The sequence below is a fragment of the Lonchura striata genome, chromosome 12 (genome assembly GCF_050655825.1).
Source record: "Lonchura striata isolate lonStrDom1 chromosome 12, ASM5065582v1, whole genome shotgun sequence".
Taxonomy (NCBI): domain Eukaryota; kingdom Metazoa; phylum Chordata; class Aves; order Passeriformes; family Estrildidae; genus Lonchura; species Lonchura striata.
In genome coordinates, this window is record NC_140714.1 from 23,416,323 (window position 1) to 23,479,584 (window position 63,262).

The 63,262-nt window shown below is 48.1% G+C and overlaps 1 protein-coding gene and 2 long non-coding RNA genes across 10 annotated transcripts; 2 read left to right on the plus strand and 1 right to left on the minus strand.

The window, feature by feature from the left end:
* Nucleotides 1-30,244: 30,244 nt before the first annotated feature.
* PTPDC1 (protein tyrosine phosphatase domain containing 1) lies at nt 30,245-55,088 on the minus strand. 6 transcript variants are annotated; one of them, XM_077786037.2, is made up of 10 exons: nt 54,877-55,088; nt 41,128-41,220; nt 38,324-38,495; nt 37,547-37,627; nt 37,207-37,325; nt 36,341-36,478; nt 34,469-35,670; nt 33,619-33,804; nt 32,793-32,903; nt 30,245-31,982 (listed from the first exon to the last, which is right to left on the minus strand). In XM_077786037.2, exons 1-10 carry the CDS (start codon nt 54,926-54,928, stop codon nt 31,869-31,871), a joined length of 2,268 nt encoding a protein of 755 aa, XP_077642163.1. In that variant the 5' UTR covers nt 54,929-55,088; the 3' UTR covers nt 30,245-31,868. The 6 variants fall into 6 exon arrangements, with proteins under 6 accessions (XP_077642163.1, XP_077642164.1, XP_021395240.1 ...); XM_077786038.2 differs by having other exon boundaries at nt 54,872-54,984; XM_021539565.3 differs by lacking the exon at nt 54,877-55,088 and adding an exon at nt 50,735-50,863.
* LOC146766328 (uncharacterized) lies at nt 39,872-50,461 on the plus strand. 3 transcript variants are annotated; one of them, XR_014958221.1, is made up of 5 exons: nt 39,872-40,004; nt 40,372-40,535; nt 40,698-40,810; nt 42,750-42,866; nt 50,345-50,461. It is a non-coding gene; the product is annotated as an uncharacterized LOC146766328 (long non-coding RNA). The 3 variants fall into 3 exon arrangements; XR_014958220.1 differs by lacking the exon at nt 50,345-50,461 and adding an exon at nt 43,374-49,951; XR_014958219.1 differs by lacking the exon at nt 50,345-50,461 and having other exon boundaries at nt 42,750-49,951.
* LOC146766329 (uncharacterized) lies at nt 54,805-56,114 on the plus strand. The gene is made up of 2 exons (XR_014958222.1): nt 54,805-54,961; nt 55,373-56,114. It is a non-coding gene; the product is annotated as an uncharacterized LOC146766329 (long non-coding RNA).
* The last annotated feature ends 7,148 nt before the right edge of the window (nt 56,115-63,262 follow it).

Sequence of the window (63,262 nt, forward strand, 5' to 3'; positions counted from 1 at the left end):
AGTGAACAAAATAAAGATGAACAAGAAGAAGGGGGGAATTGAGATAAGTGGAAGATCATTTGTTCACTGTGATATGCTCGATTACCTTGGTTTGCATAAGAATGTACTGGTGTGTCTTTGAAATGCTTATTTGCTTACAAGGTGATAAGGAGGTTGAGATTAGAGTCCTGGGTGTGTGTATCTGGTCTGCTTGCTGTATCTCAAAAGAAGAGACTTAGAAGCTATCACAACGACCAGACTCAGACTACATCTGGAGAGTCACGCCTGCAAGGAGAAGGGGGGGGATAAAAGGAAGGTTGGGACAGAACATTTTTGCGTGCCGTTGGTGGAGCAGGAGACTCCCTGGCCGCCCAGCGCTGTGCTTTGCCTGCCTTACTCACTTGCTATTTTCAATAAAATTGCTTTATTGGATTAAGACACTTCAAATTGCCGTGTCACAATTTATAACAAGGCACGCAGGGGACGGAGCCCTCCCGGGTTCCTGCCGGGCCCGTCCGGCTCGGGGCTGCCGCGGCCCAGGGCCAGCCGCCGTGCCGGGACGGCTGTGGCGAGGGGCCGAGGCGGAGCTGCCCCGCCAGGTCGCGCTGCACGGGCACGGCACGGGCGGTGCTGAGCGCCGGGCAGGCGGCACCCCGAGCCCAGGGGCCACAGCCGCGGCCCTGCCTCCATCGGGGGGCATTTTTACATCCTCATGTGCTCTTGTGGTCCTGGTGGTGGATCAGGGAGAAAAGCCAAATGTGACAGACTAAACTTGGCTGAAGGAGAGGGACGGCTCAGCAGAGGACCTGGGGACCTGTGCTGCCAGCTGGTGACCGGCCACTTGGACACAGCAGGAAGGCCCCAGACTATCACACTTCAGCTGGGAGGGTAGAATTGTCCAGAGGTTCTTTGTTCAGGGTCCCCCAGAGGCACCAGCTCAAACTGCCACTGTTCCAGCACAATAAAATTGTTTTAAGGATCCAGAGGTCCAATGATCTGCTGTGGAGGACATTTCACATTTCCAATCTTTTGGGCGTTTAGGGACTTTTGATTTTGCTTTGCACCCGAGAAAAATAAACCCCCAAATCACTCCTTTAGCCTTTCCTCCTTTTATTTTCAGCTGAGTTTTACTTTGTTCTCTGCTATCTTGTCTTCATCTTCCCAAAATTCCTGTGCCTATTTAAGTCCAGCCTGGGATGGTGCACACATTTTGTTTAGTTCCGTCGCGATTGATCCCCAGCAATCCTGCTGACCACACCCATTTCAATGTTGCAAAAACCTAATTCTGGGCTGCAGTATGTGAATCACACTCTGGTGTGTGAGATGGCAGAGCACTACAGCAGGCACTGAAGAAGGGGCGTTCCGTAGATCAGTGAACTCAGTAAATAAACTGGCCAGGAGACCTTGTGCTTCTTTCTCGATAAGGCCTTTATTGAAAGGACAGCCAAAGGGGGCGGGGGCTCGGGCTTTGCGAGGCTGCTGCTGCTGCTCCCAGGTGAGTCAACGTCCCAGAGGAGGGGTAGACGAGCCTGTCAGTTAAGGCAGGATCGAAGTCTTCACCCTCGGAGGATACATCAAAAGACTCTCCTGTGGCTCGCTGCTCTGAGGGGGTGACTTCGCTCCGGCTCCTCTCTAGCCACAATGACCAGCTTCAGGAGTGCTGAGGGCTTCTCTGGTTCTTTGAAACTTTCCCCGCACATAGATGTGGGTTGTTGTGCAGTCTCCACTTTTGGCTCATTGTCTGTGTCTATTTTGGGTCTCTTGCTGAGGTCCAGTAATTAATATACAGTAGGCACTAGGCCTCCGGGAAACAGGAAGTCTTCTCTGGGAGCAGCTGCTGATCTACCCGAGGCTGTGCAAGGGACAAAAAGGGTTTTAAACTACTGGGGACAGAGGAGCAAACAGGTAAGATGTCTTTTACAAAGGAATCTAACAAGGGTGTCAACAGCAGGAAGGAATACAGAAACCTGGGGAGTCAAACTGGGAGGCAAACTGGGTATGGGGACAAATATTGTGTAGGTTGAATACAAACAAGGGTGGAACTAGTGAATACATGAACGAGCAAACCTCTGAACTGTGGGGGTAAACAGACAAATGGTTAAACATTGAATATATTCATAACAGTCCCCCTCTCTCTATTTTTGACCAGGCATAAGCCTGCATCAATTAACAGTGTCTGGCTCCTGAAAAAAAACTTCCTTAACTTTTGCTATAGGTCATACACCTCTTTGGCGGTCTTTCGTTCTGCATTCTCTAACATCATGATTTTAGTTTTACCTTTCTTTGGAGGGTTTTCTAGGGAAGTGGGAATCATTCTGCTTTATTGGACTGTGGATATACTTATTCTAATTAAACACGGTATAAGACAAGGGAGGAATACCAGTCCAGCTAACCCCACTACAGTGATGAATGCTGCTTTTTTGCACCAATTACCCTTCTACGACCAAAAGCTCTTCCACCAGTCTGTATTAATGAGTGGAGTCCACTCTTGAGTTCCAACATGAGAAATCTTTCTAATTTCTTTGGATATGTTACGGATGATTTTCACTCCTATCATCTATTTCAAGGCAGCATTCTGTGGTGTTAAATTTCCCACATATTCCTCCTTCATCGGCTAGCAGGTAATCAACAGCTAACCTTATCAGGTATACTGCTGTGCAGGTATGGGAAAGTTGATCACTAACGTGGTCTAGGGCTAAGGCTGTCTTATTAGAAATGGTTTCTCTTACTGCTTGGAGTCTAATTATATGGTTTAACATGTGTATATGGGTCCGATACTCCCACAAGCCACCTTGCGCCCAAGTGGCAGGTCCATATGTCTGAATGATCTCTTCCAGAGACCACGTTTACCCTTTCCATTCTTGGGTTCCCCCTAGTTCTATGAGAGTCCTTCCCCCTCTTTTTGTGGGAGCTTCTAGATTGCCGTATAAAGGAACTCCCAACCCTGGACCTGCCTCTTTGGGAAGTAAGAAAAAGGATGGCTTTATGACTGCTATTGTGCAGCTGCCTGCCCAATCTCTCGGTAGATGGGTATATGCTGCTTTTCCACAAATCCAAAAAAAGATTCCCCGGAGCCCTTCAGAACCCTTTCTTGGATATATGTGGGAATTCCCAAAACTTTGATATAGATCTTGTTACCCAGAATGGGTTAACCCCTTTCTCTGCGCATTCAAACAAGTTGTAACCCTCATGGTAATATACACCCTCTCTCCCTTCTTCTCATGCTCCAATACCGGTTGGGTTCTTGGGGCACCCAACGCATAATAAAAGGCGTTCCTTTTGTTATCACGTATCTCTTACAAGCTAGCTTTCCCACCGGGGTACGGAACTTGTTTCCTGTTCATAAGATACACTCTTCTCCAATCACCCCATCTTTCAGTTTCTACCTCTCCTTTCTCCTATACTCTGGTGTCATCTGTTCCTCTCCTATCTGTTTGATTCCCCAAATTTCTCTTGCTTTGAGACTTATGCCTTCCCAAGGCCACACATCTGACATTTGTGTACTCCCGCAAACCCAGCATCAGATGATGTTTAACTCTTTACTGATCTTTTCTACTAAATCAATTAATAGATTCTTCCCACCCAAATCTTCCCACTCATTGTTACTAGTTTTCATCTTTACTTTCCTTTTTTTAGTTATATCTATTTCTCCTCTCATTATATCCTTTCTTTCAAAACATAGCCAATTATCTTTCATGGGACAATCCCCTAGGAGTCTTTGCCTAAAAGAGGCTGTATTCCTTGTGATCCAGTAGACCTTCCCTCCCTCTTTACAGGTTGCTAATTGGGACTGATTATAACAGGAAGGACTCAAATTGGTATGTCCTCTGACCAAGGACCCTAAATTTTCCCCATCATACAAAGATGGTGACACTTAATGCAGGAGTCTGTTCCTACTCTGTCATAGAGACACATAATCAGTATTATCATCACTTTTATGGAGGGTCAACTCATTTCCCTTAGGAGTCCAGTAGGAGTCATTCTCCCTTGACCTCCCCCGGTCTTGCCTCCTGGGATTATTTCCTGGGTCTCTGCAGCACAGGGGAAACGAATCTTAAGGTCTTGAAATCTTTGTCTTTCCTGCCTCTCTCCCTTCCTCCTTCTTTTGGAATTTGTTTTCCCTGAGGGGTGCCTGTCCCAGGAAAGATATATCTGGAAGGAAGTGGAGCTGCCTCTTATGGTTCAAGGTACAACAGGGTACAAATAACTGTTTCAATATACTAAGAAAACTCGCAAACCTATTCTCTTAAAACTATTTCTGTTTACAAAAATTATACTGGCAACGACGTTTGCTGGCGCAGTGTAAGAACTGTCAGTTCCTGGGAGTTTTTCTTAATTTCACCTTTAAAGCCCCAGTGGGAACACCAGTCCAGGCTAGGGTAGTTTCTGCTGGTTCAGTATCTTCCCTCGGGGGTTCCACGGGCCCTTTTACTCTTGAAATGTGCATCCACCCTTTCTCCTGGGTTCTGATGGCTGTGTGTGTGGTAATTAGGACTTGATATGGTCCTTCAAATTGTGGGGTAAGAGGAGCATTAGTCCATGATTTAGTTAAAACCCAATCCCCAGGACTGATGTTATGGGTGCTTACTTCCAAAGGAGTGGTATGGGGGAGATACCTTTTTTTTTCTGAGTTTTTCTAGTGTTTTTACAATGGTCTCTAGGTATTTCCAAGAGGCTTCTACTCCCTCCATATATTGCACAGTACTATAAGGGGAGGTTAGAAATGGGAGACCAAATAGCATCTCATAGGGAGACACTCCCAGGTCTGGTCTAGGTCAAGTTCTTATCTGTAGCAAGGCAAGGGGGAGACATTGTACCCAATCTAAGCCCGTTTCTAGAATCAATTTTGTGAGTACTGTCTTGATGGTCTTGCTCATCCTCTCTAGCCTGCCGGAGCTCTGGGGATGCCACGGAGTATGTAATCTCCATTTGATACCCAGAACTTTGGTGATGCCATGCAGAATGTGAGCTGTGAAATGCAGGCCTTGATCAGAATCTATATTATTAATCGGCCCATACCGGGGGATAGTGTTTTCTAATAAAATCTTTATTAGTGTCCCCGAGGTCTCGTTCTGGGTGGAGAAAGCCTCAGGCCAGTGGGTTAGGTCATCTACGATCACTAGGAGGTGTCTGTATCCCCTTGCCGGAGGCATTTCTGTGAAGTCAATTTGCACATTTTGGAATGGTCTCTCAGCCAGTTCTCTCCCCCTGGTATGGGTCTGTTCATTGCCTTTTGAATTACCTTTTGACACGTTATGCAACCTTGGGTGTTTACCCTTGCTCTGTCGCATATCCCTATACACACATAGTCCCTCAAGTACTGATTGCAGAGGGATCAAAGTAAGCTGGTGTATTTCGGTTAGGATTCTCCGAGCTAGAGCTTTACATACAAACTTTCTCCCATCTGGGAGATTCCACTCTCCTTGAGGCCCTTGTTGCAGTTTTAAATCTTTTATAACTTCTTGTTCTCACTCTGAGAATATTATGGGGTTTTTTTTTTTGCAGTATTCCCCTCCCCATTTGTACTGGTAGCATCTGTTAACTTCATGTCTTTGGCAAGTTCCTTTGGGTCTTGGGCTGCTCTTTTTGTGGCTAAATGTGCTGCCTGGTTTCCTCTTACTTCTAGGGTATTACCCTTTTGATGTCCTCTCACATGCACTACTGCAATTTCTTCAGGTCTCAGCAATGCCTCCAAGATGGACTTGATAATTTCCCTATGGGCTAGGTCTTTACCCTTAGAATTCAAATAGCCCCTTTCTTCCCAAATCTTACCAAAGGTGTGGACAATACCAAAGGCATACCAAGAATCAGTATAAATTGTCCCACACTTCTGGTCTATGGGTTCCAATCCTTGCTTTAGGGCATAAACTTCACATAATTGTGCAGACCGATGTGCTGGTAACCTCCCCTTCTCTAGGATTTCCAGATCGTTCCCATTGGATAGTCTTATCACTGCATATCCCAACATTCGCTTTCCATCTACCACCCTTGATGACCCATCACTAATACATACTTCTCCCTGTCCCAGGGGCATGTCACTCAAATCTGCTCTAACCTTTGTCTGCAAACTAAAAGTTCCCACACAACGATGTTCTAAACCTGGGGCTGTTTGTCCAGATGAAAATTGGGCGGGGTTTACTAACTTGGTGGTAAGTAATTCTAGGTGGCCTGAACTCATCCACATCATTTCATATTTTAGTATTCAGGCATCTGAGAGTCATTTGTGTGCCCCCTGCCTAAGGACTCGCCTGATGTCATGTGGGGTATACACCTTAATCTTCCCTTGAAATGTCAGTTTGTAAGCCTCCTCAACTATGAGGGCTGTTGCTGCAATGGCCTGAAGGCAAGTTGGCCATCCTCTGCCCATGGGATCCAGGAGCTTTGATAAACAAGCAATGCACTTCTTGAAACTGGCCCACTCCTGGGTTAACACCCCGTGTGCTACCCTTTCTTCTGCATTAACAAATAAGTGGAATTCCTTCTTTAAGTCTGGCAATATCCCAGGACTGGTGCTGAGTTCCTTCTTGAGATTCTCTAACCTTTTGTCATCTTCCCTAGTCCACTCTATTGGGTCTGGGAGAACTAGTTTTTCATATAAAAATGTAATTTTCTGGGTGTGACTTTTTTACCATAATTTGCAATAGCCAAATAAACCTAATAATTTCCTGATATCTCCTTTTGTTTTTGGGGTTGGAATGGATATAATCCCTGAGATCCTTTCAGGATTCAACTTTTTGTAACCGTGTCTAAACATGTGTCCCAGGTCTATTACCGGGGGCTCTACAAACTGTAATTTTTTCTTTTGTCCAATTGTCCCTAAATAATTTAGTAACTTTATGCTGGTTCTCTGGACTGGCTCTTGGTCTTTTCCTGAAACCAAGAGGTCATCTACATATTGGAGTATCTGTACTCCTTCCTCTGGGGTAAATGCCTCTAATACTTTTTTTAAGGTCTGACCAAAGAGATTAGGAGACTCACAAAAGCCCTGTGGCAACCGGGTCCACCTTAGTTGCATTCTCCTACTCCTTCAAGGTTTTCCCACTGGAAGGCAAACCAGTCCCGGCAATTTGGGGCTAGTGGACAGGCCCAGAACTCATCCTTTAAATCTATGGTTGTAAACCATGCATGATGGTAAGGGATTTTGCTTAGAAGGGTGTAGGGATCTGGTACAGTAGGATGTCTTGCTATTGTTCTTTTGTTGACTTCTTGGAGGTCTTGTACTAAGCGATATTTTCCTTCAGCCTTACAGATTGCCAAAATCGGGGTATTGTGCGGTGACATGCACTGTTCTAGAATACCCTCGCTTAACAGAGATTGAATAATGGGCTCCCAACCCCTTCTACTTTCTAAAGACAATGGATATTGTTTAACCTGTATAGGAGGTCCTTCTGTCATTTTTACTTTTAGAGGGGGAATATCTAGCTGCCCATATTTCCCCGTTCCAGCCCAAACCTCCTAATTTATTTCCCCCAAATCTGTTTCTGCCAACCTAAACATCTTAACTACCATCTTACCTCCTTGGGGAATGTCCTGGCTTGTAAGATAAGCATGTATCCTATTTCCCATCTGTTGGAGGTTGGGCAGTTTTCTTATCTCTTCCAAGAACAGTGTCTCCCTCCAGGGAGATATCTTCTGTTAATAAGCCATGGAATGACTCACTGCATGACTGGTAAAGTTACATCATCCCATTGTGAGATGCTCCACCCAGAGGGAGGAGCCAAGCACCCCTACCTGCATAAAATCAGCACTTTTTGGGACACCAGAGCAGCCCTTTGCTGGATTCCCAGAGGAGCAGCTTCTTCTCTGCTGGATCCCCAGAGGAAGACCAGGCCCATCTACTCCATCACCAGACCTTCAGAGAAAACTACACCCTTCTAAAGGTTTCAGCCTTCAGCAGCATTTCATCTGCCACTCCAGGAGGAGCAGCCACCATTTAACTGGACTACTACCAACACCCTGACTCCTCAGGGTGTCAGGTTTTTCACTCTATCAGTAGTTTTGTATGTGCTAATTACATTTTTTTTATTACTTATTTTTTCCCCTAGTAAAGAGCTGTTACTCCCATTCCCATATCTTTGCCTGAGAGCCTTTTAATTTTAAAATTGTGTTAATTCAGAGGGAGGGGGTTTACCTTTTCCATTTCACAAGAGGCTCTTGCCTTCTTTCAGACACCTGTCTTTTCAAACCAAGACAGGGAATTATCTATATTCCTAACTGGACTTGGAGGTCTCTTCCTAACACGTTAGCGTCTAAATCAGAGAGGTAGACTAGGTCTACCTGACCTGCCCGGGAATTTCCTTTTACTAGTACTCCTTCTAAAACTGGCGCCAAAAAGGGTCTCGCCTCTGCTCCCACAAATTCACATGTCCTACGTCCTATCGTCATTCCCAATGGAACCTTATTAATACTAGAACGATCCACCCCAGTATCAACTAAAATGTCAAACTCTTGAAAGACCCACCTCTAAAGTTATCAAGGGCTCAATAGAATGGTGCATGAGGTCCCCTAAAACATAGAGCCCCTGAGTCCCTAGTCCTCTCCTCTTAATAATTTCTCGAGGGCTTCCTCTTTCCTCATGATGACTTCATCATGAAAGGCCTTCTTACAGTCCCTCTTAAAATGCCCAACTTCCCCACAAATAGTAACATTTTTGGTCCTCGGGCCTCCTAGATCTTACTTGCCCAGGTGCTACTGGAGCTTTTCCCCCACCAGTTGGGTTGGGGCTCTCCTTTCCTTCGGCCATTTCCTTTCCTACCCTACACTTTCTCTTGCCCCTGCAATCATCATACATGCTTTGTTCTTGGCTTTCTCTTCTTCCCTGCGCAGATACACTCATAAAGCCTCTTTTGACAAATCATTGATTCCTTTTTCCTGCCAGTCTTCTAGCCTCTCCAGCTTTTTCCTAATGTCTGGCCATGCCTTAGACACAAACTGAACTTTTAGCAACACCTGGCCCTCTCGACTTTCAGGATCTATATTCGAATACTGCTGGAAACTCCTTTTTAACCTGCTCAGCCAAGCAGCAGAGGCCTCATCCTTTTCCTGACAATAATCAAACGCCAGCTTGGAGTTGGTTTCCTTGGGGACTGCCTCTCTAATCCCTCTGATTATTAAAGTTTGGTACTCCTCCATGTTTCACCTACCTTGTGCCTGGTTGGGGTTCCAGCCTGGACCTTCTACCAGCAATTTACGGTCTGCAGGGACCCCAGTTTGATTTTCCCTGTCCCAGATTTTCATTGCAGCCACTCAGACTAACTTCACTTCCTCAGGACTAAATAATATCCTTAAAATGGAGGTGAGCTCCCCCCATGTATAAATGTTGGGGCCAAGTAATTGGTCAATTTGTTGCGACACCCCAACTGGGTCCTCTACCAGGTTGCTCATCTCTTTCTAAAAACCTCTTACCTCTGAGGAAGTACAAGGGGCCCTTACATATGCAACCCCACCAAGGACTCCCCCCATTGGTACTTCTCTTAAGGGGAATAACCTGTCTGCCCGCAAAGCCCGAGATCGCGTGTTACAGTATGGGCCTTCATCTAAGCTCTCCCTTTGGATCTCATTGTGGGGTTGGGAAGATTGCAAATCCCTGGCCCCAAAGTTGTTATCTACTAAGAGCTGGGGTTCTCCCCACTGGAGAGGGGGCTTAGGGACAACCTTTGGTGAGGGGGACTGAAACATAGGAGTAGCAATTTTTGCTAATGGGTGTTTGGGGTAAACTAAAGAACCCGGTTGTTGCAGATGATAGATAAATATGATTGTTCCTAAATAATACAGCTAGGATGAGAACAGTTCTCCCAGCTAGCCGGATGACCCCCCTGCTATTGGATGAGTAATGGGGTGAAATGGACTGTTCCATCCCACCCCCCAAAAGATGTAAGGCTCATCCCACACCTCTGTACCCTCCCCCTAAAACATTAGTGTCTGTGACCCCATTGGATATGCCTCATCCCAACCCACTTAGGAGCCCCTGATAAGGGGGCTTCGAGGGGCCACGCGCCCTCTTGGAACTTCTTCTCCCCTCCTGGAACTTCCTCCCCTCTTGGGGCTTCCCCTCTCCTAAACCCTCCTTTTGTCTCTCCCCTCCCCCACGCTCTCAGGCCCGGCCACATGCTGCGTCTGGGAGCACGAGGCAGGACCTTCCTTCACCCCCAATAAACCTCTTTCCTCAAAAGCAAACTTCAGAGATCTCTGCCTCCATTCATCAACACCGTGCTGGTGCGTGGTATTCTCACACCCAGGGTATGTCGGGAAAGGGCAGGGGTGGAGAGAGGGTCAGGGAGTTGAGAGGCGGTTGGAACGGGAACTTGGTACCGGGAACCTTGAGACGGGTCACTAGGAGCAGTGAGGACAGGGGTTTTCAGGGATAATGGAATAGGGGTCGAAGGAACTATGGATAACACCAGGGTGGTAGGTGGTGGAGGCAAAGGAAGAGGCACCTGAGAAGGAGGGGAAGGTACTAGAACAGGAGTTGGTGTAGTTTGGGACTGAGAGATTTGCGATGAAAGGGTAGAGTTAGGCGAAGAGGAAGCGGGTAAGGGAAGAAGGATTGGAGGAGGTGGAAGACGTATAGGGGAAGAGTTTGGTGGAAGGGAGTAATGGAATAGGATTTAGTGGTTGTGATAAGGGTTCTGGAGAGAGTGTTGGGTAAAGAGGAGGAGGAAGGTGATCAAGGCAATCCCATGGTTTACTTTTTCCCTTCTGATCCTCCTCTGCCTCATCCTTATGTTCCTTGAGCTTGCAGATCCTAACAGGCTTACTTCTAGATTTTTCTTGACCGCAACAGGCAGCATATACAAGTTGTTCTTCATCTGGCTCGGGCTGGCTATGTAAACTCTGCTTTAATTGGGTGCGCATCGAGGCATCCTCCGACCCAAACCACGGCCATTCAATACCTATCTTAGGCCATACTTCAATACAAAAGAGGATCGTCTTGATCCTGTCTAGATCCCAGGTTGCCTCATTCATTACCCAGCTATCCAACATTCTCCTGAGGGGACTGTTTAGGGGAATGTGTTTAACTTTCTTTGCCCTCTTACCACAGGAACTCTTTCTACTGCTGCATTGACCAATCCTGAAGGTATTACAAAAAAATCTAACGTGCCCCGACCCAAACTCTGAACAACTGATGGGCAACACAAATCTGACTACACTAATTTTTCTTAAAACTGATACAAACAAAAAGACTTCTACCTCCTGAGGCCGGTCAACAGGCCACAGAAACAGAATCTGCAGTTCCCTTCACTCCTCCAAGAAGAAAAGGGAACCACACCCACTGAATAAAACCTAGGGGTCCCTCCCTGCACCTTCTCCTTCAGGCTGGGTCCAATGGCCACCAGTAGGTGTCATGGTTTGACACTGGCACAATGCCAGCACCCCCATGAAAATGCAACCTATCAAATGAATGCTGTGAAATGAGATCGAGAACAGAGCAAAGCAGGCCAAACTTAATAACAAGGGAAAAACTTTATTACACTACTACTACTACTGCTATAAAAGGAAAACTAAAAGGGAAAAAAAACACAGACAAAATTCAAAATGAAAACCTTTCAAAACATTCCTCCTCCCACCACCCAACTCCAACAAACCACAGCGAGACCCATTTGGATCCTTAATTTAGTCTTCACCCTTTCACGTAATCAATCCTGAGTCCATCAGGGGAGAGAGGAGTCTCCCTTGCACCATAGACCCCCAGGAAACAAGGCTGCCACCTCTTGTGTTTCCATGTCACACGTGGCACCGCCCAGAGAAAATCTGCTAGTGTGCCACTCTCCTCTCCATGTCACAGTGCTCTCACCACCGTGCATGGACAGAGACTGCTTATAGGGCCCCTTCAAGGGTTCTTTGCCAAGGACCAACAGGGACAACAGTCCAGTGTCTCATTTTGGAACTACAGTCCCCCCCCATTTTTCCCTGGGGCCGAGGGTCCAAGAACAGAGATTGCCTTCTCTTCTTCTCTGAAGACGGAGGGCATCCTCACACCCTCCTCTGCTTTTCTCTGTTCCTTCCTGAACTGGTAGTTGCTGAAGGAGTTTCTTGGCTCACCATTGCATCCCCCTAAAATGTAGTCTCTCTTGGAGGAAGGATTGGTTCAGTCAATGGCTGACAAAAAGAGTCCAGCCAAAAGCCACTCCATCGTCTCCCCCCAACCTTCTTTCCCTAACATCTGAGGTCCCAGGCTGTCTCTCTTTCCTTCAAACTGAGGAGGAGTAATATTTCACAAAGCCTTCATTTCACAGAAAAGGGTTAAAAGTCCCAGACTCCCCGGACGGCTGAAATCTCAGCCCAGGACTCCGTCTCCTGTCTCCCACTCTGGGCATCTTCCCCCCCCCCCCCCCCCCTTCTCCTTCTCCTCTGCCGGAAAACTTCCAGGTGTCTGCAGGCTCTCTATCTCTATCTCTTTTCCCTCTAGATTGGGGGGCAGGGAACAAAGACATCTCAGATGTTCTCCACCCTTCCATCCGAAGGAGCTTGCCCAGCACGGTTCCTGATCCTTCACCCCCTGGCCTACCTAATTTTTCTTATATCTGATCCAAACAAAAAGACTTCTACCTCCTGAGGCCAGTCAACAGGCCACAGAAACAGAAACTGCAGTTCTCTTCACTCCTCCAAGAATAAAGGGGAACCACACCCACTGAATAAAACCTAGGGGTCCCTCCCTACACCTTCTCCTTCAGGCTGGGTCCCAATGGCCACCACTAGGCCAGGGAAGTTTTTGGAGTGAGGTCCCATCAGGCTAATCCCTCCCTCAGTCCTCGACTCCCCTTTTTCCAGAAGCCCAGAGCCCAATCCCAACGGGTCCAGCACTATCCCCTTTCAGACACTCCTGGGTCCCGACTTAGATGCTGGGTCCTAGCGGAGGTCTCAGGGGCCCTCCCTTGTCCCTACTCCCTCCCTGTACCTCTCGTGAGGCTAGGTCTTAGCAGGGCCCGGGTTGTCCCTCCCTCCACCTCACAACTTACTCAGGGAAGCTACTCAGCAATCCCCGGAGGGAGATGCCTAATTCACCTCTACGGACCCAAGCTGGGCCTCTCTCGCTTCCCCCCATTCCCAGCTGGCCCCCTCATGGGAGTCCGGAACAGAGGTACTAGGGGGTTCTCACTTGCTTCGGGGGTCGGCACCCGTCTCATTCGCACACACACTCACTCACCTCCCGTATCCTGCAGTCTTACCAGTCTGGCACTCTTCAGCTGTTGACTCTCCCCACAGGCTGTCCCTGTCGTCCGGATGTGGCCAGCTGTCCCCCGAAGGTCCGAGGCGATGGCCAGTCCTCCTGGGTCCTCGTAGGTGTGGCCCCTGCCGGACGAGCCCCCAATTGCAGGAAATAAACTGGCCAGGAGACCTTGTGCTCCTTTCTCGATAAGGCCTTTATTGAAAGGACAGCCAAAGGGGGCGGGGGCTCGGGCTTTGCGAGGCTGCTGCTGCTGCTCCCAGGTGAGTCAACGTCCCAGAGGAGAGGTAGACGAGCCTGTCAGTTAAGGCAGGATTGAAGTCTTCACCCTCGGAGGATACATCAAAAGACTCTCCTGTGGCTCGCTGCTCTGAGGGGGTGACTTCGCTCCGGCTCCTCTCTAGCCACAATGACCGGCTTCAGGAGTGCTGAGGGCTTCTCTGGTTCTTTGAAACTTTCCCCGCACATAGATGTGGGTTGTTGTGCAGTCTCCACTTTTGGCTCGTTGTCTGTGTCTATTTTGGGTCTCTTGCTGAGGTCCAGTAATTAATATACAGTAGGCACTAGGTCTCCGGGAAACAGGAAGTCTTCTCTGGGAGCAGCTGCTGAACTACCCGAGGCTGTGCAAGGGACAAAAAGGGTTTTAAACTACTGGGGACAGAGGAGCAAACAGGTAAGATGTCTTTTACAAAGGAATCTAACAAGGGTGTCAACAGCAGGAAGGAATACAGAAACCTGGGGAGTCAAACTGGGAGGCAAACTGGGTGTGGGGGCAAATACATTGTGTAGGTTGAATACGAACAAGGGTGGAACTAGTGAATATATGAACGAGCACACCTCTGAACTGTGGGGGTAAACAGACAAACGGTTAAATATCAAATTTATTCATAAGAGTGAAGTCACTACCAGAACTCAGTCTAGCTCTTAGAACTCTGGTGCAACACCAGGAGTAGGGAAGTGCCTCACTATGGGCATTTACCAGAGGCAGAACCTTTAGAGGCACTTGCTCTAAGGTGCCAGACACAAGGCACAACAGGGACCGGGCAGAGGAGAGAGGACGCAGCTCTCCATCTCGAGGTTCCACAAGAAAGAGTTTATTTCAGGTGAAGAAAGCAGAAACAAAGAGCCCCCAGCACTCCTGTGCAAGATCCAAGTCAGGGGGTGGATACAAACAGCTCACCAAGAGGGAATCCTCAGGGGAGGAGTGAGGGGATCACATCCAGTGTCTGGAGCCCATTGGGGTAGGAGGGTGGAGAGGATGGGTCACAGGGGCCAGTGGGGCCTTGAGGAATTGGGGCATCCCAAAGGGGTGTTGCAATCAGGGACTGGCCCGATGGAAAAGTGACAGGGAAGGTTTGAGGATGAAGGGTCTGGGTTGCTATGACAGGCAGGGAAAAGCTGGAACAAGGGGCAGGGAATGGCATGAGGGTCAGCTTTGAGGGAGGGTAAAAGCCAGGCGTAATCAAACTCAGGGACAACGTGGGGGTACAACAGACCAAAGCACCTAACAAGGTAACAATAAAATAAATTTGTACCGCAACAATCAAGTCTTGCAGCATTTCTGAGAGAGAGAGGCCATGATTTCTGTTTGGAATGAGATTTGAGCTACTCCAGTCTAGGCCTCAGATTTGGGCCTTGTGAGGCCTTCCAGCCTCTGATGCAGTTAGAAATTAAGAGCTTGTGGCGCAGTTAGAAATTGTATTAAGGTGTGATGGGAAGCAATGGGCTGTCTGGGTGGGAAGTAGTATAGTTTTATAGTGTAAGGTTTAGGCCACCTTAAGACAAAGACAAACAATGTTCGCTTGCCAATGGGAGTGCATTTGTAAACTGTAAACTATATAGAAGTGTATAAAAACTGCCATCTTCTCTCCAACAAACAGAGATTGTTACATTAATAATATTAGTTAGATGTTTGTTCTGTCCTGTCCAGCTTTCCCGTTATCTGAAGTGCCTGGTCACATTCAATGGCATCTCCAGGAACACAGTCTGACCACAAATGTCAGCAGGCAAAATAAAGATTTTGCTGAGCAATGGCCCTTGGATGAAGCAAAACATTTACATTCAGGGCAGTCCATTTCTACAGAAGAGGGTACACTCAGGGGTCCAGCTAAGGCCATGAGGTCACAGCAGGCTCTGGGGTCACAGCAGGCTGAGGTCAGAGCAGGCTCTGAGGTCACAGAGGTCCCCGAGCCCCGTGGTTCCAGAGCAGCACCACGCCCGAGCAGGCAGTGCTTGAGCACAACTGCTGTGGCAGCAGCGGCGGTGGCAGCAGTGGTGCTGAGACTGGGACAGCAGTGTCAGGAGAGTGGTGGCAGCAAGAGCAGCGGGACTGGCACAGGGCAAGGCACCATGGCCCTCGCCCTGCGCCTCCTCCTCCTGCTGCTCCTGGCCGTGGCCCTGCCTGCCAGGGATGCCCAGGCTGCCCTGATGCAAACGCGGGGAGCAGGTGAGCCGGCAGCCTGGCTGCCCTTTCCCAGGACAGCGCTCCCTGCTCTCTGGGAAGCATTGGGGATGGTTTTCCAATGGGCTTTAGGGAGGGTTTCCTATATGAAAGGGAAAGAGCCCCAATGGGCCTGGGGCTGCACCACCCTATCCTCCATGGATGTTGAACAGGGCCTGCAAAGAGGATGGACAGTGACCAGAAGCAAGCCCTGAGATCCCCAGACCCCTGTGCTCCTTTGGCCTTGTCCATTCACATCTGGATTCCAAGGCTTTACCCGACCCCCTTGCAAGTGCTCAGTTCCTAAACGCAGAAAATGACTACACCAAAAAAAGGAAACGGTTCTGATCTGTGCTCCCTTCTAGATTGGGATGGCGACTTGGATTATTTGGAATCCCTGCTTGAAAATGGCTTAAAGTTCTTGGAGGATGTTGGAGGCAAGTGTTCAGTGTGCCTTTCCTGAGGGAAAGTCAGAGTCAATGTGACAAGAGCTCACCCATCTTCCACTTCCCTTAACATCATCTCAGGGTTGAAGTAATCTGCAAGCCTCACCCTGCTCCCTTTCTGGAGCCCTGAGTGATCCCACAGGATCACTGTCAGTGGGAGGAAGGAGCATTTAGCTGTCCATCTTCCTCCCATGTCCAATGCCAGTGTGTCCTTCCGTGTGCTCTGTGCAGCTCCAGAGAAGAGCAGAGAGGGAAGGGGCCGGGCCCAGGGCTGTGCCCAGGGGCTGAGCCTTGGGTGCAGCCTGAGGATCTCCTACAGTGTCACGGGAGCTGTTCTGTCCTGCCTTTCTTTGCAGCTGAACCTGTTGGTGAAGGTGGAGCAGCTTCCCAACCCATCCCCATCACTGAGCCTCTGGGAGATGCTGAGGGTAGGTCAAGGCCTTTCCCCCTGCGAGAGCTGCCAGCTCAGAGCCCAAAGCTCGGCCAGGGGGGCATCGCTGCAGGTGCCAGGACAGAACCATGCACGTGTGTGCCCTCGCCCTGGGCCATCCCCTCACCGCTCCTGCGGCTCAGTGCTGCCCATGCAGATCTGCAGAGATGGCAGAAGCTTCTGTGGCTGTTGGGTTACAGGTGTGGCTGCAGGGAGGACTTCTCCAGCTCCTTTGCTGGCTACTGCCCGCAAGCCCAGCTCCCACCACAGGGGTAAGTAGCGTGTCCCTGCTGACCCCACAGGCTGGGAACTGGTTTTGTGGGATCCATTCCTGGGAAATGGAACTATGTTGCTCCAAGGACCTCCGAAAGGAAAGGACAAGGCTACAGGGCACAAGAAACCCTATGAGCCATCCGAAAACATGAGGCAAATGCTGAAGGAAATGGAGCAGGCCAGACAAGGTGGGTGCATTTCCCTCAGCCTTCCCCTGGGACTCAGCAGCCGGGGCCTTTCCCTGCACACCTGGACAGTCCGTGCCTGGCAGAGTGGGAAGGGATCCATGGCAGCCTCGCTGCCCCGCTGCTGCTCTCACGGCCTGCAGGGCTGTTTCCCAGCCTGGCCTGGCTGCAGCTTCTCCCCAGCCTCTGCAGGAAGGCATTTGGCACCAGCTGACAGGGAGCCCAAACTTCACCAGGGGTCTGAGCTCCTCTGCAATTTCCATGTCTCTGAGCAGATCAGGAGGCACAGCTGTTTGCACAAGGGAGTGCTCTGGCCCTGCACCAACAGCCTGGGCATTCTCCTGAGCTTTACCTGTGACTTTCACAAGCATTGCCTCCTGAAGATACCACCTGTCCAATGCGGAATGTTTCCATCTGATCCAGCTGTCTCTCTTCCTTTTTCAAGTAATGGACCAAACACCTGTGGAGAAAGAGGCACTTCCTGGAGGAGGCAGTGCCTCAGTGCCAGCCTCTGCTGCAGGAAGCAAGGCGATGCCAGGCATGGACGCAGGCACAAGAGGTAATTGCTGTGTGGGGCTCAGCCGGGCTCAGCCCTCGGCGGGGCTGTGTGGCAGCAGCTCTTCCCCCAGGCCCTGCCCTTGCACAGCCTGGCAGCAGCCAAACCTGGAGGCGCTTGGGCTTCCAGGGCTCTGGAGCTCGTTGGCAGCCCCGGGGAATCGGGACTCTGCACCAACGTCCCTCCCGCTGCAGCTGCTCCCGCAGCCGCCCTGAGTGCCCAGAGGCCCCAGGCACAGGAGCAGCCCCGAGCGGGAGCCCTGCTACAAGCCCAAAGCCAGAGCCAGCTCTGGCACACAATGGAAACCTTCTCATCTTGATTTGCCTCTAGATCTGGATGCCCCAAAGGCTTCTCCATTAGCCTGGCAGTATGAAGCTTTGAAGCCCTCTGGCCATCCCGCAGGTATGTTCTCAGTGTCTCATAATCATTGACTATCTGGAAGGAACCAGGTGACAGGAGCTTCTGTGCCTGTTCAGTTACAGGCGTGTCTGCAGAGAGGATTTCTGCAACTCCTGGGCTGGATGATGCGCACCAACCCAGCTCCCATCACAGGGGTGAGTAGTGTGTCCCTGCTGAACCCACAGGCTGAGCAATGGTTTTGTGGGATCCATTCCTGGGAAATGGAACAACTTTCTGTTAAGATCCGCCAATAGGAAACACCACACAGATGGCAGACAAGAAATCCCAGAAACCATTTGAAGTCATGCGGCAAATGCTGAAGGAAATGGAGCAGGCCAGACAAGGTGGGTGCATTTCCCTCAGCCTTCCCCTGGGACTCAGCAGCCGGGGCCTTTCCCTGCACATCTGGACAGGCCGTGCCCAGCACAGCAGGAAGGGATCCATGGCAGCCTCGCTGCCCCGTGCTGCTCTCACGGCCTGCAGGGCTGTTTCCCAGCCTGGCCTGGCTGCAGCTTCTCCCCAGCCTCTGCAGGAAGGCATTTGGCACCAGCTGACAGGGAGCCTAAACTGCACCACGGGCCATGCACAGCCTGAGATCCCCTGCAATTTCCCTGTCTCTGAGCAGATCAGGAGGCACAGCTGTTTGCAAGGGAGTGCTACTCACTCGGGCATGCTCTGGCCCAGTCCCAACAGCTTGGGCCTTTTCCTGATCCATATCAATGTCTTTGACAAGCATTGCCTTCTGAAGATACCCCCTTGACTGAGGGAAACAGCCCCCCCTGCTCCAGCTGTGCCTCTTCCTTTCTCCCAAAGTAGATGGAGAGGCTGTGCTGAAGGCAGTGTTTCCCGGAGGGAGCAGTGATTCTGTGCCAGCCTCTGCTGCAGGATGGGAGGCACTGCCAGGCACAGTCGCAGGAGGTAATTGCTGTGCCTCTGGGCCTGAGCCCTGCTGAGCCTTGAGCTGCCCTCTCTGCTGCTTGGCAGTGTGGGCACAGCCTGAACAAGGCCGGCACAGCCCAGAGGAATTATTATGCTCAGGGCACTCGGGTACTGAGCATTCCTGCTGGGGTCCCTCTGTGGGAGACACGTCTCGAGACCTGGGAGCGACTGCACGGGGTGCCCGTGGTGGGGAAAGGGCAGAGGGGGAGAGCAAGGCTCCAGGGTGTCCTGAGGAGGCCTGGCTATGTGCCCTTGGGCTGGGGGATTTGTCCCAGCAGTAGGAGGGCAGGAGGGACATGGGGAGGAAGGGATACCTGTGGCACTGCCTGCTGCAGTTTCCCCCTGGGCTTTAGGGAGTGTTTCCTCTGTGGGAGGAAGAGAAGCCCCAGGGCCCCAGGCTGCTCCAGCTGCCCATCCACGGATGTTGCCAGGGCCTGCAAAGAGGATGGACAGTGACCAGGAGCAGCCCCTGAGCTCCCCAAGCCCCTGTGTTCCTTTGGCCTTGTCCATTCACATCTGGATCCCAAGGCATTACCCGATCCCCTTGCAAGTGCTCAGTTCCTAAAGGCAGAAGGGGACCACAGCAGACCACGGAAATGGTTCTGATCTGTGCTCCCTTCTAGATTGGGATGGCGACTTGGATTATTTGGAACCCCTGCTGGAAAATGGCTTGAAGTTCTTGGAGGATATTGCAGGCAAGTTTTCAGTGTGCCTTTCCTGAGGCAAAAATCAGAGTCAGTGTGACAAGAGCTCACCCATCTTCCACTTCCCTTAACATCATCTCAAGGTTGAAGGAATCTGGAGGCCTCACCCTGCTCCCTTTCTGGAGCCCTGAGTGATCCCACGGATCACTGTCAGTGGGAGGAAGGAGCATTTAGCTGTCCATCTTCCTCCCATGTGCAATGCCACAGTGTCCTTCCGCGTGCTCTGTGCAGCTCCAGAGAAGAGCAGAGAGGGAAGGGGCCGGGCCCAGGGCTGTGCCCCGGGGCTGAGCCTTGGGTGCAGCCTGAGGATCTCCTACAGTGTCACGGGAGCTGTTCTGTCCTGCCTTTCTTTGCAGCTGAACCTGTTGGTGAAGGTGATGCAGCTTCCCAACCCATCCCCATCACTGAGCCTCTGGGAGATGCTGAGGGTAGGTCAAGGCCTTTCCCCCTGCGAGAGCTGCCAGCTCAGAGCCCAAAGCTCGGCCAGGGGGGCATCGCTGCAGGTGCCAGGACAGAACCATGCACGTGTGTGCCCTTGCCCTGGGCCATCCCCTCACCGCTCCTGCGGCTCAGTGCTGCCCGTGCAGATCTGCAGAGATGGCAGAAGCTTCTGTGGCTGTTGAGTTACAGGTGTGGCTGCAGGGAGGTCTTCTCCAGCTCCTTTGCTGGTTACTGCCCACAAGCCCAGCTCCCACCGCAGGGGTGAGTAGCGTGTCCCTGCTGACCCCACAGGCTGGGAACTGGTTTTGTGGGATCCATTCCTGGGAAATGGAACTATGTTGCTCCAAGGTCCTCCAACGGGAAAGAACAAAGCTACAGGACACAAGAAACCCTATGAGCCATCCGAAAACATGAGGCAAATGCTGAAGGAAATGGAGCAGGCCAGACAAGGTGGGTGCATTTCCCTCAGCCTTCCCCTGGGACTCAGAAGCCGGGGCCTTTCCCTGCACATCTGGACAGGCCATGCCCGGCACAGCGGAAAGGGATCCATGGCTGCCTCGCTGCCCTGCTGCTGCTCTCACGGCCTGCAGGGCTGTTTCCCAGCCTGGCCTGGCTGCAGCTTCTCCCCAGCCTCTGCAGGAAGGCATTTGGCACCAGCTGACAGGGAGCCCAAACTTCACCAGGGGTCTGAGCTCCTCTGCAATTTCCATGTCTCTGAGCAGATCAGGAGGCACAGCTGTTTGCACAAGGGAGTGCTCTGGCCCTGCACCAACAGCCTGGGCATTCTCCTGAGCTTTACTTGTGACTTTCACATGCATTGCCTTCTGAAGATACCACCTGTCCAATGCGGAATGTTTCCATCTGATCCAGCTGTCTCTCTTCCTTTTTCAAGTAATGGACCAAACACCTGTGGAGAAAGAGGCACTTCCTGGAGGAGGCAGTGCCTCAGTGCCAGCCTCTGCTGCAGGAAGCAAGGCGATGCCAGGCATGGACACAGGCACAAGAGGTAATTGCTGTGTGGGGCTCAGCCGGGCTCAGCCCTCGGCGGGGCTGTGTGGCAGCAGCTCTTCCCCCAGGCCCTGCCCTTGCACAGCCTGGCAGCAGCCAAACCTGGAGGCGCTTGGGCTTCCAGGGCTCTGGAGCTCGTTGCCAGCCCCGGGGAATCGGGACTCTGCACCAACGTCCCTCCCGCTGCAGCTGCTCCCGCAGCCGCCCTGAGTGCCCAGAGGCCCCAGGCACAGGAGCAGCCCCGAGCGGGAGCCCTGCTACAAGCCCAAAGCCAGAGCCAGCCCTGGCACACAATGGAAACCTTCTCATCTTGATTTGCTTCTAGATCTGGATGCCCCAAAGGCTTCTCCATTAGCCTGGCAGTATGAAGCTTTGAAGCCCTCTGGCCATCCCGCAGGTATGTTCTCAGTGTCTCATAATCATTGACTATCTGGAAGGAACCAGGTGACAGGAGCTTCTGTGCCTGTTCAGTTACAGGCATGTCTGCAGAGAGGATTTCTGCAACTCCTGGGCTGGATGATGCGCACCAACCCAGCTCCCATCACAGGGGTGAGTAGTGTGTCCCTGCTGAACCCACAGGCTGAGCAATGGTTTTGTGGGATCCATTCCTGGGAAATGGAACAACTTTCTGTTAAGATCCGCCAATAGGAAACACCACACAGATGGCAGACAAGAAATCCCAGAAACCATTTGAAGTCATGCGGCAAATGCTGAAGGAAATGGAGCAGGCCAGACAAGGTGGGTGCATTTCCCTCAGCCTTCCCCTGGGACTCAGCAGCCGGGGCCTTTCCCTGCACATATGGACAGGCCGTGCCCAGCACAGCAGGAAGGGATCCATGGCAGCCTCGCTGCCCCGTGCTGCTCTCACGGCCTGCAGGGCTGTTTCCCAGCCTGGCATGGCTGCAGCTTCTCCCCAGCCTCTGCAGGAAGGCATTTGGCACCAGCTGAAAGGGAACCCCAGCTGCACCACGGGCCATGCACAGCCTGAGATCCCCTGCAATTTCCCTGTCTCTGAGCAGATCAGGAGGCACAGCTGTTTGCAAGGGAGTGCTACTCACTCGGGCATGCTCTGGCCCAGTCCCAACAGCTTGGGCCTTTTCCTGATCCATATCAATGTCTTTGACAAGCATTGCCTTCTGAAGATACCCCCTTGACTGAGGGAAACAGCCCCCCCTGCTCCAGCTGTGCCTCTTCCTTTCTCCCAAAGTAGATGGAGAGGCTGTGCTGAAGGCAGTGTTTCCCGGAGGGAGCAGTGATTCTGTGCCAGCCTCTGCTGCAGGATGGGAGGCACTGCCAGGCACAGTCGCAGGAGGTAATTGCTGTGCCTCTGGGCCTGAGCCCTGCTGAGCCTTGAGCTGCCCTCTCTGCTGCTTGGCAGTGTGGGCACAGCCTGAACAAGGCCGGCACAGCCCAGAGGAATTATTATGCTCAGGGCACTCGGGTACTGAGCATTCCTGCTGGGGTCCCTCTGTGGGAGACACGTCTCGAGACCTGGGAGCGACTGCACGGGGTGCCCGTGGTGGGGAAAGGGCAGAGGGGGAGAGCAAGGCTCCAGGGTGTCCTGAGGTGGCCTGGCTATGTGCCCTTGGGCTGGGGGATTTGTCCCAGCAGTAGGAGGGCAGGAGGGACATGGGGAGGAAGGGATACCTGTGGCACTGCCTGCTGCAGTTTCCCCCTGGGCTTTAGGGAGTGTTTCCTCTGTGGGAGGAAGAGAAACCCCAGGGCCCCAGGCTGCTCCAGCTGCCCATCCACGGATGTTGCCAGGGCCTGCAAAGAGGATGGACAGTGACCAGGAGCAGCCCCTGAGCTCCCCAGGCCCCTGTGCTCCTTTGGCCTTGTCCATTCACATCTGGATTCCAAGGCATTACCCGATCCCCTTGCAAGTGCTCAGTTCCTAAAGGCAGAAGGGGACCACAGCAGACCATGGAAATGGTTCTGATCTGTGCTCCCTTCTAGATTGGGATGGCGACTTGGATTATTTGGAACCCCTGCTGGAAAATGGCTTGAAGTTCTTGGAGGATATTGCAGGCAAGTTTTCAGTGTGCCTTTCCTGAGGCAAAAATCAGAGTCAGTGTGACAAGAGCTCACCAATCTTCCACTTCCCTTAACATCATCTCAAGGTTGAAGGAATCTGGAGGCCTCACCCTGCTCCCTTTCTGGAGCCCTGAGTGATCCCAAGGATCACTGTCAGTGGGAGGAAGGAGCATTTAGCTGTCCATCTTCCTCCCGTGTGCAATGCCACAGTGTCCTTCCGTGTGCTCTGTGCAGCTCCAGAGAAGAGCAGAGAGGGAAGGGGCCGAGCCCAGGACTGTGCCCAGGGGCTGAGCCTTGGGTGCAGCCTGAGGATCTCCTACAGTGTCACGGGAGCTGTTCTGTCCTGCCTTTCTTTGCAGCTGAACCTGTTGGTGAAGGTGGTGCAGCTTCCCTACCCATCCCCATCACTGAGCCTCTGGGAGATGGTGAGGGTAGGTCAAGGCCTTTCCCCCTGCGAGAGCTGCCAGCTCAGAGCCCAAAGCTCGGCCAGGGGGGCATCGCTGCAGGTGCCAGGACAGAACCACGCACGTGTGTGCCCTTGCCCTGGGCCATCCCCTCACCGCTCCTGCGGCTCAGTGCTGCCCGTGCAGATCTGCAGAGATGGCAGAAGCTTCTGTGCCTGTTCAGTTACAGGTGTGGCTGCAGGGAGGACTTCTCCAGCTCCTTCGTTGGTTACTGCCCACAAGCCCAGCTCCCACCGCAGGGGTGAGTAGCGTGTCCCTGCTGATCCCACAGGCTGGGAACTGGTTTTGTGGGATCCATTCCTAGGAAATGGAACTATGTTGCTCCAAGGACCTCCGAAAGGAAAGGACAAGGCTACAGGGCACAAGAAACCCTATGAGCCATCCGAAAACATGAGGCAAACGCTGAAGGAAATGGAGCAGGCCAGACAAGGTGGGTGCATTTCCCTCAGCCTTCCCCTGGGACTCAGCAGCCGGGGCCTTTCCCTGCACACCTGGACAGGCCGTGCCCGGCACAGCGGGAAGGGATCCATGGCAGCCTCGCTGCCCCGTGCTGCTCTCACGGCTGCAGGGCTGTTTCCCAGCCTGGCCTGGCTGCAGCTTCTCCCCAGCCTCTGCAGGAAGGCATTTGGCACCAGCTGACAGGGAGCCCAAACTTCACCAGGGGTCTGAGCTCCTCTGCAATTTCCATGTCTCTGAGCAGATCAGGAGGCACAGCTGTTTGCACAAGGGAGTGCTCTGGCCCTGCACCAACAGCCTGGGCATTCTCCTGAGCTTTACCTGTGACTTTCACATGCATTGCCTTCTGAAGATACCACCTGTCCAATGCGGAATGTTTCCATCTGATCCAGCTGTCTCTCTTCCTTTTTCAAGTAATGGACCAAACACCTGTGGAGAAAGAGGCACTTCCTGGAGGAGGCAGTGCCTCAGTGCCAGCCTCTGCTGCAGGAAGCAAGGCGATGCCAGGCATGGACACAGGCACAAGAGGTGATTGCAGTGCCGGGCCCAGCCGGGCTCAGCCCTGGGCGGGGCTGTGTGGCAGCAGCTCTTCCCCCAGGCCCTGCCCTTGCACGGCCCGGCAGCAGCCAAACCTGGAGGCGCTTGGGCTTCCAGTGCTCTGGAGCTCGTTGCCAGCCCCGGGGAATCGGGACTCTGCACCAACGTCCCTCCCGCTGCAGCTGCTCCCGCAGCCGCCCTGAGTGCCCAGAGGCCCCAGGCACAGGAGCAGCCCCGAGCGGGAGCCCTGCTGCCAGCCCAGGGCCAGAGCCAGCCCTGGCACACAATGGAAACCTTCTCATCTTGATTTGCCTCTAGATCTGGATGCCCCAAAGGCTTCTCCATTAGCCTGGCAGTATGAAGCTTTGAAGCCCTCTGGCCATCCCGCAGGTATGTTCTCAGTGTCTCATAATCATTGACTATCTGGAAGGAACCAGGTGACAGAAGCTTCTGTGCCTGTTCAGTTACAGGCGTGTCTGCAGAGAGGATTTCTGCAACTCCTGGGCTGGATGATGCGCACCAACCCAGCTCCCATCACAGGGGTGAGTAGTGTGTCCCTGCTGAACCCACAGGCTGAGCAATGGTTTTGTGGGATCCATTCCTGGGAAATGGAACAACTTTCTGTTAAGAATCTCCAGTAGGAAAAACCACACAGATGGCAGACAAGAAATCCCAGAAACCATTTGAAGTCATGCGGCAAATGCTGAAGGAAATGGAGCAGGCCAGACAAGGTGGGTGCATTTCCCTCAGCCTTCCCCTGGGACTCAGCAGCCGGGGCCTTTCCCTGCACATCTGGACAGGCCGTGCCCGGCACAGCGGGAAGGGATCCATGGCAGCCTCGCTGCCCCGTGCTGCTCTCACGGCCTGCAGGGCTGTTTCCCAGCCTGGCCTGGCTGCAGCTTCTCCCCAGCCTCTGCAGGAAGGCATTTGGCACCAGCTGACAGGGAGCCCCAACTGCACCACTAGCCATGCACGCCCTGAGATCCCCTGCAATTTCCCAGTCCCCAGAAGATCAGGAGTGGTGGTGGTTTGGAAAAGAGAGAGCCCTGTCACAGCACCAAAAGCCTTGGCCTTATCCTGATCCTTATCCATGTCTTTGACAAGTATTGCCTTCTGAAGTTTCCACCTCCCTGATGTGTAATGCTTTCATCTGATTCAGCTGTGCCTCTTCCTTTCTCAAGGGATGGACAGATATGCTCTATGGAGGGCAGCATTTCCTGAAGGAAGGGAGTCAATTCCAGGCATGGGCACAGGCACAGGAGGTAACTGCTCTGATGGCTTCAGCCCTTGGTGAGGCTGTGTGGCAGAAGCTCTTCCCCAAGGGCCTGACCTGTGTGAGAGGGTCTGACTGTTCCTTGGCCTGTCTGAGCTGACTGAGCAGAGATAGGCAAGAAGGAATAGTTGTGGCACTGCCTGCTGCACATTTCCTCAAGAAATTAGTGAGGGTTTCCTCTGTGGGAGTCAGAGAACCATCATGGCCCCGGGCAGGTCCAGCAACCCCTCCAGGGATGTTGCACAGGGCCTGCAAAGAGGGTGGAAAGTGACCAGGAGCCAGTCCCAGTTCCCAAAGGCAGAGGGAGAACCCAGAACACCATGGAAATGCTTCTGATCTGTGCTTCTGTCTAGATTGGGATCGCGACATGGCTTATCTGGGAGGCCTAGCACAAGACAGTTTGAAACCCTTGGAGAATTTTGGAGGCAAGTCCTCAATGTCCCTTTTCCTGACAGAACAATCAATGTCCATTTTGCCAGACCTCAGTCTTATGCCATTTCCTTAAGAATCTAAAGGCTGTTGAGATCGGGAAACCCTGCCCTGTTCCTTCTCAAACCCTGAGTGATCCCACAGGATCACTGTCAGTGGGAGGAAGGAGCATTTAGCTGTCCAACTTCCTCCTGTGTGCAATGCCAGTGTCCTTCCGTGTGCTCTGTGCAGCCACAGAGAAGAGCAGAGAGGGAAGGGGCCAGGCCCAGTGCTGTGTCCTGCGTCTGAGCCTTGGGTGCAGCCTGAGGATCTCTTACAGTGCCACAGGAGCTGTTCTGTCCTGCCTTTCTTTGCAGATAACCCTGCTGGTGAAAGTGATCTGGCTTCCCAACCAATGTTCAGGGTTGAGTCTCTGGGAGATACTGAGGGTAGGTCAAGGCTTTGCCCCTGCAAGAGCTGCCAGCTCAGAGCCCAAAGCTCGGCCAGGGGGGCATCGCTGCAGGTGCCAGGACAGAACTATGCACGGGTGTGCCCTCGCCCTGGGCCATCCCCTCATGACTTCTGCTCAGGCCTGTCAGCTGTTTGGAGGAGGGAGGGCCCAGGCCCAGTCACAAAATCCAGATGTTTTTCTGATCCTTAACCATGACTTTGAAAAGCATTACCTCCTGAAAATGCCACCTCCCTGAATGGTGGATGGTTCCATCTGATCCAGCTGTCTCCCTTCCTTTTTCAAGTAATGGACCAAACATCTCTGCAGAAGGAGGCACATGCCGGAGGAAGCAGTGGCTCAGAGCCAGCCTCTGCTGCAGGAAGGAAGGCGATGCCAGGCACGGGCACGGGCACAGGAGGTGATTGCAGTGCCGGGCTCAGCCGGGCTCAGCCCTCGGCAGGGCTGTGTGGCAGCAGCTCTTCCCCAGGTTCTGCCCTTGCACGGCCCGGCAGCAGCCAAACCTGGAGGCGCCTCGGCTTCCAGGGCTCTGGAGCTCGTTGGCAGCCCCGGGGAATCGGGACTCTGCACCAACGTCCCTCCCGCTGCAGCTGCTCCCGCAGCCGCCCTGAGTGCCCAGAGGCCCCAGGCACAGGAGCAGCCCCGAGCGGGAGCCCTGCTGCCAGCCCAGGGCCAGAGCCAGCCCTGGCTCCCGGCTGGGCAGGGGCTGCACTGGGTCCTGACAGGGCCTGGCTCTGTCCCCTGGGGCTGGGGGAGCTGTCCCGGGGCAGGGAGGGCCAGGGCTGGCAGGGGCTGCTCAGGGATGGGTTTGGCCCCTGTCCCTCCAAGCAGCCACGGCCCAAGCAGCTGCGCTGGCCCCGGGCTCTCCTCCCGGCCTGCTGGGCTTTGTTGGGAGGCACAGCCTGTGCCAAGGGGCGGCAAGGTGCCTGCAGGCCCCAGCTCTGGGCAAACAGAGAACGTCCTGGCCGTATGCACCGTGCTGCCAGCTCAGCAGTGCAGCACAGCGCGGGCTCACGCTCCCCATTGCTCCCACAGATGCTGCCGGCCCCACAACACCTGTTCCCGATTCCCAGAAGGGCATCGGAATTGGTTACTGTCAGGGAACAGGCTGGTGGCTAGGGTTAATGGCAGGCATGCTTCTTCTGGAACTTGTCTTCTTGTTGTCCTGCTTTGGAATCTGGTATTTCTGGAAGAAACAACGGTGAGTGTTTTGTTGCTCTTCCCCTCAAACAGCTTCTTTTGAAAGTCTCTTATAGACAGGAAACGTTCCCAGTCAGGCTGTAGTGGATTTGTGGCCAGTCCTGTCCAAAGAACTCTGCTGAGGGTTCTGTTGCTGCCCAGTGCTTTCCTTGGCCTCTCCATAGCTGGGCCTTGTCCTGGGGGGCCGCTGGGGCTGCAGCTAGTGCTGGCTCCCCCTGAGGCTGCCTGGCCAGGAGCAGCCCCAGGGGCACAGGGCAGAGGCACAGCAAGGTGGGCAGGAGAAAGAGCGGGGACGAGATTGCCCCTGAAAGGCAGAGGCGCTCGGGGGCCGCTCCTGGCCAGGGAGCTGCCCAGAGCCGTCCCCTGCTCGCCGGGGCCTCGAGGGGCAGCTGTGCAGCTGGGCCAAGGTGTGCCAGCCACTCCAGCCGTGCTGGGGAGCCTTGCCAGCTCTGGGCCCTGCTGTGCTGGAGGGTCCCTGTGTGCCACTGGCAGCTGGGGCCTCAGCCACTCCTCTCTTTTCACAGTCACGCTTCTGGACAGGAGATAGAAGACGGTGGCTGCACCTCACACCCAGACAGCTGGCACAGCAACTTCAGCATTAAGAACGACCTGGTCATCATTCTCAAGAGTCCTGAGAAGAGTACCCCAGAATAGCCGTCTACGAGGAAACATCCTATGACCCTGTAGATCCCACTGCCACTTCCTCTCCCCATGGGTATCCCCAAACTGCCTTCATCCATTTTTGATCTCCCTCTGTCCCGTCCCCGCCCATTCCCAAGTTCTTCTGGAAATCCCAGTATCAGCCCAGGACCCTCCCGGCCCGACTGAGACCAACATGACCCTTCCTCTGCCCCTGAGCCCCCTGGCCCTGCCCTCTAAACAGCACTGTAGGTGACCCCCCTGCCCCTGTCTGCAAGTGCAGGCGATGGCCCCTTCTTCTATTGCAATAAAGATATGGAGCTGTCACCGCAGTGTCCGGGTGGTTCCACCAGCAAAGCCCACCCGGCACCAGCACTGGCTGAGCTCCATGGGCAGGAGCAGCCGTGGATGCCCACGGTGTGGGCAGGCAGGAGCCAGGCAGGGGCTGCTGTGACCAGCGGCAGGGCCCCGAGGGGCTGGGGGAGCCTATGCTGAGCGTCCCTGGGCTGAGGACACATTTCCTTCAGTGGGATCATCTGGGCTGGACCTCCTCCAGTGGCATGCCCAGGAAAATGAAGGGAAGGGAAGGGAAGGGAAGGGAAGGGAAGGGAAGGGAAGGGAAGGGAAGGGAAGGGAAGGGAAGGGAAGGGAAGGGAAGGGAAGGGAAGGGAAGGGAAGGGAAGGGAAGGGAAGGGAAGGGAAGGGAAGGGAAGGGAAGGCCTTAAGGCCTGATGGGAAAGATGAACAGCCCCAGAGGCACAACAACCCAGCTGCAACCACACTTGATTTCCAGGACAAAGCACTTGGCAGATCTGGCCCGGGATTCCCCATAAGGCACGTGGGGGCTTTGGAGACCCCATAAGGTCCACCAGGCGCTAGGGTCCCTTGTGAGACACACAGGGATATTTTAGGTTCCCTCTGAGGCATGGAGCGCACTGGGGTCCAGTTGAAGTCATGCATGAGCTTTGGAATCCCATGTGAGGCATGCAGGGGGGTTGGGATCTCTCCCAAGGTGTGCAGGGTGCTGGGGGTCTCTGCTGAGCACAGGACGGGGTTTGGGGTCTCATTTCAGGTGTGGAGAGGGCTGTGGGCTCTCCTAAGCGTGCCGGTGCTTTGCGTCCCTCCTGCTGCAGGCAGTGGGGCTGGAGTCTCTTGTGAGGCTCGCAGGGGACGGAGCCCTCCCGGGTTCCTGCCGGGCCCGTCCGGCTCGGGGCTGCCGCGGCCCAGGGGCAGCCGCCGTGCCGGGACGGCTGTGGCGAGGGGCCGAGGCGGAGCTGCCCCGCCGGGTCGCGCTGCACGGGCACGGCACGGGCGGTGCTGAGCGCCGGGCAGGCGGCACCCCGAGCCCAGGGGCCACAGCCGCGGCCCTGCCTCCATCGGGGGGCATTTTTACATCCTCAGGACGATGTGCTCTTGTGGTCCTGGTGGTGGATCAGGGAGAAAAGCCAAATGTGACAGACTAAACTTGGCTGAAGGAGAGGGACGGCTCAGCAGAGGACCTGGGGACCTGTGCTGCCAGCTGGTGACCGGCCACTTGGACACAGCAGGAAGGCCCCAGACTATCACACTTCATCTGGGAGGGTATAAAAGCCCAGAGGTTCTTTGTTCAGGGTCCCCCAGAGGCACCAGCTCAAACTGCCACTGTTCCAGCACAATAAAATTGTTTTAAGGATCCAGAGGTCCGATGATCTGCTGTGGAGGACATTTCACATTTCCAATCTTTTGGGCGTTTAGGGACTTTTGATTTTGCTTTGCACCCAAGAAAAATAAACCCCCAAATGTGCACAAATCACTCCTTTAGCCTTTCCTCCTTTTATTTTCAGACAATTTTTACATTGTTCTCTGCTATCTTGTCTTCATCGTCCTAAATTCCTGTGCCTCTTTAAGTCCAGCCTGGGATGGTGCACACATTTTGTTAATTATGTAGCGATTGATCCCCAGCAATCCTGTTGACCACACCCATTTCAATGTTCAAAAACCTAACACTGGGCTGCAGTATGTGAATCACACTCTGGTGTGTGAGATGGCAGAGCACCAGAGCAGGCACTGAAGAAGGGGCATTCCATAGATTAGAAAATGGGATTTGTTTGAGCCTGACTGCTAATGCTAACACAGAACTGCCTGTTGTGTTGCCTTGCCTCTTTGCAAAGCTGGATTTGTGTTTGTCATTCACATGTGAAATTTTCCTTTCATGTGTGCCTATTTTAATATGATTCTGCCAAAGTATCTGTTTTAATTTTAATTTGATATAAAATCATCCAATAGTTGAGGTGTATATAAATTATCTCTATTTCAAACTGGTCTGTTTTTAACTCTAAATGTTAGTCATTTACAGAAACTAATAAAAATATTTTGGAAATTGATAGATTCTTGTTTAATTGCTTAAATCTATCAAACTAGATGAACCACTCATTCTGCAAACTGGCATCCCAGTACAGATCCTAAGGCTGGAATCCAAAATTTTGTTAGGATGGTGGCCCAGCATTTTCTGTTTTAGTAGACAAAAATGCTTCAGCAAAGTGTATTGCAGCTAGTAAGGTTTTGATTAATATTTTATTAGTATGATTATATCGTACTTTTTCATGTAAGTATTTGCTGGATGTAAGTGTAGGCAGAATCATATCCTTATGAAGATTTCATGAATAAGTGTCTTTTTTCACTTAAGGCAATAATAGCTTAGCTAATAAAGTAAAATTTAACTCTTATTCAATCAATTGTCTGTTAAAAACAGTTTGAAGCTTTCTCATCCAAAAAAGTCTGTATTAGGGCTTGATGACTACTGCTCAACACAGTGCATTTCTCTCCTGGAACACGTTATATGAATACTCTGGTTACAAGTATTTAAGAGATCTGAAGGAAAATACTCTCTGCTGTCAATAACAGATCTTATTATCTGTTAAGATCTGTGTCAATCTGTGTCATTATTACTGTTGGTCGTACTTTAAAATTTCTGAAAGGAAAAGCAGTTTTACAGGTTCAGTCAATATTTATTTTCTGCAAAGTGAAATCAAAGATCATTAATGTAAACATATGTAATACATAAATATTAATCTATTAAACTTTTGGGGACCATGGCACTGAACTTACGGCAGTCATGTAACTTGACAATAATGTTTCTTGCCAGTAACAGAGGATTCCAAATCAATAAACACAGCTGAGAACAGCAGAACCCTTGACAACATAAAAGAACAGTACCTGAAACAAAATGCTACAGAGAATGGTCACAGGGAGCCATTCTTTAAAACTATGTAGACTGAACAACTGCCACTTAAACTTCCTCTAAAAAAATAAAATTATTTGTTAATAACTTCTATTACCTAAAGTTAGGTAGATCATGCCAGGTAGCACAAAATACAGTAGCTGGAAAATGCAAAATAATTTGGTAAACCCATCTAATGCTTCGGCAGAGCTGTGTAGAAATCAAGGATTCTCTGTTCCCTCTTTAATCCTTTTCCTTTTTTCTTCCAGTGTTTGTTTAAATACAGTTTTCAAGGTATTGTAAACATATGGCCCATTCTCAGAATTGAAGCTTGTCTAATAAGAAAGAAACGTTTCAGTTCAGTTGTTAAAGAGATGCCATACAGTAAAATGCAAAGTAGATGCACAACATTAAAAAAAAAAAGCTTTGAGATTTATCAAAAAAAGATGTGTTTTTGATGGAATGCATAATGCTAAGTGGTTTCCATTTTATGCTAACTAGACATTAAAATAAAACAGAAGAAAGAGAAATGTGGTGATTGTTTTCACAGGCAGATTTACAAGAGATGAGGAAGCAGCACAGTGAACATTCTGTTCAAGCTCAGATTTCATTGACTGAATCTGAGAAGAAATCTGAGCTGAACAATAGCTTCACCTTGTCACTGTTACTGAATAAGCCTAAAGCAGAAATTAGTTACTGACATCCTGTAGTACAGGCCTGGAACAGAACTGACTTTCAGTGTAATTTCAGAAAATTATTTAATCTGATGGAAAGAAGTCACATGGTACAGAATCTACCAAAGACTTTGGTGAGCTACTCTAGGTGATTAGTCAGTATCACCCTGTAAAATTATCTTTTCCCTAATTTGAATATATCCATGAACTGGCAGTGGTCCAGAAAGAGGAAAATGAGACTCCAGGATTAAGGTTGTAGTGACAGAATTGAATTTTGTTGAGAATATTTCCAACCCTTTATGTATGGGATTATTATAAAATGTAAACCCTGAAATAAATAAACTTCACACTGAAGCATGAAGGAATTACTGTAGCCTTTCTCACAGAGGCCTCCCTTTGTTCATTGATTCACCCTTCATGATTTAAACCAAGTAAATACAATATCTTGGATAGTTATTTGGGATTACTTGCCTTGGTGAAAGCTTTAATAGCACGAGCAAGTAAGGCCTCCTCCACATCAGCTGGCAGCACTTGCAGGTTCACCACACAATGTAAAATACAAACGATGGTCTGACACTGCTCCTGGTGGGAAAAAGAACAGCAGCTCATCAGAAGTATTATTTCCACAAAAAGCAGTTTAGCACTAAGATTTTGTTAACTGCTGTTTAAACACCAGTGCCTTCCTGTGCCGAAACCTTCATGTGCAGGAGTTGGTGGGGAATTCCCACCAGCCCAAAGAGCCTCTGCGTAATAATTTCAATCATGATGGGAAAACTCTTCTGAGTGCCACCAACTACTCTGGAAATCCCAAGATCCCCTCCACGAACAGTAGACTTCCTGTGAATTGGCATTGGAAAAGTGAGATTTGATCTTTTCAGCCCAAAATGCTGTGCATGTTCAGGGCTTTTTCCCCCATCTTGTACCTCTCTCTGTTCTTCCAACTCTCCATCACCACTGGAAGCTGGCAGAGAAACAATGATGGAAGCTGGCAGAGAAACAACTGAGCAGTGCTAGCAAGGAGGAAGAAAGGGAGGAGCAATCTTTGTGGCTGTTCCATCCTAACCCTTTTCCAGCTTAATTAAGGGGCTGGAGCATTTGTCACATAAGCAGCCTGCTCTAGGCAGCTCTGTTTTGAGCAAGACACTTGGACTAGAAGATACCTAGAGGTACCCTGACAAGTCACACAATTTGATGTAGAATGAATTCTCATTCTGAGTTTGAAAGATAATTAAGTGGTTTTTTTAAAGAGGAACCTTTGCCTAAAGTGAAAGAATGAATTGTCAGACCCAATATGTACCTTTCTCAGCAAGTAGAGCGCATCCTGGGATTCCGTGCAATTTTTTGCCAGCATGTCAATATCATCTTTGGATATAATAGGTTCTTTCAGCTGCTCTATCCATGACCACATCAAGCTGCAGAGGATAAAAGGATCTCTCTCGGTGCAGATTTTATCCCAAGCTCCATCTTGAGAATTCAGTTCTTTCTTAAAACAAAACAAAAAACCCAAACAAACAAAACAAGAGATGCATCATCTATTTACCTTTGCCAACATTTGCTTTGTTTCAACAAGAAAAGAGATATCAAAAAAATGTATATTTTTTTCCCAGAGTATCAACATTAATCAGCAGTAATACAAGTGATTCTTTAAAACAGAAGGATGACAGAAGCAGTGCAGCTGAGAACCTCCCAGTACTCCACTGGAATACATAAACCAGTTTTGCATTACAGCTTCAAACCAAATGTTGCTAAGAGGATTTGGGTTTGATGATAAACAATTAAGTTTCTATTAAATTCTTTTTCTTTTACTCATAAATCCTCTGATTAGTTCTGAAAAAACACAAAAACTAACTCAAACCTTTAAAACCTGTACTATTTCGGTGCTACCAGCAGCCACATTACAACCAGAAATAATGCCATCAATTTCCCCCAGTTAGAAAAGTGAACATAACCAGAACCTCCACCCTCCTGCTACAGACCAGAATGTGTAGGTGCATTTTGCTAGCCTGTGAAAGACCTGACCCTGGACCTCATATAAACTGCTATCCCAGTGTACCATTTCAGAGCTCCACGTGGCATTTTTGCCATTCCAGAAATTCACTGAGGTGAAATATGCAGAGCCCATAGCATAGATTTGAGTTAAAAATTACCTGCCACATTTCTACCTTCTGCTTCACTTCATCCTCTCCCAGAAATTCATTTAGATCTGCAAGTGCTTTGGCTGCCAAAATTCTTCGAGCTTCCAAACTTAATTCTGACTGCAGAACAATGTGTGGAATTGTCTCTGACAGCTCTCTGCCACTCTTGCTTTCATATCCAATGGAAAAGCTCACTTTGGAAGAGGAAGAAGAGTCAGAATCCTCAGAGAGATAGACTCTCCTGCCATATATATTGGTCTTGTGGTCCTTCCAGTGAACAGTCTCGTTGGCAAAGCTGTGCCTTGGCATTCCAGGTTCCTTGGGATTGTGCATGGACGCAAGGCCTGAGGAAAAGGTCTTGCTGCGTTGTACTTCTTTGATAGAGCTCCTTCTGTCATAGGAGCCACCCCTTTGTCCATCCAAATGAAATCTCCTTTGACTCGAGAACATGCATGTGTTACGCACTAATGCTTCTTTGTTTAATTCCAGCTGTGGCTTTGCCTCACCTATTACAGAACATTCCTCCCCACTGTTCTGCTTGGGTTTGTTGTTCACTAAGATCTGAGCAGGCACTGTCCAGGCAGTGTCATCCTGTTCCAAAAGAAACTCAGTTCTCCTTAGGTCTGACTCACTGTAGCTCAAACGCCTTTTCAGATGAGTAAGAGGCTGAAGGCATTCCACATTCCTTCTTTTACAGAAATCATCACTTTCGTGTCCCAGGGAGAAGTGTGAGTCCTGGCTGTCGAGAGCAGAGGAGTGGGTGTGGGATGAGTCTGATGTGTCGCTATCATGCCTGGCCAGTTCCTGCTTGAGCTCCATGGATGCCAGCTGGGACATGGTCTTCTCAATCTCAGCTGAGAGGTCTGGGATGTCCAGCAGCTCTGCTTCTACCACCTGTCTGTTCTCAGCCAGGTCCAGCAGCAGCTTACACACCAGGTGGATGAGTTTTGGGACGTGCTTGAGGTGCCTGCTCTCTAAGCCATGGAGCAGGTGCCTCTGGCGGGTCAGGTACTGGGACAGGGTGACTGCGTGTGCCTTGGGCTCGCAGCACGCAAAGACATTACGGAGAGGGACCAGGAACTGGGAGAACTCCCTGACACACAGCAGCTGCCCCCGGGTCTGGATGGAATTGGGCCTTTTGGCTCTGACAAACAGAATCGCTTGGTCAGCACTCATTCTGGTGGCAAAAACTAAGTAGCAAGCTATTAAAACACCTGGAAAATACAAAGACAGGATTAGTGAAGGAACTGTCAGACTCAAACAAATACTCAGGGGAAACACGGGATAGAAATTAATATAGGTGAAGGCAGAGTGTCCTCTATTATGTGATGCTGTTACGTAAATGTAATTGCCTGTGAAGAAGCACAAGACAGTGAAGCCCTGCTCACTGTACTGCAAGGGGAGCTCCCCACAGCCTCTCCAGGAGTTCCACCATTCACAAACTTGGGAGCAATGGGGGCTTCTAAGCAAAGGACACAACCAAAAAGGACTTGAAAGAAGCAAATGAAATTTTAGGCGCTCCACCAAATCTATACAATCCAACAGTGAGTGGCAGGTTTATGAACATGCTATAAATACTGGACAATGAAAGTGTACCAGGAGAATTTTCCCCTCCAAAAGCAGCTGTCACATTTGATTGTAATGGAATGATTATACAGATTAAAAACTTTTTCTATCTTACAGGTTTTTGGTTTTAATATACTAAAACTGATTTTCTCTAACTGTTGAGGATATTTGGACACAGTCGTTTAGCACTTGTAACCATTTTATAGAGGTCCATCTTGCAATGACACAGAATTCTAGCCCAGTTACTACTGTTTTATAACCAGAGATGGTTGGAGTCTCTAGAGGAACTCTGGTGCTGCCCCTGCATGGGACACATACCTGTCCTCCCAAGTCCTGCGTGGCAGTGAACAGCCACCCTCCCCTCCTGCAGGGCGAAAGACATCACCTTTACCATGTCAAGGATAGTTGTGAGAGATGCCACTCCATAATCCTTCCATCCAAAATTATAAAAATAAACTGAAATAAAAAGAGAGACAGTGATTTTTCTGCCACACCGTTTGTGAAAGGTGTAGTACTATTTGCAGAGGAGAGATTACTAATAAGAAATTATAGTACTAAAATTGCATAATGGAGCTTAAAATCTGACTACATCTTGTTTGCAAGAGATTATTTTCCTATTTCAGTGTATGCTTGCTATTGAAACTTGATAGATACACGAAGTTAGCAAAGATTTGTCAAACTCAAGTTAAGTTAAAATGTAAAAGATGTAACAAAACAGTGATTCATGCAAAATTACACAGCTATATACAGAAAGGGCAATTTTTTCTTTTCAGAAATAAAAGCACTTCTTCAGTCAGCAGCTGCTTTTTACAGAGAGGCACTTTCTCTCTTCTCACTATAATATGAAAATACAAAAATACTGTCAGGAGCAGTGTCCTCATAATGAAATTACTTTTTATAGTCTTGGTAAGAAGACATGAGTGTACCAGAATTTGTGAATACAGAAGAAAAAAGGAACTGCTGTCCTTTCTTTAGAAACACCTGAACACAAACCCTCCATCTCTCTCTGTATAATATACAATCTTCAATAATGTGTTATTTGCTCTTCATTGTATTTGCCAGGTTTCACATTTTGTGCGATGTTTCCTTACATAGCTGTGTTTAACTCACAGGAATTCAAGTAAAAATATCTTGAAATGCCAAAGTCAATAATTAATGAGGAACAACAGCAGGAGGGAACTTACTGCCAGCCTCCATAAAGGCTTCAGGAAGGTAGGTGAAGCCACTCTCCTGCTCCAGGGGGTTCCCACAGCTCGCATGCTCCCCAGGACGCTGAAGGTTAATTATGGTTTTTATGCCACATCTTAAGGAAGGAATAATGAGTCAAAGTATTATAGGCAGCCAAAATCTCATTGTCCCTTATTTTCTGAAACACATATTTATTCTTAGTGGAGAATAAATCTTTACCTGTAGAGCGTTAAAATGAAAGGATCTTTATCAACAATCCAAATCTATGTTGAAAGAGAAAATGGATCAGGAATTACACCAGTAATACTTACAATAAATAGCAACTAAATTTTTTACCTTTCAAACTGCTCAATAATGTTGTACTTTTCAATTACTTCTGTTGAGGGTCGAGCCATAGCCAGGATGTTATCTGTTATCCTGAGAAATTAGAAAAGTAACTAATAATGTTATCATTAATAATTCTTTGGTTATGAGTCTTCCAAAGTAAGAATACTGTTATATTCAAGAAAGAGAGAAATACCTTGGTGATTAGTTAGAAATTACTTTTAAAAATTCTACTATGCCATAGTGCTAGTGATAAATCCTATTAAACTGATACAGATTGAACATTATCAAAAGACTAGAACTGCTTAAATGCCAGGACATAAGTAAAAATTCCTTTGGACAGAAATCTGGACCCAGATCCCTGTTTGTCCCTTTAAGGTTTGTAAATGCTGCTTAAGCATTTGCTGTTAGAAAAAAAACAGTAAGAATGTCAAGAGACATTTCATGTGACTTTCCCTGCACATGAACATCCTTCTGAACACATGCCCACATTATTTCATCTGCATGAAATGCTTTTACTTTCCAATTTCATTATTGACATATTTAATTCCTTTACATCTTAAACCTTAGTAGCCCAGAACAGCTTTTTAATAATTCATGACAGACAGGTATTTATTCTTTTGGATCTGAACAAAACCCACTGTAAGTCAAGAGGAACCTTTACTTTCCTGGGCTGTGTGTGATAGCCACTACATCAAGTTCTAATTCCAGATAAAATTCTCATTATATTTTACACTTAGCAGCTGATTTTCAACAAGCCCAGCTATTTTGCTGCATTGAGCTGCTCACCAGGAGGAGTAGAGCCCCTTGATTGCCTGCTCGTGCTCGGCCCAGCGCGCGGGGTTCTCGTATTTGCAGGCACGGCCACCGCAGGCCATGGAGCACTGCATGTGCCCAGGGATGACGTGGCGCAGCCGCTCCCCCACCTTCGTGTACTTGGCCGTGGGGCGCCTCGTGGTCCCTGTGACACAGGCAGAGCCACATTAGCCAAGAGCTCACTGAAAAATACCACTTCAGCCTTATGACGCAGTCACAAACACCATAAATACATGCAATATGTATTTCAGGCTTGTTGTTCAAGGAAGGATTCTGAGGGGAAAAAATTGCTTGCATTACTGCCAGGTATTTTCTTCTGATGAAGTTAGAGGTTAAGTGACATCCTTCACAGCCGAAAAAAGTCAGAGTCCTCTCCAACCTGAAATCCAATATAGTTAACCATGTCCTCAGAGCATGCATGAATGTGTGCTTCTGTTTTACCTGTTGTTTATGACTGAGCTGTTAGAGTAAAAAACATGCATTAACACCTGAATCAGGAATCAGTGAACAAAACAGAATATACAAAATACAAGAAGAAAATTAAACCCTACTATTTTATCCACACACAAAAAAAAAAAGTACAGAACAAAACAAAAGTTAACAGAACCAAAGTATAGTAATACTGAGAAAATACCCAGAACTGCCATAGTCTCAATGAAAAGTACTTTACTTTCTTTTTCAGGAAAAGTTGCATCTAGCTCCTCGGGGCTGAGCGACGACAGAGCCACCATGACCCGGTGCGTGGACGAGGAGAGCAGCTCCACCACGGAGCTGCGGCGCCGCTGGCTGAGGCGAAGAAGGGGATCGGAGGAGGAATGCCTCCGCCCCTGGAAGAAATGGCTAAAGATGCTGACGGCCGAGCGCCTGCGGGGGGAAGGCTGCATGGCTGCGCGGCCCCAGTTCCGCCCGGCACCGCTGCCCGGGGCGCTCTGAGCGCAGGGGAAGTTGCTCAGCGCTGAAGTTGCGGGAGCGGAGCGGAGCATCCCCGAGCACGCTCGGCAGCTGGTGCCCGGGCTGAGCTGTCGCCATGGTAACGGAGGATGCAGGCGCTGCTGCCAGCCAGCCCCGGGCTGCTCCTTTCCACAGGGATTGCGTCTGCTCGGGACAAACTGTTCCACTGCTTGATGAAAATAGTTGCATGTCAAGTAGGTAATTTTCAAAACGCGCTGGGAACAACCAAAATGTTTGTCATAAACAATGGGAGTATTTAGTTCCTGCTCAATAACAGGCATTCAGAACTCGCTAAGACACAAAATACTCCATTCAACAGAACAATCAAAATGTAGCTGGAGGCTCTGCCTCCTGAGAGATCTGTAAGGAAGCACATTATACTCCCCCACCTCTTGGTTCTTCATTCCACAGCCACCTCTCCTCCTCCACTTTGCTGCTCCAAAATGCATCATTAGCTGTGTAATGACTGGGATTAGTGTATTCCTGCTGAAATGCTTCAGTACATGATGAATTGTAGACTGTTTGCCTGGACCATTCACATCTTCTAACAAAACACAATTTTGTTATCCAAAACAAAAGGCTGGGTTGTTTTTTTTTTCCAGGGCACAGCTTTTTTATGAAGCAAAGCTGTTAACCCTGCAGCCTGACAGAAATCAGATCACTAGGAGGAGGTGTGTCAGCTGAGTGCTTCAGGCTTCTGAAGGTACGTATGAGGTGGCAAATTGCCTCCCACTTTGCTTCCAGTGTGCTGAACAGGAGAATGAGGTGGCCGGAAAGATTGCAGCACTTGAAAAAGTGACTTGAAAAAGTACAGAATGGATTATAGTGATGTAAAAAGCCTCTCTCATCCAAATGGATGTGCATCAGACTGCACTGAAAGGGGAAGGCTGGGAAAATCAAGAAAATACACTTTAACTTTGTCAATGAACAAATTAATCCCATTGCATTTTCCTAAAAGACATTTGTATTTCTTCTTGTACCACAAAACAAGTAACTTTTACAGAAGAATTTGCATAAGAAGAAGTTCCCTTCTGGGACAAATTCACCAGGCAAAAATATGCTTCTTCCAGGAACTGGGGGCCTGAACTTTGGCTGCTGCTACCCAGCTCTTACAGAGATGTGGCAATGTTTGCTGTGGGTACCAGGCCTGAAATATCAGCAGTGATATCATGTGAGGAAAGGAAAATGTTCAAAACCTTGCCTCTTCATTCATTAGTGGAGCTGATATCAACAGGTGAGGAAACATGTAAATATTCTGTTATTTTGGGGGTTGGAAGAGAAAGGAGAAGAAAAAGGCTATTTCAAGTACTACCTGTATCCAAGAAATGTTAAAAATGTTTTCTAGTTAACGACATTCCTTTCTTGTATTTAATTATTTTTCTCTTTCTCTTCCCAGAAACTTTTCAGTATGTATCAAATGATAGTGGAGACAGAAGTGAGGAAAATAAAAGGCTACACATCATTATTTTCCTACTGAATCTAGCAGATTTACAAACACTCACCAAAATGGTAAGAAAGAATTGCATCCTGTACAAGTTTAAATCATTAGAAAGGGGAGTTTTGTTGAAGATAGGTTTGTATTTTCAGAGAGCTAGGCAGTTTCTTAAGACTAAGATTAAGAGATCTGACAAAATGAAAGTTACAGAAAAGATCAACATATTATCACCATGATATGTTGATAAAATAATGCAGTTTGGTTTCGTTAGAGACATTTTACATTTATAAACATGGATAATATTTCTGGATTTTTTAAAATTTTGTGGGGTTTTTTTCCAGAATTGTTCTAAGCATTTATTATGAACAGCACATCAGAGCCAAATTCTTACCTGAACTCATATTTGCCAGATACACACTGCTCTCTATCAGCGAGGAGTATGGTTGCTCATTTTGCAGCAAAACTCCTGCAGCCATTGCAGTACCTGTTGAAACAATAAAATAATCACTGAAAACCTACAAGAGAAGCTCAAGAAAGGCAGAATAAAGCCATGTGCTCCTGGTTATAGAGTCATTGATGATTTCGGCAGTCAGGCATGGGCCAGTACTTGATAGACAGTCTGCAATCCACAGCTTTCTGCTCTCTTCCCTGTACTCTTGGGGTTTGGAATCACATCTGTCACAATTCTCCTCTAACAAGAAAACTGAACCTACTACTCTCTCCAGGCAGAAGCAGATTTTTTTCTCTACTGTTATTTCTAACAGAAGGTAGGTCCTGCTCTGAAGACCTTCTATCTGACAGAAAGATAAAGAAAGCTGTAAATATGAACACAGTAATCAGTCTGTGATGTTTAAATAAACACTTTGCATGGCTCTTGAGTGCAAATTCTTACTCAGTATAAGATCACCTGTTTCTCTTATCTCTATAGGAAAATAGCTGCAAGCATAACAAAAAAGAGCAATTTTATACCAAACTAAGCACATCTCTGCTGAATCGTTAACTACAGAAATTTTGCTAAATAGACAAACCTTGGGTTCCCAAGTCTGCAAAAGGAGTATTACCATTCAGCAGCATAAATAGGGTTTTAAAAGACAGATTTGCTAAAAAAAATATATATATAAAAAAGGCGTCCTGTAGGGATTAGGTGATATAACAGGCCTGTGTGGTGCTAACTGCTTGCTGTTCATTGTCCAGCTTTTATCTCTAATTATGCAAAATTAATTTTGTAGTAAATATTTAAATAAAATTTATACATCCAGATATTACATTATCTATGACATACTTGAATAAACTATTCTTTCAGCAATGCTAATGGACTTTATTCCAGTCACCCAGTACAGCTCTGTTCTTTTCAAGATCCTTAATGGTGGGAACAGATCACAGATCCACATTAATAACCCTTTCACAGAGCTGCACCAGTCCTCTCAAAGGGATGAGAATTACATTTGTCAGTAAAAGACAAAAAGCATTCTGAAACATCAGAGATGCTCAGAAATGCATCTCTAATTTAAGTATGTTAAGAAGAATATTAATCAAGAATACTCTTTAATAAAGATTAAAAGGGTATCTGGAACATTTTCTACTCAACTACTTGACCATCTGACTCTGAAAAGTCAATCCTTTAATAAAGTACCTTCATATAACTGCATTCCATTTGGAGAAGCTCCAGAACCTCTATTTTTTTTTTTCAATGGATTTTGAAATCAATAAGTGATGGCTTCAGTTATCAGAGGAAACTTTGAACCTAAAGAAAGAACTTCATTTTATCTCCAGAATTTCTTTTTTAGAGTTAAGAATGCTGAATTAACAAAAACTATTGGTTTCTATTTCTCAGAAAGTTCTCTTCAGAATTCTTAAGTTTGTCCAGATAACATTTGAAAAAGATATCATACTGACAGCAGAATCACCACCACTATGACTATTTAGTTCTCCTATTTCCTTGTACTCAAGTGATTAAAAAAAAAAGATTAAATATCAGGGATATTTCTATCTATTTTCTTTTTTAATACCCAGAAATCAGATAAGAACTCAAGAACTCTTAACTGGAAAAGGATGAGATGGAGGTTAATGCAGAGGAAAATATACCTAGAGTATGACAAAATACTAGCAAGATTCTTCTAAGTGGCAGAGGTGAGCTCTGTGTTTATTTGATGTCTGATTTTATTTCATTAATACAACAAATCCATAATTCTTGTGCTGCCCAACTGACCTGAATATTTTGCCTGTGCCTTTCAGTTTGTAAAACCTGACTGACAGCTCAGTGTGATCAATGGGAGCAATTCCCTTATATTTACTTCTGAAAAAAAAGTTAGGAATTTTGTGACAAATGACTTTGCTGAGTTACACTGCACTTCCTCAGGTGTAAGGTGGTAATCTGGGACAGGTCACAGAATAATAATGAGGTTGGAAGAGACCTCTAAGATCAAGTCCACCCTATGCCCTAACACCACAACTAGACTATAGCACCAAGTGCCAAGTCCAGTCTTTTTTTAAACATATCCAGAGATGGTGATTCCACCACCTCCCTAGGAAGACAATTCCAGTATTTTATTATTCTTTCAGTGAATTTTTTTTTCCTAATATCCAACCTAAACCTTCTCTGATGTAGCTTGAGACTGTGTCTTCTTGTTCTGCCAGTTGCTGCCTGGTGGAAGAGATCAACCCCCACCTGTCTATAACCTCCCTTCAGGAAATTGTAGAGAGCAATAAGGTCACCGTTAAGCCTCCTCTTCTCCAGGCTAAACAACCCCAACTCGCTCAAACGTTCCTCGTAGGGCTTGTGTTCCAAGCCCCTCACCAGCCTCATTGCCCTCCTCTGGACGCACTCAAGCATCTCTGTGTCATTCCTGAACTGAGGGGCCCAGAACTGGACACAGTACTCAAGATGAGATCTCACCAGCACCAAGTATAGGAGAAGAATGACCTTCCTACTCCTGCTGGTCACACAATTCCTAATGCAGGCCAGGATGCCATTGGCCTTCTTGGCCACTTCTTGGTTCATATACAACCAGCTGTCAACCATCACCCCCAGGTCCCTTTCTGCCTGGACACTGTCCAGCCATACTGTCCCCAACCTGCAACACTGTAGGGGATTTTTGTGTCCAAAATGCAGAATTCGGCACTCAGACTTATTCATGTTGTTGGACTCTGCCCATCTGTCCAATCAATCCAAATCTCTCTGCAGAGCCCTCCTTCCTTCCAACAGATCAACACAAGCTCCCAGCTTAGTGTCATCTGCACATTTACTAATGAAGGATTCAATGCCCTCATCCCTGTCATCTATAAAAATATTAAATAGAACTGGTCCCAGCACAGACCCCTGAGGGACACCACTGGTGACTCTCCCCAGCTGGATGCAGCACTGTTCACCACCACTCTCTGGGCCTGGCCATGCAGCCAGTTCCTAACGCAGCAAAGGGTGCTCCCATCCAAGCCATGGGCTGCCAGCTTTTCCAGGAGTGTGCTATGGGCAACAGTATCAAAGGCCTTCCTAAAATCTAAATAGACAACATCTACAGCCTTTCCTGCATCTACCAGACAAGTCACCTGGTCATAGAAGGAGACCAGGTTGGTCAGACATGACCTACCTTTTGTAAACCCATGCTGACTGGGTCTGATACCCTAGCCATCTTGTAAGTGCTGTGTGATAGCACTAAGTATGAACTATTCCATTATCTTATTGGTACTGAGGTCAGGCTAACTGGCCTGTAATTACCAGGATCCTCCTTCCTGCCTTTTTTGTAAATGGGTGTCACATTGGCCAGTTTCCAGTCATCTGGGACCTCACCAGTGAGCCATGACTCCTGATAAATGATGGAGAACGACTTCGCAAGCACATCTGCCAGCTCCCTCATCACCCTAGGCTGGATCCCATCTGGTCCCACTGATTTATAAATATCCAAGTGTCCCAGTAGTTCTCTAACTGTCTCCTCCTGGATAACAAGAGGACCATTCTGCTCCCTGGCACCACCTATCAACCCCTGAGGACAGCTGTCTTGAGGACAAGCTGCCTTACCACTAAAGACTGAGGCAAAGAAGGCATTAAGCATTTCCGCCTTTTTCCTCATCTTTAGTTACTAGGTTGTCTCCCTCATACAATAAAGAACCGGGCCTGGTTATACCCTTCCTTTTACCATTAATATATTTGTAAAAACTTTTTTTATTATTTTTAACAGAAGTTGCCAAGTTCAGTTCAAACTGAGCTTTGGCCTCCCTAATTTTTTTCCTACATGCCCTAGCAGCTCCCTTAAATACTTCCTGAGAAATCAGTCCCTCCTTAAAGAGATGATACAGGTTTTTTTTATTTCTAAGTTCCTTCAAAACCTCATTTCTCATCCAGACTGGACGTTTGCCTCTTCAACTCATCTTTCGGCAAGCAGGAACAGTCTGTTCCTCAAGATCTCTGCTTTGAAGCACACCCATCTCTCCTGGACTCCTTTGTTTTCAAGGGCTCTTTCCCAAGAAACTCTGAATAAGTCTCCTAAATAGGCCAAAGTCTGCCCTCCAGAAGTCCAGTGTAGAGATCTTATTGATATTCCTCCTTATTTCACCAATTATCAAGAATTCTATAATTGCATGATCGCTGTGCCCCAAGCGGCCTCCAACCTCCACATCACCCACCAGTCCATCTCCATTTGTGAACAACAAGTCTAACATAGTCCCTCCCCTGGTGGGCTTGCCCACCAGTTGTTACAAAAAACTATCCTCCACACACTCTAAAAACTTTCTAGGTCAGTGCTGATGTTCCCACAGAGGGGCATTACATTTCTGCACCAATAAAAAGGGTGCTAGAAGTAAAAATAGTGCTTAGGTTTAAAGCAGTAGCTCTCTCCTGCTTTGCCTCCGTACCAGATATTCTTGATTTTTAAAGACATTCTTCAGCATTTTGCTCATATCATGAAAGCTCGATAGCTGTGGAAGGCACAGCCTGGAGTGCTATTCTAGGTCGTGGTGCCATGAGCTGCCTTAGGATCCAAGTTCCGTACCTTGGGGCAATCACGGTACCATCTTAATCAACTCTGCTGCTCAATCTCTGCCGTGCATCCCTATTGCCATGACAGCACAGAGGCCGCCCCTTAATCCCAGCTCCCTGAGCAAGTGAGAGGAACGCTATCTCCTGTGGTGGAGTCACGTCTCTGTCCGGTCCCTGAGTAAGTGTCCGGTTTTTCTGTGGTGCACTTCCACCTCTGTTCCAGCACAGGCAGTGGTGCCATCCAGCGAGCAGGAACACCCCGGCTCCTGACACCAAACACTGGGAAATATGCCTGTGCTGTCAGCTGGCAGAAGTCAAGAGCAGGACCACACTGCCCGAGGAATTTCTTGGAACTCTCATGCCAAACACTCTGGGTATTTCAAGAGCTCCCCTCCAGGTGTGGGTTTGATATGTGCTTTGATGTTTGTATGCAGTTTTGAGTTGCCTTTTCTTTCCCCCCACTTTTGAGATGAACAATTTCTACCAGAACGGATTTCTGTCTCCTGTTGCACTGGATTCACATGTTGCATTTGAAAACATGACAGCTGCCACAGCCCACTCGCTGCTGCACACGTGCAGGGGTGCACTTCCTGCAGGGGATGCAGTGTGGACACGTCGTGCCACCACGGATGAGGTTGCTCTGGGCATCCACCTTCTCCTCAGCAGTGCAGCCTGTTGCCCATGGCCATTTCCTCTGGAATATAGTCCCTGCTCTTTGTAAGGTCACAGGGGAGCAGCAGCGTGGCACACAGGCAGCAGGGCAGCTGGGACATCGGGGGTCCCACGGAGCAGTTCCATGCTCCTTCCAAAGGCCACCTTCCGCAGGCAGCATCCCTCACTGGCTCTCAGGAGCCACCTGCAGGACAGACCCAGCAAACCAGCATTGTGGTTTGCAAATGAACAACTCTGCCTTGTCACAAAAAACCATTCCTTTCTGGTATTTCAAGATCTGGAAATCAGTGATGTCCAGTGGCTGGGCTGAATTTTTGCTCCAGACTAAAACGAGAGAAGCAATGTCCATTATTGCAGCAGCCTGAAAACAATTATATGTCAAAAAGTGAGGAGACAAGAAGATGCTGGTCTCACTCTGTCTTGGCAATGAGGATGGTTATTTAATAAATGCAATTGCTACCTTTTACTTCAGAATATGTTTTCAAACAGAGAGAAGTGCTTGCATTCCCAGCTGGAAGGATTCCAGTTAGGGCAATGTAGCTGCCAGCATGGACAGTAATCCCATTTTAAGGCTCCCCACTGCGTCCCTGTGCACCTATCCACAAATAGTGAGGGCCCAGGTCTTGAATTCCTGTGACTTTGGTAAACAAGAATGCCAAAGCAGACCACATACTTAAAAAGATTACCTGTATGTGTTAATATGCAAAAAATGTAATAAGTTTTCCATTTAAAATATCAATACATGGGAAAAATTTCATTTAAACCTCCACCAGATTCATACAATAGAGACAATGCTGATGCTTAGGCCTGTCACATGAAATTCTGAGGTTATTTTTACTGTTTTATTGTCTTCTAAAGTGAATTTGTTCTCTCCCTGTTGCAGTCATGTGTAACTAAATATCTAGCAGCCAAATTTTTAAAGGAACATAGTGAGCTCGCTGCAGGTAGGGGTCAGCATAGCTTAGTACCTAAGCACTTGGCTGACAACTTTAAAATTTCCTGTGGCCTAATTCTGCAAGTACTTGAGCAGCTTTGCTTTTGCGAGCAGTCCCACAGAAGTCAACAGAATGTCTAAATATAAGATCACATGGGAAAAAGTTTCACTGCCAAAATGCAAAATCCTGTAAACAGCGCTAATGGAGATGTTTCAGGCAGATGACTAAAGATAACTTAGATGATTAACACTAAGTAAAAATAGGATAGTGTAGTGAGGACTGGGTATATTTAATACAGTGGTTAAGAGCTACTAAATTATAACCTTGTCTCTCAATTCAGGCTTTGAATCTGATGCTTTAAGGTTGGCAGATCATGAGAGTTTCTAGCAAAAAATCTTCTAAATTGGCTAAGACAAGGTTAGTCACTGGTACAGGAAGCACTGGTAAATGAAATTGTGTTTTAAATTACCATAGACTATCTAATTTTAACATTGCCAGGAATAACAAAGCATTTCTAAAGGTTTGTAAAAAAATGATGATAACTAAGGGTTTTGCTAAACTTGATTATTATGATTAATGAAACAAGATGCAAAGGTTGTTGTTCTAATGCCTGTACCAGTGAAAAAACTCACTGGGAACAGATATTTCATGAATGCTTAATCTACAATTTAACCATGGTCTGGAAGGCAGTTTTAGCACTGAGCACACATCTTTCAATAGGCACACACATCAATTCTCAAAGTGCTTTAAAAAGCTCAATTATTTGAAATTTGAAATGTTTACTACCTGTAAGCAAACACCAAAACACTAGAAAAGCAAATAAACACATGGACAAAGGATGGAGAGAAGACTAGGTAAAAATATAAACAAATTTTCATATAGTTCAGTTATACAGTATTTACACAGGAGGATGATACTACAGCTGCTGTGAAATTCCAGGGGTTTCATACTGGAACCACAAACCAGAACAGGATTTGTTATTTCTACCTGTCTTTTACCCTCTTTGGAAAAAAAATATTCCCTATTTGTCTTTGTATAAGATTCATGTCATTTTATCATCAAGTTTGATATTTACAAAGGACTCTAACCTCTTTCATGTACAAATGAGACAATATAATTCATTAAAAGATTATGTAGGTGCTGGTTTGGTGATTCAGTCTTTGCTGTTCATAGATTTTTCGACATAAACAGCAAGAAACTACAAGCTAAACTGATGGACAAATCTCTCAATTGATTTGAGCCATGTTATTTAAATCACTTCTTTCTGTGGCAGTGCTAACCTAATAGTTAACAGATGATATTTTAAACTACCTTGAACAGGCTGGCAGGCAGTAATTACTAGAGAGACTCATCAAGGAGATGGCGTAAAGTGAATATATTAACTGTTCTACACACAAAAATGCTGGCTCTGAGACCCTTGATCATGAGCATCATGTTTACCAAGAGACTCTCAGACTCATCACAGTGACTACACGCAGAAGAGTGAAATACTGTCAGTAATTGTCAGCATTCTGACAGCACTCAAGTGCAAGTTCAAAAATTATCTCTGCAAGTTAGAGGATTTTACATCTAATACAGTCAAAACGATAGCAAATTTACACGAGCTTTAATAGTTTTAGTAATTTCAGTGTAACACCTTACCTGTTACCCTGCAAAATGAATGAGTGAGTGCTGATCCCTTCATTGCTGCAGTATGAACCACAAGAAACATGATGAAGGGCAGTCACGTTTTACAGAGAAGCTGAATGAATTCCCCTGGTGTTTCCTGTTGCTAATCGGATCGGGGATGGTAATCTGGGAGGAGCCAGCAACGATCTTTTCTTAACCTAAACTGTGCGGGGAGTGCCTCGGGGACTCTGCAGATAATCATCCCTAAACTGCTTCCTTCGTCTGCTTGGCCTTTAAAGAGATTGAGGCAAACAGGCCGCACCAGCCTGATGTTCTAATAACTGACTCTCCCAGCTCTGCTCTTCCTGTTCACCTCGTTTCCTATTAGCAACAAGTAAACAGGTATTTATTTGTGCGTGTCTACATGCACCAAACACAGAGCCACAGAGAGAATTTTGTGAATTGAGATTAATTACACTGATAGATTGATTTTGAAATGCCATGACAAGAGAATTATAGAAATGTTCCATTGTTATCTGCATAAACCATTTCTTCTTACCCAGTAAAAGCACAGAATGTCATGGAAGTATTTTTAGCAAGTATAAATTAACTGTCTCAAAACTGTAACAAAAATTCATATAAATATAATCAAATGTAAGCAACTAAAAATATAATCAACTAAAAACATAATCAAGTAAAACCTAAAGATTTTGTTGATTTAATACTTGATAAATAAAAAATGCAAATAAAATATGATACAAAATCTTATTCTAGCTTTAAAATAGATCTTATCTCAAAATCAATTTCAAGCACTAAGTAGTAGCTGATAAAAAAAAGGCTTTCATCTATTCCAATCACTTCCCTGCATGTCTTCTTAAAAAAACCCTTTCCATTAATGAAGCTAGGGATTAATTTAAAATACCTCCCAATTACTTAGAAACAAAGTATCCTTAAAATTAAAATCCAACCCGATCTGTTCTGTGATTTTAAGTCTGTGGGGAAAAAAAAAAAAAAAAAAGAAATAAAAATGGGACTTGAAAATACAGGTACACCATTTGGGAAAAACCACTAAGGTACCTTGGCTGAACAGATTGTGGAGTCTAAAATCCTCTTTTGCACGCTGTTATGAACAAAAAGGCCTTCCTGGTTCCCATGGCAATACGGGGACACTGCTGGCTTGAGCTAATACTGATATTGAAATGTTAATTAGCTAATTGCTCCTGGGGATCACCTACACACCCCACACACACTGCCATTCTAGGACTGGGATGCAAAACAGAGGGACCAGTGGAATCATGGGAGGGGGTTTTGGGGATGAAAACACCCCTAAATGGAAGGCTGGGCACAGTGGAGGGGGCTGGGTGCGCTGGCTGGGGAAAAGGGAACCACATCCCTAGTGTATGTCTGACCTGTCACCATAGCCGCCAGAGGACTGGACTGGACTGTGGGAAGCAGGAACAAGAGAGCAGCTCTTCCTGGTGTTACCAGGAGGGAAGGAGGGGGAACAGCTGCTGCTGGACTTCAGCAACAGCCTCTGCACATCCCCCCACCCTTCAGCTACCAGTGTGCCAGGAGGAGAGAGGACGGTCTGCTGATTGGGACTGCAGATACAGACTGGACACCTCTTCACCTCCAGCTACCAATGTGCCACAGAGACTCCAGGGACAGACTCTGCACACCTTCTCACCCTTCGGCTGCTGGAAGAAGCTACAACAGTGGGGGCAAGCTCCGTGTTGAGCCCCCTGCCCAGCTAACTTCTTAATAAAGAGCTGAACATTAATAAAGGCATAAGCCCTGTTCATTTCACACACCTTTCTTTAGTGTGTTGGTAGAAGTTTCAACCACAAAAGGACCAAGCAGCCACAGGTTCCCTAGCTGCAGCTGTGACTGGAGGGTTCAGAACCTCCAAAAGCAAAAGTGAACCCATGTGGGTTCAGGAGCTGGTGTCCACTGCCACTGCTGCAGCAGCCCTGCCCAGGGCCAGGGCCCAGGCACACTGACACACTCACTCATGTTCAGTGCCACTGCTGCAGCAGCCCTGCCCAGGGCCAGGGGACAGGCACACTCAGGTGTTGGTGAGAGCAGAGCCCCAGCAGAACAGTGAAGACTTCCTGGGAATGACAGACCTTCAGCAGGAATCTGTATTGGAAATGTGGGGTAGAAAGAATCAGAGGTCAGCTAGAATGAAATATAAATTGTACAGTGAAATAAATCTGCTCTTTGCATTTGAGCTGTGGTTTGAGGGTAGCCCCTGGTTACCTCTTTGGGTCAATTCACACAACAGGAACAGCCCCACAGCAGCACTCCTTCATTTCACATTGTTCACCCACTACAGAAGTGGCTCTAGAAATCTGTATCTATGAATTAGGAGTAAAGGGATACATGTATTTTCCAAATGTCAGTACACTAAAATGTGTTAACAAATGGAGCAAAACATTTTGTAGGAGGAGCTGGAGGAAGCTGACATCATTTTAGTTGACTAAAGAACAAAGAGCAGCTTCAGATAACTAATAAATATTAGTTAAATTCTTAATATAAGCATACTCTTTGGGGGAAGTTCTGAATGTTCATATATGAGAAGCTGGCAGTTACATACCTAAGTTTTATTTCCATGTGGGTAATATAACATTATTTACCTATTTGATTCCAGAGAGGGGTTAATCCTTGAAGGGTTTGGATTCCAGGTGCAACAGCCTCTGCTTTGCTGTGTCCACTTGTAGATGTCAGTTTTGCTGGCTACCCCTTTATCTGTTCCTACATTTGTACTCCTCACTATTAATGACACTTTGCTCAGCTGAGGAACTAATTTTTTCTAGTGCTCTTCAGAGTTCGGCTAATTCCAGTGCCAAACGTTTTTGTTCAAACAGGACGTGCCACTGTATTTGACTCAAGACAAGGCTTTGTGCTAACTGAGGGTGACTTTTTGGGAGAATTAACCTACAGGCTGAAATAATTTGCTATTTCCAAGGAAAGAATACACAGAGTAGGTGGTATGCTAATGACTAAACTAGCAATCTTCATGTCTCTAGGCTTGGCATTTTCCTGTTTCAATAAAATGAAGAATCCCAAGTCATCTGGAAAATTCTGCTGAACTATGATGGCCATTTAAAGATAACAACAAGTGTTTTAAGTAAGTAAACAGGATCACTGGGCTTCTGGCAGCTTCTCTTGCACTGCAGGAGCTGCCTCATGACTACTTCACAGCAGACATAGCAAATCCACCTGTCCTGTGACCTTAGGTACAGGTTTATCAGATTAGGCAGGCAGGAAAGTGTCTAAACTGCCTCATTAGAATGTCTGACCACTGCCTACACTGCACTGTTTTCAGTGGTACATAGACAGAATCAAAACATCACATTATCCTAAAACTTAAAGCTGACTAAAACCTAAGATTCATTTTTGTTTAATACAAACTGTGTGTTTGGATTCCTAGCTGGCTTTGGGCATTTCCAACTTCTCCTTTTGCTTTTTGCTCTTCTCAGCATTTGGATCATAAACATCAATTAATGTTACTTTATTTTCAGCCTGCACTGAAACTCTGCAGGGGAGGCTTTAGCTTTGTGTAACTTTACAACGATATACATGTTATTGAAGACTTTCTGTAAGTTCTGCTTTTAGATATTTTACATATAGATATTTATATATATACACATATAATTTTTTTTTGTCCATTAAGCATAATGCTATACCATCACAAATCAATCACAAAAGCAAACTCAAAGCCTTTGGCAGACCTATACCAGCAGTGTTACAGTTGTGGGAGAAATGTACATATTTAGCTGCTTAATGAGATCCCATAGAAGCAGCCCACCTATGATCCCTGTCCTCTTTCATCTCTACTTCTGACAGTCTCTCTTTTTCCACTGTTACCTAAAATTGCCAGTAAAGGACAAAATGTAGTGAAATGTTAGGTAAAGGCAGCAAAGTAATAGGAAAATTCCAATTCAAAAGACAGTTCCAAAACTGAAGAGTTGTATCAGGTGTTATTTAAAGGTCATTCAATGGACTTAAAATGCAATAGGTAACTACACATCTAGGAAAATAGTGCAGAACCATTTAAACTAGATCTAGCTAGAAAAAGGAAAGCTCTGATTTATGAGACAACTATCTTCTCCATGTCAGATTTCCCAGTTTCTAGACAACTCCTCTCACCTACAATTTTACTGCTATTACACAAAATGAAATAGTCATAATGATATAACTGCATCTACGATGAAGTGAAATATTTACTTAAACATGTGGAATAAAAGCTTTTCAGGTTGGTTTGTGTGTCCAGACAAGCAAGTACATCATGAGAGAGGACTACATTGCTAGTTGTATCTGAGGTGATACTCTCAAAGCAACTGGCCCTGCAGACTGTCTCTCTCTCTCACTTCATCTTGCCTTAGACATGCAGGTACTCTCTATGTCTCACGTAAACTACTGATGGGAACAAGAGATGGAAAAATCACAGAATCCCAGGATGATTTGGCTTGAAGGGATCTTAAAGCCCATCCAGTCCCACCCGTGCCATGGCCAGGGACACTTTCCACTGTCCCAGGGTGCTCCAGGCCCTGTCCAACCTAGCCTTGGACACTTCCAGGGATCCAGAGCAGCCTCCACCTGAATCACAACCTGAAAATGCTTTCAAGCAATACAAAAGTGCAAACACATTTATTTTGTACATATTATTTTGGGATTAATTCCTCCACAGATGTGAAGCTTGGTGTTGCTCAGTGGTGTGAAGGACTCCCAAAAATACGTCTCTGAAAAATGCAAAAGCAAGGGATCTGTGCAAAGAGAAAACACTGAAGTGTAGATTATTAAAGTATCAGGTAACTGTTAATCTATTTATTATTCCTCTGAAGAGTGTAGTGACAGTCTGTAGCGAAAAGCAGTAATAGCTACATCTAAAAGCTACTATTGTGTGGATTGACCTATCCATTGAGATCCCTCAAGCGGGACTGACTGAGCTGCATTTTTCAGGGTGACTGAGTGATGATTAGAAGTGGGGAAAAAACTACAAAACATGCAGACACTGCTGAGAAGGGGAAAATCAGTTTTCATTGCAATACCTCACTGTCGTTCGTGAACTTCTCTCTCCCTGACAACTGTGGGCCTTTGTGAAAGTAAAACTACACAGATCATTTATTACACCAAAAGCATTTTGAGGTGGATTCAGGGGGATTCAGGGGGTGGCAGCCCCAATCCCTGGAAGTATTCAAGGCCAGGCTGAATGGCGCTTGGAGCACCCTGGGACAGTGGAAGGTGTCCCTGGCCATGGCAGGGGATGAGACGCGATGAACTCTAAGGTCTCTTTAAGCCCAGACCAACTTGGACTGCTGTGATTGGGTTCTGTGACTATTCAGCAGCGGGTGGCAGAGGGGCTGTACCACCGCATATCCCCCGGGGGACCACAGGCCGTTCTCGGCCCCAGCCGGTGCCAGGCACGGCCCGGAGGCAACAGAAGGAGCCCGGAGAGCCGTGCGGGACCGCGGCGGGGTCTCAGTCTTTAACAGAGGGGCCAGGCCGAGCAGCGAGAGCGGGGCTGCCCCACAGCCCGGGGAGCCCGGCGGGGCTGGGCGCCGTGAGGGGAGCGCGGGGCGTTGTGAGGGGGACGCGGGGCGTTGTGAGAGAGGCGCGGGGCGTTGTGAGAGAGGCGCGGGGCGTTGTGAGAGAGGCGCGGGGCGTTGTGAGAGAGGCGCGGGGCGTTGTGAGAGAGGTGCGGGGCGTTGTGAGAGAGGTGCGGGGCGTTGTGAGGGGGACGCGGGGCGTTGTGAGAGAGGTGCGGGGCGTTGTGAGAGAGGCGCGGGGCGTTGTGAGAGAGGCGCGGGGCGTTGTGAGGGGAGCGCGGGGCGTTGTGTGCAGGGCACGGGGCGTTGTGAGAGAGGCGCGGGGCGTTGTGAGGGGGACGCGGGGCGTTGTGAGAGAGGCGCGGGGGGAAGGGCGGGGCGGGGGCACGGACCCACCTCACCTGCAGGGCCGCTGGAGCCGCTCCGCCGGCACCGCCCCGTGCCGCTGCGCATGCGCGGGGTGGGCCCGGGAACGGTGGAGTCGGGGTCGGGATCAGCGGGGTCGGGATTGGGATCAGCCGGGCTGGGCTCGGGAAATAGCGAGGTCAGGATCAGCGGGGTCGGGATTGGGAAATAGCGGGGCCGAGGAGCAGCGGGATCGGGAAAGGCGGGATGCGGGGGAACGCGCATGCGGGATCGGGAAAGGCGGGAGCAGAGCAGCCAAGAGGGTGCAGGGGAGGAGTGGGAGCGGGTTCGGGGAAGGCGGGAGCGAGCGAGATCGGGAAAAGAGAGCGGCAGGTGAGGGTCTGGGGCAAGTGTGTGTGTTTGGGCGTGTCTGTGTGAATATTTTCACGACGTTTTACTGACACAGTTTAATGTTTAATCGTTGGCCATTGGGTTTTAATGGTAAGAGGTCGGGAATTTAATTGAAAATATCCAAATGACTGTGTTTTCCAGGTGCCTACAGGTGGAGGTGAGGTCGCAGTGACACCCCGAAGGTTTCAGCTTCATCCCCCTGCACCATCCCCATCTCAGCAAGGATTTTAACGAGGAGATGCCACACAGACATAGGTCTGGGCTTTGAGAGACTTAGCTGAAGATTTTTGATAGGCATGAAAGGCATTTAGGTCTTGGATACAGAGCTAATAGGTTAATAATGGTTTATTTTAATACTGGAGTTGAATATACAGTCACTGATTAAAGGAGGAGTGAGAGCCATAAACCTCTGCACACATTAGTGAGCTGGGCTGGAACATCTGTCCAAGGGTCAGCAGAGTGTTCTTGGAGTGCTTGCTGCTAACAGACTTGGGAAGTTTAAATTGTGGTTTTCAAGGTACTCCCAGACTTCTAGCAGTGTTCCTTGTCTATCTCATTAGCCACATTAGTACATTAACAGCTAGAATTAGTGTCCCTAGTATATCAGTTACTTAAACACTAGCAAGGTTTACATACTTTAGACTTCGTTTAAAGGTGAAAACAGGTTTGGGAACTTTGTGGAAATGCTGAAAAGAATTCTGTCACTCCTTTCTGCTCAGCTGAAGGAGTTACCAGCATAGGAGACACATGGCTTTCTTAAAATGTGTCAATCCCATCAGTACTGAAGTGTCTTAAATATGTCTTTATTTTTGTCAGCATAACATATTCGTACAATAATACTGATTTATAAACTAAAAAAATAAAAATGGTTGTGTGATTCCTCCTTCTGTCTTCCTCCGAAAGATTTGAACAGGGTTTCCCTGTGTCTGCCTATGAGAAAACATTATTAAAATTTACAAGTTTCATTTTCTAAATGAACTGCAGGGAGCACATTAAGTGTTTGTCCCACAGAGAGAGATTTGTGCCTTTGCCATCAATTATCATTCTCATGTGTTTAGGGTTTGACTGGCTTGAACTTAGAAGGCTGAGCATGGCTATGATCTGTGATCTGTTCCCGAACTTTGTGTTTATCATTACATAATTACACAAATAAACGATCTTTTGCATGCTTCACAAAGAATTTGTAAAATTCATAGAAGAAAGCACAAAGTTCTCTTTGTTTTGTTGTAAAGATGCAACCACTAAGGCATGAAAATAAATGCTGTCTTTTTCTTGTCTGAAATAAGGAAAAAGTTGAGGTTTTCACCACAGTCTGTCCTTGGTTGGGCTCATGGTGCAGCTGCACAAACACATGTGCCTGTGCAGTGCTGCAGAGAGGGCAAGGCTGCTTCTGTCACAAGCTGAGCAGGGACAACCCCTCAGGACCATGGCACAGAGAAATCCGTGCTTCTGGAATGCTCAGAAATGTTGTATTTTGAATTACAGGGGGGTTTTACTTCAGAGAATGAACCAGAAGAAAAAGTGAAGCTGACCATGAGGGGCAGTCTCCCATGTACAGCCAGGAAAAAGAGCTTTCCTTGGAGATAAAAACTCCAGGGATGAAAAGGGGAAAGGGACAATTCTTGCTTTCCCAGAAGTGTGAGTTGGGGTTGGGTGATGACCCTGGGGGCACAATGACTCTCTAATGCTGCAGGGCTGAGTTGGAGCCTGACACCGAAGGAACAGCTCCAGGGAAACTGAGCCTGCCACACCAGGTCTGCCCAGACCTTTCCTGGCTGGAGTTGATTTCACATCAGCCTGTGCCACCGTGTGGCAAAGGATCACGGTGCACAGCTCCTCTCCCAGCCCTGAAACGCTTCTTGTAATGCTCTGCCTTTTTTCTGTGTTTCTGGGATTGCTGGGGGCCGAGGGGCAGGGTGGGTTTCATCTGCGAGGTTCCTGAACTTCATCTCGGCAGCTCCTGTGTCGCTTGGAAATCCCATGGGTTCAGAGTGGTGGTGTTCTGTGCTGTGATGTTATTCCAGCACTAAGTGTGCTTTGGAGCCCGCTTTTCTGAGCATTTCCTGATCCCAGCCAAGCAGGTAACTGAAGAATATGGGGATAATCCATAAAGTGGGGTATGAAATCTTTAAACTTTTTTCATCAAAATTGCTCGGGGTCCTTTCTTCTCTTGCTCAAGTACCAGGATTGTCAGCCTTCCAGTGCTTTAAGGGAGAGAGGAACTTTTTATCTGGGCAGATAGTGACAGGACAGGGGATAATGACTTTAAAGTGACTTAGGCCAGATATAAAGAAGAGATTCTTCCCTGTGAGGGTGGGGAGGCCCTGGCACAGGGTGCCCAGAAGCAGGTGTGGCTGTCCCAGGATCCTTGGAAGCATCCAAGGCCAAGTTGGACAGGGCTTGGACCCAGCTGGGATAGTAGAAGGTATCCCTGCCTATGGCAGGGGTAGAAGTGGATGGGCTTTAAATGTCCCTTCCAACCGAAATCACTCTGTGGTTTCATAATTCTGTGATTTGAACACTTTATTCCACTTTTTGTTTCTTGCCACCCCATTCACTCCCAGGGGATAGCAGTGTTCTTTTCTAGCATAAACACAGCCTTTACAGAGATGATTCAGGTTTTCTCCGGGAGCCTTTCATTTGCACTGTTTGTGCAGGCACATCGTGCATTGTACAATGTCTCTCTTGTTTGCCATGAGCATCAGCGTGGTGGGAAGGCAACAAAAGACTCCAAGGGATAATCAGCAGATGTAAGGAAACAATGCCAGCAGCAGAAGAAAATAGCTAGAGAGGCTGCTCCTGGGCCTGGACACGTCCTCAATGGGACGTGACAATCCTGCTGTGAGTGTGGAGAGGATCCCAAGTGAAAGCATGTCTGTGTGCAGAGTCACTGGAACCGGTCGATCTTCTAGATACTGAGTAATCTGCTGGAACTCTCACCTTTCCTGGGAACAATGAACTATCCCTACTGCCACAGATTTTCTGAGTGATTTAGCCTGGACAACTCCTGTCCTTTGGCACACAGCAATGTGAGGATGGAAACCCTCCCTGCCCACTAGCTGTGGTGTCAGAGCAAGACAGGTTCAGCAGGTGCAATCCTGCTTTGTGTGGATTTGGTTCCCATTTCTCCTAAAAATATGCAAACATGTCTCTGCCAAATTACCAGTCTTCTCCTGACTCTGTAGAATTTTCTTGTTCTCACTACATTTTTTTTCCTTGGCCTTTTTTATGGGCCTTTGTATTGAGTTTCCTTTTACTCACCTTTTTGGTCTTTATATGATTCGCAGTTGTTAACTTCAAGACCTCAAAGCTCTGCTTTGGCCTTTACAGCTCTGACAATTTACTAAGTGAGAAGTTGTTCAAAGAGAGTTAGTTATCACAAAAGGATAGATGTTTCCATAGTTTACCTTCCCCACACTTATGATTAAAGCAATTTTTATAATTATGAACTAATAATCACCCCATGTTTTACAACATCACAGGTAAAGTAATGGGGAAAGATCTGAGTGTTTTCAGCTTCAAGTGGCTGTACTTCAAAATAACGATGAAGAAATTTGATGAAGAAATTTGGAAGTCTGCAGCCTTGACTAGAGTGAATTCTTTCTCAAATGAGGGAATTGAGGAATTTTGTGACCCTCTTCTCCCTCTGGTGCATGGTGTGTCCTCCTTGCAGAAGGATGTTAACACACCAACATGGCAGGAGAGGAAGGTGTAGCTGACTGCATTTATTTCAGAAACCTGCTTTTATCATTCACCTGGGCACAACTGTTTGGCTTTCTAAAATGAATACTTAAATATTTTGCACTTACAAAGCCTACAATGGCTGACAGTATATATTGCAGAAGTGGAGTGTTCCGATTTTAAAACACATTTGTTTTGGCTGTGGGTTTGTCTGCCATCCATGGAAATCTGTGCCCACAAAAACAGATGTGCAAGCTGTCTGTCCAGAGGGTGAACTCAGGAGCCTGGTCAGTCATGCTGGAGCAACGTGGACACTTGGTTCCCTGGGGACATGAGCACGAGTAGCACAATGTGAAGGACTTGCTTAGTCACAACCAACTGTTCTGGAAGTGACTTCTGAGAGTGATTTTGTTTTTAATAAAAAAATACACTGCTTTAAAATTGTAATTGCACTTGAGGAAACTGCATTTGATTCAGAGATATTATGGCAACAATAAAGAGATTTAAAAGAAATCAGCAGTTTTCTGGCAATTATTTGCTCAACTCAAATATTAATATTGGTTTGTTTGCCAGAACATGATCAAAAACATTTGGCAGGCAAGACTTGGTCAGGAAAGTGAGCCAGTAAAATTGAGCTGTCATCTAAGTACATACATAAAAACTGTTCACTTGGCATGAAAAACAGACTGTTTACAGAAATAATAAACATGCCCTCAAAAATTATGTTCCTTCTCTCTAAAATCACGGAAGGTCACAAGACTTTGACCTTACAGAAGGAGCATAACACTTTATGAGACTCCTGTCAAAGCACATGATAAAAAATAAATACACTGCAATAAAGAAGTGTCAGGCTGATGGCTCAAATGTGCCTTCCTGCCGTATCCTGTCTCCTTCCCTCAGGATGTGGGGTGGCTGCTGCCAGGCCACGACAGCCCAGTTGGAGGGGAGGGCAAATCCACCCGTTCTCCTGACATATCACTCAATGTAATTAACTTGTGTTTCATCTCCCAAGTAAACCTTGCAAACAGCGAAACATGTCAGAGTGAAATAGAAGCTATTGAAAAGCGTAATTTGCAAAGGCCCTTCTGGTGATTCAGCTGCTGGATAGAGCCTCGAACGCTGGGTGTCTGTGAGGAATATGCTGATTTGGCCACAGCTTGGTGGTTTCTCTGAGCCCTGAGATGGAGGAGTGAGCTCTAGGGAAGGATGGTGGCTGGCTACAGCTGGAGGAGATGTTCACCCTCTGGCCAGCTCCCCTGAGGGCAGTGGTCTCACCTGTTTGCTCCTCAGGACTTCCAGTTTCACTCTTTATGTGGATTCCTCCTTCTGCCCCCGTAAAGCTGTTGGCTTTAATGTTCCAGTGTGAGCTCTGGCCCTGGGAGGGAGACACACTACTCATTCTTGCACTCCAAGGAACTGGGGCTATTTAGTGGAAGAAAAGGAGGCTCAGGGGGCCCTCATCACTTTCTGTAACTGCCTGAAAGCAGGTTGTGCTCAGGTGGGTACTAGCCTCTTCTCCCAGGTAACAAGCGACAGGACAAGGCAAAGCACCCTCAGGTTGCACTAGGTGCGGTTTAGATTGGGTATTTATAAAAAGTTTCTTCACTGAAAGGGAGGTCAGGCTTTGGAACAGGCTGCCCAGGGCCATGGTGGTGGAAGTGTTGAACAGAATGTGTAGATGTGGTATTTGGGGATGTGGTTTCATGGCAGTGCTGGGTGAACCATCGGTCTCAATTATATTTTTCCAGCTTTAATGGTTCTGTGATTTTTCCCTCCCCTAATTCCTTGCACAGCCATCACCTTTCTACTCCTCCTGCTGCCTCTGCTGGGGCTGGCTCCTACTCTGCAGTGCCACAGGGGCACAGCCAAGGGGATTTGCAGCTCAGGTACAGCAGGGGCTGTGCTCACCTGTGGCAGCGGTGGAAGCAGCAGGGCTGCAGAGCTAGGGAAGCACCAGCCCAGGACTGCCTGGAGCTCCACACTGCCCACAAAGTCATTGTTATCTCACTGAGCAAGACAGAAAAAGAAAGTCAAGAAGCTTGAGCTCTGTTTTTTGAGGGCAGTTCAGACTCATAGTCAGCACTGCTGTGCTTCCTGGAGATGTTACAGACTGACATGATGTCAAACAGCCCTTCTCCCTTCTTCCAGCATCCCTGGAGTTCAGAGGGAACAGAAGACTTTCCCCACTGCCTTCTCCAGTTGCCAGAGTCCTCCTCCCACACACAGCACGAATCTAGCCAGATAAGCTGTATTTTGGAAGTCCCCCAGTAGAGGTTATACATGTGCAGAACATAAAAGATACTTAAATTTATAAAGCTTGAGCTCTGTGCATGCTGAGGTTGGGTGTGCAAGTATTTGGCTTTGGGTCTGCCTGCCCCAGCCCCACAAAACAGCTTAACCCAGAAAAAACTATCTAAAAAAAAACTTCATTTGCTGCCAGTTTAGATTCTGTTTAGTTATAACTCACAACCTCAAAACATAAGAATTAAGTTTAATTGTTCATAAATTATACAGCACACAGCACATACTGTTGTAATCTGTGTTGCACATATCTATATGAAGTATTAACACCAATGTTTAAACAATGTTTAAACAAAATACAAAGTCACCACAGGCAGCCTTAAACCTCAGCTGTACCATTTTGCTAAACTATTTTGGCTATGGACATGATTTTTCACCCCTCTACCCTCATATGGTATTAATTCAGTTGTTTTAGATGTTATACATGCGTAAGAACTAGAAGGGATTTCCTCAAACAACAAACACTGCAGATAAAAAGGTTGATGTTTATAAGAATGTCAAACTCCAAGGCTCTTCCATGAGTTGTTAGAGGATTGCTCTCAGTGAAGACTCCGAGCCAGTCACTCAGGAGTCCTCCAGTGAGGGAAGCTAATCCTGAGTTTCCACTCCTGTGTCCATGGTTGAGTCCCTCAACAGAGCACCAGCAGCAGGAGTGCTGAAGGGAGAACAGAGAAATTTGGATGTGGTTTAAAATATACCAAAAGTTTATGATCACTCTGGTGTTGGGTTTGTGCTTAGGAGCTCTCTGGAAGCAGCTCCCACATGGTGCTGTTGGTGTTTCTGCAGTGGTCTGTGGCTTCCATGTGCTGAAAGGGACCTCCCTGTCACAGCTGAGCTGCTGCTCTTCCACAGCAGGGGGATGGACAAGAAATCTTTAAAAGACATTGTCTTAACCTTGTTAAAAGAGGGGTTTGTATGTCTCTGCTCTTCACTTGCAGTTCTAAGCATGTTCTGGAAGGCCATGCTCTGTCACAGGATGAGGTGGGAGAGCTTCTGGGGTCACTGGGCCATGCTCATTCCCTGGGGAGCCTGTTCAGTGCCCCAGAACCTTTTCCTGACACCCAAGCTAGCTGTACCTGATGCAGCTCCAGCCATTTCCTCAGGTCCTGTCCCTGGTCACAGAGAGGGAAGCTGTTTGCTGTGCAGATGTCCTGGTGCTGCTGGTTGTATACCAGACCTCCCGTCCCCTCCACAGCCTCCATGGAACTCACTCCAGGAGCTGCAGACCCCTCCTGTCCCAAGGAGCTCAGCACTGGGCTTGACACTGCAGCTGCAGCAACCCCAGGACTGGGAAAAGAGGCAAGGCCTGCTGGTAGTGCTCCCCCACAATATTCCCTCTTCCTCTTGTTCTCTGCACTCATGTTCTTCCTATTCTGCAGATCCCTTCTGTGGGTGTCTTCATGGCAAGCCGGGAAGCTGCTCTCAGCTTGCATCTAACATGGAAACACTGGATGGGTGCCCACCCATCTCCCTCTGCCTGTGATCCCACCAACCCCTGGCTGCTGGGACCCTCCCAACACACCCTGAGCTCGGGGCACTGGGAGCAGGGATCCCCGAAGAACCCTGACCCCACAGCAGCGGCAGCGGGGACCCCTCGGAGCCCGGTCCTGCGACACTCGGGGACGGCTGGGGACAGCCGGGGCCACCTGCGCTGGGGCCCGCCGCCGCCAGGGGGCGCGAGCGCCGCGGGACGTGGCACAGGGAATGGGGAATGGGGACAGGGAATGGGGACACGGGACAGGGAATGGGGACACGGGACGGGGAATGGGGACAGGGAATGGGGAATGGGGACAGGGAATGGGGAATGGGGACAGGGAATGGGGACACAGGACAGGGAATGGGGACACAGGACAGGGAATGGGGACAGGGAATGGGGAATGGGGACAGGGAATGGGGACACGGGACAGGGAATGGGGACACGGGACAGGGAATGGGGAATGGGGACAGGGAATGGGGACACGGGACAGGGAATGGGGACACGGGATGGGGAATGGGGACATGGGACAGGGAATGGGGACACGGGACAGGGAATGGGGAATGGGGACAGGG

What these genes read in the sequence shown, in the direction of transcription:
- PTPDC1 (XM_021539561.3), bottom strand. Translation starts at nt 39,582, where the DNA reads ATGCCTGTTATTGAGCAGGAACTAAATACTCCCATTGTTTATGACAAA. An exon ending in AAGGGGCTCTACTCCTCCTG is followed by an intron (nt 37,628 to 38,323) that starts GTGAGCAGCTCA and finishes CTAATTTCTCAG; the next exon opens with GATAACAGATAACATCCTGG. An exon ending in AGAAGGTAGAAATGTGGCAG is followed by an intron (nt 33,805 to 34,468) that starts GTAATTTTTAAC and finishes TTTTGTTTTAAG; the next exon opens with AAAGAACTGAATTCTCAAGA.